The following is a 70736-nucleotide window of genomic DNA, read 5'->3' on the forward strand; positions in this document are numbered from 1 at the left end:
GATGGAACGGGAGTTGGAGACTGATACTCCATTTCATTAGGTTGTGGAGATTGCTAGAAGGTTGGAGCTTATCCTCGGTTTTGAGAGGGAGGATAGGGAGGCTAAAAAGCCTCGTGGACCTGGAGGATCTACTAGTTCCTATTTTGGGGGCAGGGGGTAAACTCACACGTAAGTATACACGGTCGTGAAGTAATAAAGTGATAAGATAAAGTGTCGAACCCACGAGGACTTGTGATTAACTATTAACCAAATTAGACTATCCTAATTACCTAAAAAAAAGTTAAACCTAGAAGTATATGACTCTGATATAATTAAACTAAAAAGAAAATAAATAATGAACATTGAATAAAGGAAGTGTAGATTTTTATGTTATCAATGTAATTAAAACGATCCAGGGTTATGGGCTATCTAACATTCCTGTTGCATTCTTCAATTGAAGTGACTAACTACGTCATCTAGTTTATTGGTTAACATGGTTAATATTGCTCATAAGAATCTGGCGAGTTCTTACTCACCTATTCAAGCTAACCTAATGCCTATATATCTATGGAGTTAGAACTAGCAAGAACACATTTATAATTCATGTACATCAAGCAAGCAAGGCAATTAGGTATATGTCTATCCTAACCGCGAATTCGCTCCCTGGTTTCCAGGTTCAAGAACTTGCTCTACTCAATCCTATGTGCAATCTAGAATTCCCACTTTTGAGTTCAATTCTAGATTTGTAGATAGTATTCAATTGGTGATCAAACAATCAAATAATTAAGTGTGAGATTGAATAAATAAACCAATATGATAAATCAAGAAATAAAAATCAATATACGAATAACAATAGTCATGAAAGAACCACAACCTTAGAACGTCAAGTTTAGCTCCACATAGACATGGTAGCCAAATAAAAAATCATACAAAGAAACATAAAAAATACTAAGTTGGTAGAAGAAGATGAAATTCAGCCTCCACGGTGGATCCTTGCTCTTCCTCGGTTGAATCACTTTCAAAAAGTGTGTTTGATGCCCTAAAAGAGGCATTTTGACTTATATATTGCGTACAAAAGTCGTGGGCCAAAGTTTCCCTTTTCCTTTTTCCGAATCAGCTTCAGGGATTGATCTTGGGGTGGATGCTTCACGTCCACCCTCTGTTCCCTCAAACTTACTTTGCCTAGGTGCGGATGCTAAGGTGAATACCTTCTCCCGACTTCACTGCTAAGGGTGAACCAACTAGCCTTTTTTCAAGGTTGGATGTGACCCATCCACCTTCTTCTCCTATAGCTAGAGCATCTTTTCTTCATATTTTCACACTCCAAACATCCTAAATCAAAGCAAGGAGGGTGAGTTGAATCCACACATTCGAATCTCATGATCAAATATAATTTAAGGACCTCACATATATCAAAGAAATCGTTCACTCTCACAAAGGAGTCACATGCGCGCAATAATGTAGGCTCGTTCGATCTAAAATCAATTAGGACTTTTTCATGGTTATAATGTGGACTAAGGGACGGGTAGGATATATTTTAGGAATAGTGGCTAACCTTCCTAAGTAATTTAACACATCACATGATAAACTTTAAGCGCATCTTCTTCAACACCACTTCAGTTTCACAAATAAGATCACACCCCAAAAATATTCCCTCTTTCTTTAAGTACTAACTTAATTTAAATCCCTCTAGCAAGAACAAGACAACGATTTATTCATCTATATTTGTTTCTTCCTTTTTCCAGAATTTTCTCTTCTTTTTTTTCAACTATTCTTTTTTTTTCTTTCAATTTTCTCTAGTGGGGTATTATTTTACAAAATAAGTGTACCTTTCTCCCTTTCATTGATTCCACTCGAAATCCACCGAAATCCCGTCCTTACTTCTTTTAGCGCTCATTTCACAATTAAAGTGCTTTAAGAGGTAAATGATCAAAAGCTTCAACTAAGAACAAAAGGGTATATGCTCGTAATGTGGGTGCCAAATAAATGGTCTACAGACTCAAAATAGTTAACTAGGGATAGATTTTATTTGTGATAAGCAATTAAGTTTTAAAATATCAAAGAAAGCCTAAAAGCATTTTTTTAAATCGAGCATCACCTAGAATTTCGCTTCAACTCACATACCAGGCAAGTTCTAGACTCAATTACAATACATGGACTACAGAAACCTCACAACACATGGCACATGACTCTCTAAGTATGGTCTCATTCGGACTCTCAAATTAATTGTCACGACTCGAAATTTCCACCTTCGGGACCGTGATAGCGCCTAACATTTCACTTGCTAAGCAAGCCAATGTTAGAATAAATCTTAGCCATTTTTAACAATTCAATTGAAATGATAATAGATCAACCAAATATCTGGAATAAATACGAAGTAGAAATTTAATACAATTCCCAAAACCGGTAGTACAAGTCACAAGCTCTACAGAGTTTACTAGAAAATCTCTAAATACAATTGTTCCAGAATAGAATCAACAGTACAGGAAAATATCAGAAGGTGACTCTGAGGCCTGCGAACGTGACTTCAGGTATACTTTAAGTCTCCATTGCAATGTCCGATCAATTAGTAAGATTATCAATAACACTGAGGTACCTGGATCTGCACAAAAGATGTGCATAAGTGTAGCATGCGTACACCACAACGGTACCTAGTAAGTATCAAGCCTAACCTCGGTAGAGTAGTAACGAGGCCAGGTCAAGATACCTACCAGACATATAAACCTGTACAATATGTTACATAAGGCTAAAAAGGAAAGAATATCAATATAACGCCAATAATAGAAGAATTTCCAATTCAATTCAACAATGAAAACAAGGATAACGCGGATGCCATCGAGCAAACAATAAAGCAATTAAGCAACAACACAGTCAGAGTACAACTATAATATAAACACGGTACGACATCACCCATCATGCTTTTACTATCGTCCTTACCATGAAATGATGAATAATTTAAACATAATTAAACACAATTCCAACTTGAACATAGTAAAATGTCAAATGAGTTATTCCAATTTAGGATTTAAATAAGGTAAAATAGTAGATATGTTGTACTAATAGGATATCAATTGAAATTACTTTAGAAATATATGATATCCGATAAAATATTATATCTATAGAAATAAGACATTCAATCAAATATTTTTGAGATAAATATGGGATTTATTAAAGTAACACGTGATAATAAATTTTACGTAAATTACACGACAATAAGATAATGATCAAATTTGAGATACCAATTAGAGTAGAAATATAATCACCATTTAGATTAGTAAATCTCCTAATAAAATATGAGTTTTATTTTTGAAAGACACACAAGTAGAACCTCTTGAAAATTCTTTCATTTAAATCTGCTAAGTTTCAACAATTTATCATAGCACATAGGATGCATGACTCACACAAGAAGTCTATATTGTTCCATTTTTAATATATTGACGGTTAATTAATTATGTACAAAATATAATGAAGTGATTTAACAAACCACAATAATCGTCCCAACATGAAATGCATCATGAGAATTACTATCAGAATTAACCTTAATATCACAGTAATTTCATATGTAAATTCCATTGCGGCGTGCAACCCGATCCTCCAATATATTCATATTAAATTCTGTTGTGGCGTGCAACCTTATCCTCCAATATATTCATTTTAAATGCCGTTACGGCGTTCAACCCGATCCTCTAATATATTTATTTTAAATTCCGTTGCGGCGTGCAATCCGATCCTCCAATATATGCATATTGAATTCCGTTGCGGCGTGCAACCTGATCCTCGAATATATTCATTTTAAATTCCATTGCGGTGTGCAACCTGCTCCTCAAATTAAACATTTGACACATTTGTTGTGGCGTGCAACCCGATCCTCCAATATATTTATATTAAATTCTGTTACGGCGTGCACCCCGCTCCTCAAGCAACACAAATTAAATAACCAATTTACAACTAACTACAGTGTACCACAAAATCAAAAGGAATAACGAGTTTACACAAAGAAGTCACAATTAATGAAAAATATGCTACACGATAACTCACGATGTCAAATAGCAAGGTAACAATCCACAATCAAGGCATGTAGCAGACAAGCAATGATTCAACAAGTGACTACAATAAACAATTAGCATATAAGGGTGAACTTGACAACAAGGATGGAACATGTACTAACAATTTCAAGTAAAGCACGTACAAACAATTCTAACAACAAAAGATATAATCATGACACGATATTTACAAACAATTGTATAAAAAGAGTCTAACGGTCCTAACCGGTCAAAAACCACATATAGGTTGTGTACCGACTCATCACCTCACGTACATGACCTTCACATAATACGAATGACACAATCATCTCAAATCCTAAGGGGTGATTTCTCCCACATAAAGTTAGACAAGACACTTATCTTAACGGAGTTAGGTCGATATTCCAAAATAGCATTCTCACGTGAATTGACCTTCGGACGGCTCCAATCTTTCTTGAGCTTTCCTTACATTACTACAATGTTCTAGAAATCCTAGAAACTTCAATCTATTTAGAAACATAACAAAAGTGAAACATAATTAGGAAACTATTCGTGGGTTCACCTCATTTAAGCATTTAATCAAACACTAGGTGTGCATCTTGATTTCAAGGTTCTTCTATGGTGGATTCTTTCATCCCAAAACCCAATATTTACTTATTTGAGCTCAAGAATATCCCCACAACCTTATTGTTACAAGCATATATACATAATACTCTTACACCCAAGAATCATACTCTCAATCACCCATCTTTTACCCTAAACTCGAAATTGAAGACTAGAGGTTTGAATCTTACCTCTTGAGTGAAGATCTTGTGAGATTTCCTTGCTCGATTTCAAGGCTTGAGCAAGATCTTGATGAACAAAACACTCCATCTACTTCCTCTCTCTAGAACACTCTCACTTCTCTCTAAAATCATCAGATAATTTCCCCAAAATAAGCCCCAAAGCCTATTTATCAAAATGGACTCTCCTAACTCAGGTATGCGGGTCGCACAATGGACCGCACAATGGGTATGCGGGTTGCACAATGGACCGTAAAACTGATGCCCAAAACTGGGCTGCACTGGTAAGGTCTGTGACCATTTTGCGGTTCACAGACCACGTTTGCGGTTCACATAGTGATTTTGCGGTCGCACAATTGGTCGCAAAATCACATTCTGCCAATGTTTGGTAATTTGTCCATAACATCTTGTAGGAGTGTCCAAATGATGAATGGTTTGGAGAGTTAGAAACTAGACTCGAAGATCTTTCATTTTATAGGTTGTACATTACATAACTCCTTATATATATTGATATGTGCGTACTCATTTGGAACTTTAGTCTATCATGAAATCTCCAACTTGACTTAGGCTTAGGCCTTTCCTTAGACCCCACATCACTTATAATATGCCTTGTACACTTATTATCATATCCAATTGATATCCATCATATTAATAGTCCTCGTCTGCACACATAATACTATAATTAGCACACATCAACCTTTTAATTTTGTCAAAATGCACTGAATTGTTCTACGAACTTCCAACTCCAATTCCGGACATACGCCTAGGTCCGAAATCACTATACAAAGCTATTGGAACCATCAAAGTTCCATTCCGGGGTCATTTGCACAAAAGTCAAACTCATGTCAACTCTTTTCATTTAAGCTTCCAAAATAATAATATATTGTTCTTTCAATTAAATCTCGAATGATCTGAAAATCAAACTCGACCGCGCGCGCAAGTCATAATACACATTACGAAGCTACTCGTGGTCTTAGGCCGCTGAACGGAATGCTATTTATTAAAACAACATGTCGGGTCGTTACATTAATGCATGTATTCACGAAGCCACGAGATATTAAGCATAAAGCACAAAGTGAACGCAAGTCAAAGGCTCCTAGGTTCATCATTCTTCCTCCATTTATTCCCTAAATATTAATCTACTCTAAAAATTGAAAAAGTACTATCCGGTTCAAACTACATCCCATGAAAAAGAACCGAGACACAAAGAAAAACCACGGGGGATTATTACTACCTAAAAAACAAAAAGACATACTTTGTGTTTTTATTTTTTAATATTTTTTTGCTAGACTTTAATCCCGCAAGATAACTGTCTAGGAGATCCATCGTCGGCCGGGTATGATATGATGATGATACCCACATAGGCGTATGTTTTAAAAGTATATAATATGGCATATCTATTGTATGGCATATCTATTGTATTATATGGCATATCTATTGTATTATAATTACCACCACCAAGCTATAACCAGTTGGAAATGGCCCTATATGTCATATAGTTCCATGAGACATACGTAATGTATTATAAGTGAAGGAATGAACCTAATGTACGATTATCCCAAGTGTTTTAGTGAATGATCCTAGAATGACGCTCCACATAGCGACCCAAAGATATCATCAGAAAGACTCGAAAAAATATTCAGAATGAGTTAAATACTATAAAACTTAATATGAGTTCATGTAAGATGTTACAAAGTCTTCTGATGTATTTAGTTGATTTTATTCCATTTTTCTCTTGTATGAGTTTTTGTATTTGCACATTCTTTTTTGTACGCCTTACATATTCGGTACAATCTTTCTGTACCGATACCCTTTGTTGGGGGCACTGCATTTGTTATATTTCACATAGCATATCTAGATATACAAGTTGGTAGCCTTTCTCACTAAATAGTGTAGATGTTCAACGGAAGGGATGTAAGCTCCATTTCTACTTGGAGCTGAGTCAGGCCTAGTGTCTGTTACATCAAAGTTTCAATGATGATAATTGTGTAAAACTAATTCCTATCTACTTTGATTTTAGGTATCAAGGCACCAACAGAAGGAAATAAGAACAAATAAAGGTTGGTGATGCTAAATCAAAGGAGACGATGCTAGGACAAGAAGCTATCAAAAAAGGAAACCAAATCCCAGAAGATTCAGTAGAAGCACAAGCCAAGAAGACCAAGAAGGAAGGACGAAAGAAATGGGAGACAATTTAAGTGGGAAACACAATATAGTGGGAGACAATTGGAAGTGTTGCTCCTTTATTTGATAAAACAATGAAGCACTCCTTGGATTCATTAATCCACCCCACCAAATGAGACAACTTGAAGTGCTGCTAGCACTTCTTGGATTAATAAATCTAGCACATCTCTCTTGAAGGAATCTGAGACACCTTCCTCAAGTAAAATACCAAATACACAACAATACTCACCTATAAGAACACTGGCAAACTCAAGGACTGAACTGCGTAACTACAAACACTATTTTCTAAGTCTCTCTAGTTCTTAGCACAAGCACTGTATTCTTAAGTCTACAAGTGCCATAAAAAGATAGGAAGAGTTAGAACACAAAAGAGAGTTGTGTCAACATCCAGAATTTATTGTTGCTAAACATCATTGGTGGTGAACGAGCAAAAATCCCTTAAGTGTTGTAATTCTTTATCAAGATCTAAGAGAACCCTTGTGACCCAAAGAAAACTGGACGTATCGGTACTGAACCAGTATAAAAACTGTTGTGTCTTGTTTTGTTTTCAATTCATTGCATTCATCTCTATCTTATCTGTGTGTTGTTCGAAAATCAGTCGACTAAACTCAACCTTAGTCAACTTAGTTTTAATAGTCCACAATTCACCCCCTCCCCTATTGTACTTTTAATTGGTATCAGAGCCAGACTCACAAACTTTGCTTAACAGCTAGTGAGGAAAATATCATGGGATCAAACACAGTCGTCGGTGCTTTATTTCAAAAAGGAACCTCTCAGGTATGAAAGTGAGTTTGACGCGTTATCAAAAAGGGAAATCTTCCAGTTTCGCCAATGAAAGATGAAAATTGTCAAGTCATTGTATCAACTGATCCACTTGACTTAGATGATTACACTGATGAACAAGCTGTTATTTTAACTGTGAATGCCAAAACAAAAAAATCTACTATATAATGCTATCAGTGGAGAAGAGTATGAAAAGATTTCAAGTTGTGAAACTGCCAAGGAAATGTGGGATAATTAGAGATCACATATGAATGAACCAACAAGGTGAAAGAAACAAGGATTAATCTTCTAGTTTGTGACTATGAGCTATTTCAAATGAAGGATGGAGAATCAGTGGAAGAAATGTTCTCCGGTTTCAGAAAAATCCTTGGAGATCTAAAATCCTTTGGTAGACCAATAAAGAGCGGAGAACCGGTTAGAAAAATCCTTCGAAGTCTGCCCACACTTTGGCAGCCCAAGGTTATTGCTCTGGAATATCAGGACCTTGACAAAGTATCTTATGATGAACTTAGAGGTGATCTAATTGTCTTTGAGAGAACTCACTTGGATAGGCAAATTTAAAAAGAAAATATTAAAACAGTAGCCTTTAAAACAACTGTGGCTGAACCAGAAAATGAAGAGGAAGAGGAAGGAGGAGAACATGATGAAAACATAACCATGCTTTCCCAAGTTATAACAAGCATGATGAGGAAGAACAGATATAGCAGAAGAGGAAAATCAAACTTCAGAAAAGGAAGGACAAATAATGAAAATGATAAAAATGATGGAAGATGCTATGAATGTGGAAAACACGGACACATTCAAGCTGATTATCATGTACTGAAAAAGAAACTCAGCAAGAACCTTCAAAAGAAGAAGTCTTTTGGATCCTGGTGTGATGAAGAAAAATCTGACCATGAAGAAATTGCAAACATATGTTTCATGGCCATAAAAAAAGATAACAATGAGGACTCAGGAGAGCTCGGGCTCATGACGGACGGAGCAGATAAGGAAGAAAACTCATGTGAACTTGGTCTTATAGTAGACGAGGTAACTAGTGAGGTACGTTTCCCTACATGTCCCAATTGTTATGAACTTCAAGATTTTGTTAATAGTCCTCTTACGGATATTGAAAGAGTTTTAAATGAACTCAGAAAAATCCAAAGAGAAAAAAAAGACTGGGCTTTGAAGCTGGAAGTTTGTGAAATTGAGCGTGACATGCTTCAAGATGAAGTAAATGAACTTTAACTTCAACTAAATAGATTACAAAAATCTATTAGTCATAGTTCCGTCAAATAAAATCAGACTACTCCTCATAACTCATTGATTAGAACTAGAAACTCTCATGCATGCTCTTACTGTGGTAAAAATGGTCACAACACTAACAAATGCAGGAACAAAATCAGAGCAGAAAAAGGCTCTGAAAATCCCAATAATCCGTCGTGTTTTTATTGTGGAAAATGTGGTAACACCTCTAACCATTGCAGGTTCAAGGACAACAGGAGATGGGTCTAGCGACCTAAATCTTTTAGTCAAGCTAACACTCAGAAATCTAACCATTCAGGACCCAAGCAGGCTTGGGTACCTAAAAACAAGTAATCTTGTTTTGTAGGAACACCGCAAGAAGAATCGAAAAGGAAAATGGTATCTTGACAGCACGTGTTCCAGACATATGACTGGTAACAAACAATTATTCAAAATAGTCACCAAACTAGATGGAGGAATAGTTACCTTTGGAGATAAATCAAAAGGAAACGTAATTAGAGTTGGAAACGATCCTCTAAGCTCAACATGTGATGTGGACGAAGTATACCTGGTTAATGAACTCGGTTACAATCTTCCCAATATTAGTCAACTATGTGACAATGACTATGGGGTTTATTTTAAGAAACATGGTTGGTTTATAGTACACAAATCAGGTAAAGTTATTCTTTCAGGTAATAGAGACAGGAATGTCTATACTATCAGTCATGTAGATAGTCTTTGTGATCAAATTTGTCTTGCTTCTGTGATTTATGACCCTTGGGTTTGGCATAGAAAGCTTGGACATGCTAGCATGCATGCTATTCAAAAACTTTCTAAACATGATCTTGTCATTGGTCTTCAAAAGCTAGATTTTTCAAAATATCATATTTATGATGCATGTCAACTAGGACAACAAACTCGCTCATCCTTCAAAATCAAAAACATTATTTCTACTACTAAACCACTTCAACTTTTGCATATGGATTTGTTTGGTCCAACTAGAACTGCTAGTATAGGTGGTAGAAAATATGCTTTTGTCATTGTGGATTATTTTTCTTGATTTACGTGGATTATTATTCTAACTCATAAAGATGAAGCTCTAAGGAATTTTGAAGTTTTCAATAAGAAGGTCCAACGTGGAAAATGATACTACATTTCCACTATCAAAAGTGATCACAGAGGAGAATTTGAAAGCAGAGCTTTTGAAAACTTTTGCAATGACCAAGGAATCTCTCATAACTTCTCTTCACCAAGATCGCCTCAATAGAATGGAGTGGTAAAACGTAAAAATAGAACCTTACAGGACATGGCAAGACCCATGATTGTGGAAAACTCTCTACCTCACCACTTCTGGGCAGAAGCTGTGAACACAACATGTCATATCATCAACAGGTGTTTGATTTGACCCATTCTTAAAAGGACTTCATATGAGCTATGGAATGGTAAGAAATCCAACATCAGTTACTTTCATCCTTTTGGATGCAAATGCTTCATTCACAATAATGGAAAGGACAATCTGGGTAAGTTTGATCCAAAAAGAGACGAAGGAATATTCCTTGGATATTCTCCTTCAAGTAGAGCATATAGAGTTTACAATAAAAGAACCTTATGCATTGAAGAATCAATTCATGGTTTTTTATTGATACTAACCCTCACTCAAGGAATGAAAAACTTTCTGAAGATGAGGAAATTTCTATTATTCCAAAGTCTGTTGTTGTAGGAAAAGACTGTCAAGAGGAGTCAACTGGTCAGCAAAATCAGTCAGCTGAGGAACATAATGAAATCCAAGAATCTTCTTCAATAAAATAGTCGACTACTGAGGATAGGGAACTAACCACAAACATCTCAAATGAATGGAAAAGTGAACCTGGATATCCTCAAAAATTCATTATTGGAAATCCACAGGAAGGAATCACTACCAGAAGATCTCAAAAGCTAAACTCTCACATGGCTCTAATTTCTCAACTTGAGCCAAAGAAAGTGGATGAAGCACTGAAAGACGTTTACTGGATCAAATCAATGAAAGATGAACTTGATCTATTTGAAAGAAATAAAGTATGAAAACTGGTTCCAAAACCTTCAAGTGCTTCTATTGTAGGAACCAAATGTGTTTACAAAAATAAATTAAATCAATTCGGACTAGTGGTACGAAATAAATCAGGGCTTGTTGCGTAAGGTTATTCCCAGCAAGAAGGAATCGACTACGATGAAACATTCGCATCTGTAGCAAGATTGGAATCTATTCGAATAATACTTGCCTTTGCTTCTCATAAAGGATTCAAACTATTCCAAATGGATGTAAAAAGTGCTTTTCTAAATGGATACATCTCTAAAGAAGTTTACATAAAGCAACCTCCTGGATTTGTAAATAACACTCTCCCAGATCATGTAAATATGTTGACTAAAGCTCTATACAGACTCAAGCAAGCTCCCCGAGCCTGGTATGAAAGATTAAGTTCCTTCCTTCTAAATTAAGGTTTCAAACGAGGTAATATCGATACAACTCTGTTTATTAAGCACTCAAATTCAGGTAATCTTATTACTCAAATTTATGTTGATGATATTATTTTTGGAAGCCCTAACTCTATTCTATGTGAAGAATTTGCTCATTCTATGAGAGGAGAATTCGAAATAAGTATGATGGGAGAGATAACTTACTTTCTTGGACTACAAATCAAATAGTCTCTCAAAGGGATATTTATCAGTCAAACCAAGTACAACAAGGAGCTTATAAAGAAGTTTGGCATGGAGAATGATAAGCCCATTGGGACTCCAATGAGTCCAACAACTACGCTTGATGAAGATAACAATGGAAAAAGTGTTGATGAATCTATGTATAGAGGAATGATTGGATTCTTACTATATCTCACTGCTAGTCGATCAGATATAATGTTCAGTATGTATAAATGTGCAAGATTTCAATCAGCTCCAAAGGAATGCCATTTTACTATTGTTAAGCGCATTATAAGATATCTTATTGGGACCTTTAAATTAGGATTATGGTATGCTCACTCTAATAATTTTGTCTTAAAAGGTTTTTCAGATGCAGATTTTACAGGTGATAAGATCGACAGAAAAAGTACCAGTGGCACATGCCAACTGCTGGGAAATGCACTAGTTTCCTAGCATAGCAAGAAAAAAATTGTGTTGCCTTGTCAACAACTGAAGCAGGATATTTAGCTGTTGGAAGTTGCTGTACACAAGTTCGTTGGATCATGCATCAACTTCTCGACTATGATTTATCTCTTACCTCTACTCCTATATTTTGTTATAATACGAGTGCTATATGTTTGGCAAAATATTCCGTGCATCAATCCAGAGCAAAGCATATAGAAATCAAGCATCATTTTATCTGTGATCATGTTATTAAAGGTGATATTGTATTAGAGTTCATTGGTATTGGATCTCAACTTGTTGATATTTTTACAAAATCATTTTTAGAAGAAAGATTTTGTCTACTACAGAAAAATATTGGCATTATGTTTGTTTTATAAAACAAATATTTTGTATAGGTTTGAAATATTTTATTCTTATGTGTGTTTAATTTTACATTGATATAAGTATAATTATTACACCTCCATCAGTACCGCCAAAACATCTCCTCAGAAAAGTCACTTCCTTCTGAATCCGTCCTTTTCTTTAACCAATGCAACTCTTAAACCTTCCCAACGCCTAGACAAGAACCCTCTTCTCTTCCTCTCACTCTTCATCCTTTCCAAAAAGAAACCATCACCATGGAAAAAATAAACCTCTCATCTACTACTGCCACCAGACAAAGTAGAAGGTTTCGAAAAACCCTCAACCCAGAAGATACTATAAACTTGGAATCATCCATCGACTCAGATTTTCTCAAAACCGACAATGAAAGCAGTAAATCATCTAAGGACCTTCCCATTATCCAGAAAAAGGCAGGAAAGAGGCCTATGGAGCAGACCCCCAAAACATCTGCATGCAAGAAAGGGAAAGTGGAGAGTACATAATTTGGTCCATAGGACAAATTAATCTTCTATGGACCAAGTGAAAAATCAAGGTTTTAGTGCTATAAGTCAAAATCTATGGCTTATGGATGCACTGTAAGTCTCTCTCTTATGAAAAATCTGCATTGTGATTGCTATTTTTGATTTTCAACGTCTTTCCTCTCTGTTCGATACTATTGGGAGCTCCGTGTATGAAGAGCATGTGAGAATGTTCTATGCAAATTTGTTTGTGAATGATAAAGATGTCACGACCCAATTTTCCCTCTGTTTGGGTATCGTGATGGCACCTAGTCTTAGGGACTAGGTAAGCCTAACATTAATTGAAACAACAACATTATTTAAATAGCATCTAACAATTTGAAATAGAAATCTCTTAAAATTTATAATTCCTAAAATCGGTAGTACAAGTCATAATCTCTACAAAGTGTTTGCTAGAAAACTTCTAAATACAACTGTCCAGAAATAAGAATAAACAGTGCAAAACAAAAACTTGAAGGTGACTCTGAAGCCTACGAACGCAACAGTAGGTTTACCTTAAGTTTCCACAGCAACGACCAGCACATCCACTAACGAACAAAAACCTGGATCTGCACAAACATATGCAGAATAGTAGTATGAGCACACCACAACGGTGCCCAGTAAGTATCAACAGTAAACTCGGTGGAGCAGTGACGAGGGACAGTCAAGACACCCACTGGTCTAATAAAATGAACAAGTATAAGTATAGGAATAATGGAAATATGATATTTTCATAAAGACTATGCAGTATGGTTAACAATACAGTAATTTTAATAAGAAAAGAGACAACAAGTATCAGCGGGATACCATAAAAATGACACAAAAAAGTGAATGGAACACAACCTAAATTCGGAATCACATATACAACAAGGACAAGTAATAACTCAACAACTACTATGGCTTTTACATAAGATTTTAGTCAACCAACTCCACGAGGTACCGAACCTCGGACAAATCACATTTCACGGGTCTCAATACCTGAACCCTAACACTTGGCATCTTGTGCCCTCATAACTCCTCATCACCACACTGACAACTTATGTGCCAATAGAGCCATTCTCACATAGAAGGCAAGTAACAAAGGTGTGATTTTATACTCAACAATATCAAGAAGAACCTCTTATCCGATAAGAATGCTTAACTACGTGTATGCTTGTGCAAGTGTCCTAACATAGTCCATACCAGCAAATAAGCATAAGGAGAAAGAACGGACAACAAGTAGAATATTTTCTCACAACTTTCACAAGATAAAGCTCACACAGGTAAGTATACCACTACACAAATATCAACAACAAGAATGCCCCCAGTCCATCACAAATCAATCTCTAACATAGCCCACCTTGTCTCGCCACATGTGCAATAGTAAAATAAATGTCATCCTTGTCTCGCCACATGTGCAATAGTAAAATAAATGACATCCTTGTCTCGCCACACGTGCATAATAATGTTCCCGCCTTGTCTCGCCACATGCACAACCCACATATATATATCCTACCTTGTCACGCCGCACGTGCAAATATCAATAGTTACAATAGCATGGCAGAAACCTCGTACAACCCCATAACAACAACCACATAACAAAAACCTCGTGTATCACAATGTCAATAACCGCACGGCAGGAACCTCGTGCATCACCACAATAAGCACAATAGCAACAATGACAATAATACAAGGTATGACAAGTAAATCAACTCAAGAACTTTAAATCACCAAGAAATGGTAGAACCGGTTTACAAGGAATAACCATTGTAAAGAATACTAGGCGTAATAAGAACAACTCGATGGGGTAGTAAATAATATGTAACAATTGTCCCACAATGTACGGTTCAACAATAAGAAACTAACACGAGCCAAATAAATTCCAAATAAAACAAGTCGACTAAGATATAGGACATCTAAACTTCTTTTAAAGTTGGACAATTACGAAAGAGACACAACAACTTCAATTAAAGAATAGCAGCGGAAAGATAATCACAGTCTCAATTAAGGATGAACAATTACGGAAGAGATAATTATAACTTCAAATAAAGATAAGCAGTTAGGGAAAATATAACATGGCTATAAAAGAGATAACAGTTTCATTTGAGGCACATATGAATCAAGTAATAATAATAGTGAATCATGAAGTAATTGATTCTAATTAAGAAGGTAGATGCGAATCTAGTAATTAAGGAATGAAATCATAACAAGAACAACTGCATATTCAATGAATACGAGGACTTAAGAACCCTAAAAGGCCAACTTTCCACAAATAAGTATGTGCATGCACTCGTCACCTCGTGTACACGGACTACAATCAACATAGAAGACTCCAATCCTAAGGTGGAAATCCCCCACACAAGGTTAGACAAGATACTTATCTCGAATCAAGCTCAATAAGTCCGTAAGAATGCCCTTTCCTCGATTATCAGACTCTGAATGGCCCAAATCTAGCCAAACGCAATTGCATATCATGAATACAACCATAGTAGATTCATCTAACTAATGAAAATGATATTTTAATAAAATTTTTGAAATCCGCCCTAAAAGGTCGACCCGGGCCCACATCTCGAAATCGGGTAAAAGTCAAAAAATACGAACACTCATTCACTCACGAGTCTAACCTTAGTAAAATCATCAAATTCTGATACCATTTGGTCTCTCAAATCGTGGTTTTTCATTTTGGATATTTTCTTCAAAAACCAACATTTTCCTCAACTCAAAACACAAATTAAATGATAAAAACAAAGAAAAAATTATGAAATATATTAAATTCTAGGTGAAGAAAACTTACCTAGTTGATTTGCTTGAAAAACCCACAAAGAATCACTCAAAACCGAGCTATACAACTCAAAATATGATGAAAATGGTCTAACCCTTGATTTGAGAATATATTCTGCCTGCCCAGGTATTTGTACATCGTGATCGCAGAATAAATGATGTGATCGCGTAGAAGGAAAATGGCTACTGTCTGAAATGTGCTACGCGATCGCGGAAGGGCTTATGCAATCGCATAGTGAAGGAATTATCTGCTGCCCAAAGCCACACTTCGCGATCGCGAAGCAGAAGATGCGATCGTGTAGAAGGAGTAGACAGACTTCGGCGATTGCGAACAAGGTCATGCGAACGCGAAGAGTAACGAGTACCAGTGCTCAAGGCCAGGTTTCTACTATGTGAACACGATGGAGGGGATGTGAACGCGAAGAAGGGGAAAGTAGACCTTCGCGATCGCGAATGGAATCACGCGAACGCGAAGAACAATAATTCATTCTCCCCAAATTGCACTACGCGAACGCGGAAGAAGTGACGCGAAAGTGATTAAGGAAACCAGATGGCAGAAACTAGCAGTCAAAAAACAGAAGAAATTGGCCCGTAGCCCATCCGAAACACACCCGAGGCTCCCGAGACCCCGTCTAAACACACAAATAAGTTTCATAACCTAACACGGACTCGCTCGAGGTCACAAATCACATCAAATAAAGTCGAAACTACGAATCGCACCATGAATCGGACTTATGAACTTTCAAATCTTCCAACTCCTAAAACTCACGCCAAAACCTATCAAATCAACCCAGAATGATGTCAAATTTTGCAGGAACTTCCCAAATAACATAAAGGAGCTTTTCCAACTCTTGGAATCGCATTCCGACCCCGATATCAAAAAGTCCACTTCCGGTCCAAAACTCCAAAAATTTGACTTTTGATATTTCAAGCCTAAATGAGCTACAAATCCCAAATTCACAGTTCAGACACGTTCCTAAGTCCAAAATCACCCAACGGAGCTAACAAAACCGACGGAACTCCATTCTGGAGTCGTCTTCATACAGTTCCGACTACGATCGAAATCTTAAGACTTAAGCTTCTATTTTAGGGACTAAATATCCCAAATCACTCTGGATCATCCGGTAACTGAATTCAACCACGCACGCAATTCAATACACATAATACGAAGTTGTTCAAGACCTTATGCCGCCGAACGAAGCTTATATTCTCAAAATAATTGGTCGGGTCATTACAAAGGATGATTTAGAGTCCATGGTTTTAGGCACTCGAATTATTCTTGACTCTTATCAATTTGAGAAGATTTTGTCTGCTAAGTTTAATGAGTATGAGATTTTTGTGCAAAATTCCTAGCCAAAAGGCTTTGAAGTTTTCTTAGAAGAAGCAAAAGCCTTCTTGTCTGATAATCCTCCGGACATTGGTCCCAAAAATCTTAAGTTTGAACATCGGGTTTTGGCCCACATGATAGCCACCACTTTACTTCCTAGAACTGGGTCCTTCAGCACTTTGTCTACTAGAGATATCTTTGTTCTTTACTGTCTTGTGAACGATCAAAGACTCAACTGGTTTGTATGGATTCGTCAATATATGCTTGAGAGTATCAGGGATATATCCTCTTCTACTGCTTGTCTACCCTATGGCCTACTTATCTCACATATTCTTAAAGTTATGAAGGTTGATTTGGCACCTTTTACACCCAAGCATATTACCAGTACATATGATAAGACAACATTTTCTATGATGGGTTACACCTTAAGTAATGATGGATGGATCAAGCGCGCCAAAGTTGAAAGTATCCCAGCACATATTGAAGCTCCCACTGAACCACCAGAATCTCAGCCAATTGCCTCTCAAAATATTCAGCAGATTCAATAATATCTAGGTAGTGTAAAACTCATGCTCGTGGAGATGAAAGAGCATGTAGACAAAATCAGGAAAGTCACTAAGGAAACATGTACAGATGTGGCCAAGTTTAGGATGGATATGGGAGCCACATGGAGACAAGGAACTAGAGCATTCAATTCCATCACAAAAAAAATGGACAAGTTCGTCAAAGATGTTGAAATCTCCTATGACTTTTTCTGCACCAAAGTTATCCAAACCCTCAAGTACTTCCTGAGGTGAAATTAAGGCATGTTTGTGTGTGTTAAAAATAATCTTTTTTGTGTGATTGCTTTTGTTTTAAGACTTATCTTTTTTGCATTGGTCTGTATAAACCATTACTTTATGCCTCTACTGAAGGCATTACTTATGTTGCCCTAACTAGTATGCATATTCTCTGTATATATTTTCTTGTGTTATATATACTAGGCTTGCATTTTCTTTCCTTTTTGATTGATGTCAAAGGGGGAGAACATTATGGAGAAGTAAATCAACAACTCAGGGGGAGCAGTAATGAGTACAACAACCCGGGGGTGCAGGCATCTCAAAGTGATGAAAGGAAAATATACTTTGTTTACTCTCTCTTTATTGTCATCATCAAAAATGGGGAGATTGTTACATCTAAGTTTCAATGATGACAATTGTGCAAAATTAATTCCTATCTACTTTGATGGTAGGAATCAAGGCACCAACAGAAGGAAATGAGAAGAAGGAAAAGTTGGTGATGCTAAATCAAAGGAAACGATGCTAGGACAAGAAGCTATCAAAAAAGGAAACCAAATCCCAGAAGATTTAGCAGAAGCACAATCCAAGAAGACCAAGAAGGAAGGAAGTAATGGGAGACAATTTAAGTGGGAAACAGAACATAGTGGGAGACAATTGGAAGTGTTGCTCCTTTCTTTGATAAAATAATGAAGTACTCCTTGGAATAATTAATCCACCCCACCAAATGAGACAACTTGAAGTGCTTCTCATTTTTGACATGGAACAAAGCACTTCTTGGATTAATAAATCTATCCCATCTCTCTTGAAGGAATCTGAGACACCTTCCTCAAGTAAAATACCAAATACACAACAATACTCAGCTATAAGAATACTGGCAAACTCAAGGACTAAGCTGCACAACTACAAACACTATCTTCTAAGTCTGTCTAGTTCTTAGCACAAGCACTATATTCTTAAGTCTACAAGTGCCACAAAAGATAGGAAGAGTTAGAACACAAAAGAGAGTTGTGTCAACATCCAGAAATTATTGTTGCTAAACATCGTTGGTGGTGAACGAGCAAAAAAACCATCATTGTTGTAATTCTTTATCAAGATCTAAGAGAACCCTTATGACCCAAGGGAAACTGGACGTAAGTACCACACCGGTACTGAACCAGTATAAAAATTATTGTGTCTTGTTTTGCTTTCAATTCATTGCATTCATCTCTATCTTATCTGTGTGTTGTTCAAAAACCAGTCGACTAAACTCAACCTTAGTCAACTAAGTTTTAATAGTCCACAATTCACCCTCTTGTACTTTTAGTGTCCTTATTGATCTTAAAGATTACGAGTAGGCCGGGCCCTTTCCCGACGTTGAATCAGTTGTTCAGTAGTAGGTATTTATAAAGGCTTCATACACCGTATTTGTGTGTTTACTTGCATTCAGTTCCACACCTATTTCATGTCTTAGGCCAATGGCCACGGTGATATATATAAGACTTTTACATTTTGCATTTGCCTTTCAAGTTATGGAATGTAATCTGTTACAGGTACATGTTAGTTGCATATAGAGCATAGTCCACCCCATTCAGACTTGGGGTGTGATACATGCTTCCCATCAATACTTAATTTGATAATTTATGTTCTTATAATCTATTTCTATGGCAATATTTTGGCTGATATTGTAGCAACAACTTTCTGAGATAGCAGGCAAACCGTGGAGGGAGTCGCGTCCACGAGTTTGTTATTATGGTCTATATTTCATGAATATAATTTTTCCATCCCATCTGCTTAAGTATTAATCATGAGTTTTGATGGAAGAGTTTACTTTGAAAAACAGCAGAAGTTTACACCCTTTTGGTATAATATTTCTGGAACATTAAGTTGACCTATCAGAAGAAAGGGGAACTAATGGATAAAATTCAGCTTTCAACAGAATATTATTTCTTACTTAAATAATTGATCTTCATTACGTTATTAGAGTGAATAAAAAGATTAGGGTAGTTGGGCCTGATTTGTGCAATATAAAGGAAGGGATTAGGCTGAACAATTATACTATGATTGCCCAGTAATTGCCTTCCAACAACAGAGACCTAAATAAAAATCTTCAACAAGCCTCCACATATACATAGTCTATTTCTGGGCAGTATGTATATCAAGCTCCATGTGAAAGTTATACATAAGCTCTTGATACTTGGTGGCTGATAATTTTGGAGTTCTCTGGAGATTATTAGTATAGTTGACATAGTAAAGTCCAAATCTTATGGTATATCCATCTAGCCACTCAAAGTTGTCAAGAAGGGACCAAACAAAGTACCCCCTTACATCTGCACCTTTCCTGATGGCATTTGCCAATGAATTTAAGTTGCTATGTAAGTATTTCACTCTACGAACATCGTTCAAAATATCCTCTATAGAAGAACTGTTCCCAGCAAAGCCTGCAACATTGCCAGTTATGTTAGTAGTTGTATCCGCCGGTAGATCAAATTGCATCTCGCACAAGTAATTAGTTGATGAAATGTATCTCATTCTAAAGGACAAGAATGTGAAATATTTTTCATACCATTTTCAGTGATAAACATAGGAGTATTGTTGAATTTTTCCTTCAGATACATCACAACTTTTTCAATCCCTTGTGGGTACACAAATTGCCAGTCCACTTCCCCCTGATTCATTAAAAAAACATTCTTTAGCAGTGTAGAAAGTGCAAGTAATAATTTGCAGAATAAGATTAAAGATAAGAATACTAATGTGATTTAAGGAAACATACGGGTTCCCCAATGTAGATGCCGTCTCTTTGTGTAGTCCTAAAATAAGAACCCTCTGACCAAGAGTTTCCATTTTCACAGGCAGAATATAAGCAATCTTTGATATAGCAAGCCGAATAATGATTGATGCCAATGAAATCTAGGCCATAACTCAACTTGCTCAAATCATTCATTGAAAATTCTGGAAGATTAGATCCCAATATTTGTACCATTTCTTTAGGATATGTTCCTAATATAATAGGGTCTAAAAACCTGCAAGTGGGTACTTAGTAAGAAAATATTCTTTTACTCTCTTTCCGATGCATAAATATCAGATCGTAGAACCAAATTACTTATATAGAAGGCTTACCAACTGTCATAGAATGATCGAGCTCTATGAGTTGCAGCTATGTCTTCTGAGGAATTGCTTAACGGTTCATACCATTCGAAACCCATAGTAATGCCAATCATGCCTCCTTGACTTTTCTGAAAAGCAGCAGAAAATAGACTATATTAACTAACTTACAATTTCAGGGTCGATTGAAATGAAGGAATCAGAAGGAAAAGACCCCAAAAAGAAGAAAAGAAAGAAAGTGGGATTCCTATATTATGGTGATTTGATAGATAGCATAATGGAGGGAGTTTCCAAGGATAACATTTTCACATCTAGTCGTCTAAATATACAATTTCCCTATTTTACTTCATCAAAAATAGTTAGAGACTCATGATGATATCTTGCTTTACCTAGTGTTCCCTTCCCTTTCAATAGACAAGCCAACATGAGTAGCATTGCACTAGAAGAGTAATTACTATTTGAACAAGTTGTGTGCAAGATCATGCCAAGTTGAGAATTGACATGATAATGGAGAAAAGGGAATTAAAGAGCCGTCGAAAAAACCTGATATCTGGTGCGGTAAATGCTGACAGCATCTGCATGAGATAGGATCATATTGTGAGCTGCAATGAAGGGTTCCCTTTCTGAATCCCCAGCACTACAATTCCCAAATATACCAGAGCATCGAGATGGAGGGCAAGTCCCATCTCTATAGCCACTAATGGCCACGAAGTTAGCCTCATTCATCGTTACCCAGTATTTAACTCTATCTCCCAAGTATTTGAAGCATATGTTTGCGAAATAGCTGAAATCATCCCTGAAACAAAACCCATGTAACACGAATGTAACTTGTTCATCGTTTTGGGTTTTGATAGAATCTACAACTAGCTTTAAGTATAAGAGGGTCCCAACTACTTATGGTAAGTTATGGACAATTATTTGGACTAAATAAAATCTTAACGATGTGATTAAAGTGAGCATGAGTTGTACCCTGGTCCACAAGAGAGTTCTGAGTTCATTGGGATATTTATAGTACTCCACTAGTTAGTAGTAGTTGTCAGTAATAAAGTGTGGCAAAGAAGTTAAAAATTGAGTTAATTAATGACTCTAATAACTCCATTGAGTTAATATATACCTTGAGATGGAGACCTTATAAATTACTGGAGTAATCAAATTGAATGGGATTTGGATGGCTTGTAACCAATTGTGAACCTAAATGGAGTAAGTTTGAAATTGTCATAACAGGTATTGATATAGTTTGATACAAACTATCATGTTGGTTGATTTAATTGGACGTGCTTAACGTCATTTAAGTATTTGGAGTGCGAGGTAGATGTAAGTTGAGATGTATGTCCCTTTAAGGTATTTTTATGAAAAATACATATTTCCTAAGATATAGAAAATGTTTAGAAATGTTTATAATGTAGAATGCATGCTCTTATAAATGTTTTAAGATATGTAGAATGCATGTTCATATCATGGATAGATAGATGTTCTGATACACAGTTTAAAGCATTGGGCTCCTCTAAAATTGGGCTGTGACGCTTACCGTATCTGTGAACTTAGCCAACCACCATATCTGTCCTCAAGTTCTTGTGGTATGTCAAAATGTGTTAATGTGACAAACGGCTGGATCCCTGAAGTCATAGCAAATAACGAACTCGTTTGAGCCCAAAATTTTACTTCTTTTCTACATTTTGGATTATCTAAAGCATAAAACTGTAATTAGCAAGAGAAGCAGAATTGACCTTTCTGTAGGAGTGCATCAATGAGCTTACTGTAGTGCTCAATTCCGGCCATATTAACTTCTCCAAATATCCCCTCTGAATAAAATTACAACCGACCAAAAAAAATAAAAAAGATTCTCATTGTAAAACAATTAGGAGTTTATTTGTTTAAGACGAGGAAGGGGAGCCTTGGCGTAACTGGTAAAATTGCCTCCATGTGATCAGGAGGTTACGGGTTCGAGCCGTGGAAACAACATCTTGTAGAAATATTGGGTAAGGCTGCGTACCATAGATTCTTGTGGTCCGGCCCTTCCCGGACCCCGCACATAGCAGAAACTTAGTGTACCGGGCTGCCCTTATTAGTTTAAGATAAGATGAAGGAAAGAGAGCAGTGACAGTTATAACTTACTAGGCAGAATTCTTGCCCATGAGATAGAGAAACGAAAGCTATTCACACCCATATCTGCCATGAGTTTGATGTCCTCCTGTTTACATTTTAATACCAAACAGATTAGAACTCTTCCATTTCATGATTTACGCTTTTATATTATTGCTAATACACTGCATTAGTCTAAGCAGCTTTGAAATTAGCAACAAATGCGCATGTTCTTATCTGCTTTCATATGATGCTGATTAGTTTTGACCCATAAACTGAAACCAATTATGTGAGTTTTAAATCCTAATTACAAAGAAGAATCTAACTTTTTTCGCCCTTTTGTGTCAACATGCATGTATGCCTTCTGTCCAGCACAATTAGGCTGTTCACTTTGCTTATGCAGGAACAAAATTAATTTTGATCTCCTAATAAAGTGACAAATTGTTCAATCGTAAGTACCTCCTATCTAGTTTATATATTGTTGTGTGAGCAGTATTTCATAATAGCATGAAAACGTTTTGAGTGAGTTTCAGTAGGCAAAAATTATTTAGCAAAAACAATCTAATTAATCTCAATGTCCCTCACTTTTGATTCATATCAACTGGTTTGGCATTTCACTCAGGATAAAATACAAATTGTGCAAGGTTCAGAAATACATTGTCCCCCGACTAACACCTCTCCCAGCTATATATATATTTCTTAATTCTCTCTTTCCCAACTTCATCGTTCTTTTTTCATTCACTTAATTACCATTCCTAACTCAATACGCGGTGGATCAACCTCCCCCTTTTTGCCATCCCTACTGACATTTCTTAAAGGTAGTGGGTATTTGTGTAACAGCTGCCTCCTGTGCCAAAATAGTGAATCTGATTTAAACACATTTATGTAGTCAAGAAGAAGGCAGAAAATTATTCTCAGTGCAATACTAGAAAATTTACATAATATGTAGGAAGTATATATTTACATTTAGAATGAATGTGTAATATAGCCAAATTTTCATGACATTTGCCATGACATAATATCCATTATAACAAATTTGTGGTTCATGACATTTGTCATTATAACAAATTTGTGATTCATGACATTTGCCATGACATAATATCCATTATTAGGCTAAGGATTTCTTGTTATAAATAGAGGAGTTTCTCCTCATTTGTAAACACACCAATTCAAGAGTTTTTCACTCTTGTCTTTCTTTCTACTCCTTTATTTCATTATAGAGTATTTTGTAAGAGAGTGAGTGTTGGGAAACACTTTTGTGAACCCTTTCTTTGGAGTGATCTTGTGAGGTTATTCTCTTGGGGTATTTGGGATTAATTAGAGTATTTACTCTAATTTTGTACTCTCTTTTGTACTCTTGTTGGTATAGTGAAATTGCTCCTCTCCGCGTGTGGACGTAGGTCACCTTGACCAAACCACGTTAAATTTGTGTCTTTTTTATTTTCTTTAATTGCCTTTATTATCAACTTCCACTGTCTTTGTTATTATTATTATACCGTTGTTTGGCTAAATTTCGCACTACCCGGGTTTCCGATCCTAACAAATTGGTATCAGAGCCAGATCTAACCGGGTTAGTTTAAATAGCCAAAATGACTCTAACAAAGTCTTATGTTGAGAAATTTGACCGAAGTGCAAACTTCGGAATATGGAAATTAAAGATGGAAGCTATCCTAATTCAGGATGGCTTAGATTTGGCACTGCAAGAAAATGAGAAGATGCCGGATAACATGACGGACGAGGAGTTTGCCGTCATAGACAAAAAGACAAAAGCAGGTATTATTTTAAATCTTTCAAATGAGGTTTTGCGTGAAGTTGCAGCAGAAAGCTCAACCAAAGTCATATGGGAAAAGCTTAAAGCCATATATATATGAAAAGAACAGTAGAAAACAGACTTTACCTAAAGAAAAAACTCTACACTTTTCGTATGGCTGAAGGTACCTCTATACTTACTCATCTTGATACTTTTGATTCTCTTCTTATGGATTTAAGTAACATAGATGCTGAAATCAAAGATGAGGATCAAGCTGTGTTATTGCTTATTTCTTTACCCCAGTCGTTTAAACATATAAGAGATACTATGCTTTATGGAAAGGATAATATCTCTTATAAAGATATCAAATCTATTTTGAAATCAAAAGAACAAATAGGTAGAGATATTACTGGGGAAATTAGTGGGAACCAAGGGGAGGGCTTATTCATAAGAGGTAGATCCAATAAGAAAGATTCAAGTAGTGAGAAACCTAAATCAAGGTCAAAATCCAGAAACAGAAATGTCATGTGCAAATATTGTCATAAGAAAGGTCATATTATTTCTGATTACTTTAAATTGAAAAACAAAGAAAAGCATACAGAAAAGAAAAATGAGCACAAAAATACTGATACTGCCGAAGCAAGTGTAGCTGCTGATTAGACTGAGGGAACTATTTTTTAGCAACTAATAATAGTTTCAAATCTAACAATGAGTGGATTTTAAATTCGGGTTGTTCTTATCATATGTGTCCTAGTCGGGATTTATTTACCACATATGAATCTATTGGAGGTGGAGTTGTCTTGATGGACAACAATGCTGCCTACAAAGTTATTGGAAAAGGTACAGTCCGAATCAAAATGCACGATGGTGTGGTGAGAACTCTCACCGATGTTAGACATGTTCCAGACTTGAAGAAAAATCTCATCTCTTTGGGCACTCTAGAATCTCTTGGGTGCAAGTACACAGGTGAAGGTGAAGTTCTTAAAATTTCTCATGGTGCTTTTGTGATCATGAAAGCACGCAGATCTGATACGTTGTATACACTTTTGGGATCTACTGTTACAGGTGCTGCTGCAGTTTCAATATCAGATAAATCAGATTCTGACATCACCAAATTATGGCATATGTGATTGGGGTATATGAGTGAAAAAAGTTTTTTCATCCTCAGTAAAAGAGGTCTCTTATGTGGCCAAAGTACCAGAAATATGGAGTTCTGTGAACATTGTGTGTTCGGGAAGCAGAAAAGAGTCAGCTTCAAATCTCCAGCGATTCATAGAACAAAAGGTACTTTGGATTACATTCATTCAGATCTTTGGGGTCCTTCACGTACCCCATCAAAAGGTGGTGCCAGGTATATGTTAACTTTCATTGATGATTATTCAAGGAAAGTTTGGGTTTATTTCCTGAAAAATAAAAGTGATGTTTTCTTAAATTTCAAATAATGGAAAGTTTTGATTGAGAAGCAAACAGGAAAACAGGTTAAGCGGCTTAGAACAGATAATGGCTTGGAATTTTGTAATGATGAATTCAATGAATTTTGCAAGAATGAAGGAATTGCTCGACATCGTACCGTGAGAATGACACCTTAGCAAAATGGTGTGGCAGAAAGGATGAATAGAACTCTTTTGGAAAGGGCTCGTTGCATGATTTCAAATGCTGGGTTGACAAACGCCTTTTGGGCAAAAGCTATCTCTACAGCTTGTTATATTGTCAACCGAGATCCTTCTGCACCTTTGAACTTTAAGATTCCAGAGAAAATATGGTCAGGTACTCCTGCTAATTATTTTGATTTAAAGATATTTGGTTGCCCTACATACATGCATGTAAATGATGGAAAATTAGAGCCAAGGGCTAAAAAGTGTATTTTCCTTGGGTATGCATCTGGGGTGAAAGGATACCGACTATGGTATCCTAATCCCATGACACCAAAATTTATAATTAGCATAGATGTAACCTTTGATGAATCCTCTATGTTACATTCTAGAAAAGAGTCTTCTAGTTCTTGTAATACAGGTAAATGAAAGAGTATACAAAACTAGGTGGAGATTGAGATTGGCATTCCTTCTAAGCCAAACTCATCAACTTTGGAGCAAAATATAGCTGAAACTCTTGAAGTTGAGACAGAAGCTGAAATTCCTGAAGTTGAGACTCCTGAAGTTGAACTAGAAGAAGAGGAGTATTCTATAGCCAAACATAGACCAAGAAGAGAAGGTAAGCAACCATTAAGCTTTGGAGATTATGTTGCATTTTCTTTTTCAGTTGCACAGGAAACTGAAGAAATTAGAGAACCATCAAAATATTCAGAAGCAGTTTCTGGTGCTGACTCAGCCAAGTGGCTGATTGCAATGAATGAAGAAATTGAGTCTCTCCACAAGAATGGTACTTGGTCTCTTATGAAGCCGCCATCAGGAAAAATAATTGTTGGTTGCAAATGGGTCTTCAAGAAAAAGGATGACATTCCAGGGGTTGAAGATGCGAGGTATAATGCACGATTAGTTGCAAAGGGCTATAGTCAAATACAAGGAGTTGATTTTAATGATATTTTCTCACATGTTGTTAAACATAGCTCTATTTGTGTCTTGTTTGCCTTCGTTGCCATGTATGATTTGGAATTAGAACAACTTGATGTTAAGACAACTTTCTTACATGGCGAACTTGAGGAACAAATATACATGCATCAACCCGAAGGATTTGAAATTGAAGGAAAAGAAGATCATATTTGCTTGTTAAAGAAATCCTTGTACGAATTAAAGCAGTCTCCAAGACAATGGTATAAAAGGTTTGATTCCTTTATGTTGGGTCATGGTTATTCGAAGAGCATGTATGATAGTTGTGTTTACTTCCGGAAGTTAACTAATGGTTCATTTGTGTACCTATTATTATTATATGTTGATGACATGCTCATTGCTGCTAAGGATTTAACAGAAATTCATAATTTGAAAAGTCAGCTGAAAAGTGAATTTGAGATGAAAGATTTGGGAGCAGCTAAGAAAATCCTTGGCATGGAGATCAAAAGAGATTGAAAAGCCAACAGGCTATTTCTCACCTAGAAGAAGTACTTGAAGAAAGTCTTGGAGAGGTTTGTCATGAAAGATGTTAAACCAGTTAGTACCCCTCTTGCTGCTCATTTTAAATTATCAGCTGCTCAGTCCCCGCAGTCAGAGGAAGAAGAGAGGTACATAGCACATGTTCCTTATTCCAGTGCAGTCGGCAGTATTATGTATGCAATGGTTTGTACACGTCCAGATATTTCACAAGTAGTGAGCTTGGTAAGCCGATATATGGCTTGCCCTGGTAAAGCACATTGGCATGCTGTGAAATAGATTCTCAGATACTTGCGAGGTACTTCAAACACATATTTGGAGTTTGGGAGAAATACTAACACTTTGGTTGGTTATGTAGACTCAGATTATGTAAGTGATCTTGACAAAAGAAGATCCGTGACAGGCTATGTATTTTGCATCGGTGGTTGCGCTATTAGTTGGAAAGCTACATTATAACATGTAGTAGCTTTATCTACTACCGAAGCAGAATATATGACAGTGACCGAGGCGACCAAAGAAACTTTATGGTTGAAGGGTCTACTTGCAGAACTCAATTTACACCAAAGTGGTATTACCATTTTCTGTGATAGTCAAAGTGCCATTCACTTGACTAAAGATCAAATGTATCATAAGAGGACGAAGCACATTGATATAAAGTATCATTTCATCTGAGAAACCATTGATGAAAGAAAAGTCTCTATTCAGAAGATCAACACTAGAGACAATCCTTCTGACATGTTCACAAAACCTCTTCAAGTGTCCAAGTTCAAGCTTTGCCTGAACATGATTGGCATTTATGAAGAATGATTTTTCCCATTGGGTTTTTGGCGGAGAATGTGGAGCAAATTTACTATATATAAGCCGAAATTAGGCCAAGGTGGAGATTTGTAATATGGCCAAATTTTCATGACATTTGCCATGACATAATATCCATTATAATAAATTTGTGGTTCATGACATTTGCCATGACATAATATCTATTATAACAAATTTGTGAATCATGACATTTGCCATGACATAATATCCATTATTAGGCTAATGATTTCTTGCTATAAATAGAGGAGTTTCTCCTCATTTGTAAACACACCAATTCAAGAGCTTTTCACTCTTGTCTTTCTTTGTCCTCCTTTATTTCATTATAGAGTATTTTGTAAGAGAGTGAGTGTTGGAAAATACTTGTGTGAACCCTTTCTTTGGAGTGATCTTGTGAGGTTATTATCTTGGGGTATTTGGGATTAATTAGAGTATTTACTCTAATTTGTACTCTCTTTTGTACTCTTGTTGGTATAGTGAAATTGCTCCTCTCCGTTTGTGGACGTAAGTCACCTTGACCGAACCACGTTAAATTTGTGTCTTCTTTATATTCTTTAATTGCCGTTATTATCAACTTCCATTGTCTTTGTTATTGTCATTATACCGTTGTTTTGCTAAATTTCACACTACCCGGGTTCCCGATCCTAACAGAATATATAGGATTTTACTACATTAAGCAATAGCTACGTGACCGTTCTTGGTAAAATTAAAGAAACCTACTTAATTCTATATTGATGCCTCTGAAGAAAATTTTTGATTGAGCGGAAAAGCAAAAAGAAAACTAAGTTAGATGTTGAACACGTTGAACAAAGAATCAAAAGAAGCCTAGAATGGGTTCGATTTGGTAGAATATATTGTATAGATGAAGTTCGATGCTAATTGCTAGCTACCATGGAGTGATACTTGAGTATTTATTGTTCAAAATAGTCATTGATAGACCAAAATCATACTTTAGAAATACCATAATTATCTTTTGCAAATCTACTGTATAAACTTAAACAACGATAAAGAATAACCTAAGACTTGTTCGAATCCAGATGATTCTCATTCTACCATTTGGTATTTTCATTAAATGAAGATTAAACTTTGGATAATGAGTTGCATCAGCCTATTTATCATGGTGTGTTCCTACATTGAATGGATTGTAGCTAAAGAAGAAAATAGTAAAAAAAAATTATATTCTTTTCAATGCACAGTCTGAATCACCGTTAAGTTTTCTCATTGACCACGTTAGTTTTTTAACAAGAGTTAACCCAGTTTTTTAGTTGGATCTCCACTTTAGAAAACTTAAGGGACTAAAAACGCTCAAGGACATATTTAAAGGATAAAAATAAATCTACTTCCATAAAAGACAATTTTAGCTTAAAACTCGGCAATTGGTTCTGTGTTTGCAGAAATTAATTAATTTTTGAAGCATTTAAAATAAAAAAAGGCTGAGCATCAACTAGATAATAGATTACCAAATAACGATGGTAGTGATCAACAGCAACATCTCCATTGCTTCCATCCTTAACATGACCTGCAACAAGACAAAAATAATAAATTACATGAATTCTTTTTTCTCTATTTGTGGGGTGTGCGGGGAGCTGGTGACTGGTGTTGCTTGATTTGGTAGCCTAAAAACACAGTAAATAAAATTCGTGTTGCAAACATTGAAAGAAATTGGCATTCTGAAAGCTCACCAGCTTCATGGGTAAAAACGTCCCAGTTGCTGAGGCCTTTCCCATCACTGAGGAAAGCTCCTTCATACTACGTAGAAAAAAAGAAGAGCGGTTACAAACAAGAATATCGGGAAAAAGGTAAAAACAAAAAGGGGGAAAAAGAACTGTGAGAAGAACCTGGTAATATGAAGAGGCCGTTCCAAACAAGAAATTGCTTGACAATGTAACTTGGTTTGAATTTTCTTGGAAAATAAGCTTGTCTGTTTGATGACATGACACCATGAAACCAGAAAAGAAGATACAAATTGCTAAGCAGGTATGCCAAAACACTGCAGGTTCCATGTTAGGAAGTCAAAAGTACACTGTTTTTTTCAGTGGAAATGATGGGAAGATAATTAGTTGCTTGTACTTCAATTTTAAAGTCAGAGAGAAAAGGCAAGAAGAAAAGGCAACATCTCACACGTTTAAATAGAAATAATCTAGAGAAAATGGCCAGAAATATCCCTCAGCTATACTCAACACTTAAAACTACATCCTTGTACTATCACAATGAGCAAAAAACATTCCCTAAACTGTCACAAAAATGAGAAATTACATCCTTCCGTTAGTTTTCTGTTAAAAACTAACGAGTTCAACCAGAAGCACATGCATGACTATTCCGCAGAACCACCAACTCTGTCGGAGTGCGAGCTGACGTAAATAAAAATTCAGCACATGCTTAAAATTCTTCCTTATGTCTCTCCCTCCTCCTCTTGGTTCAATTTTACGTCCCTTCTCAATTTCTATATTTTTACATACATGGAAAAACGTAAATTATATAGCTGGATAGAGGAAATCTGGTTTATTAAGCGGTAAAAAAAGTTCATAAATCAATTTATTTTATAAAAAAATTGAACTATTAAACCAAATTGCAAATTAATAAGTTATGTAAAAAGGAAGAAACTATCTTACATGTTATTCTACATATTGTCGTAAATTAATCCCATCAAATATGTACTCCTTTTCTTGTTAACGGTATTCCTTTTCTTTTCTCGGAACATCTTATAATCTTATTAAGTTTTAGTAAAAGATGAAAGTGTTTTTATATGACACTTAAAAAGAAAAAGAGAATAGAAAATCTATATACATATATACAGAGGTTGAGTTGCCAGACTAAATATGCTGAAAATTTGCTAATGTGTTGGATCCGCCAATAAGAGGTGCTAATTATAACATATAAATATATTATTATGGCTGTTAAAAAAGATACAAATTTTCACCAAGAGATAACGACTATGATTAATTACACAAATATTTCTTGCATCATATATAAGAGGATTTTTAGACTGTAAAAATTCATAAATTCATCCTCTCTGTAAGGATAATTAATGGTAATTTAAGTAGTGGTTTCAATGGTATAGTTCCGCAAGGAAAAAGTTGTAAGTATCTGAAACTGAGTATTATATTGATTTGCTTAAAAAAAAAATATTAGCAGAAAATGATATTTTAATTTTATATACAAGTAATGCAAAGCTTTTAAAAGCCACTGTTCCGTTTTTAAAAAAAATGCTTTTATTAATTTCGCTGCCACATCATGAAATTCTAGTCCCAGATTTCTCCAACTATTTTCATAATGCATGAAATAAGTGTTATTATATCTAACACAATCACTTTGTTATTATTTATTTTAGGTAGGTAACATGCATAAAATTAGTGGTGACCACCCTCCACATCCAACCAAGAGGTTGTGAGTTCGAGTCACCCCAAGAGCAAGGTGAAGAGTTTTTGGAGGGAGGGAGCCGAGGGTCTATCGGAAACAACCTCTCTAACCCATGGTAGGGGTAAGGTTTGCGTACACACTACCCTCCCCAGACCCCACTAGTGAGATTATACTCGGTTGTTGTTGTTGTTGTTGTAGGTAACATGCCTCCTCAGTTATTGTCACGACCCGAAATTCCAACCTCGGGGTCATGATGGCGCCTAACATCCACTAGCTAGGCAAGCCAACGTGAAATAATTAATTGACCAATAATTATGGGCTTTAGGGGTTGTGGTTTTATGCTGGGATCCCTTGCGGTGAGCTTGGGTAGGGATCGTGTTATTCTAGCAAGGAGAAGTATCAACTTGAAGGCAATTCAGAAGGAACTCGGAGAAATAGGACAACTTGGTAGTAGGTTTGGATCAGCACGACAATGGATACGATCTATTCCTTGGGTACTTATGATGTGGTGAGTCTCTACAGGTGTTTTATGAAAATACTCTTAGGTTTGGCAGCTCGCGTGGCTTGGTTGAGTTAGAGAGATTCACTTCTGATGGCTTCATTATGTGCAAATGGATTTCAAAGTGCTCTCAAGGATTTCTACTACGGTTAGAGGTGTATATTTCCTACCGGCATGAGGAACATGTTGCGTATTATGATTTTCTCCTGGATAAGATCAAATTGAAGGTTCTCGACCAATTGAGTATGTAGTTTGCTTGCGACTCAGAGTTGATTATGAGATTCTCGTACTTTTCCTATGATGACATGATAGATGTGGTGTGTTATGTGGGACTGAGATTTTCATGTGCAAGGTCACTGGTCTGTTTCGAAGGGAAGATCATAAATTCATAGACAGTATAGACGGTTTTCGAAGTTTAGATGAATGCTATAACTATTTGGTAATTCCTGAAAAGGGTGCGCATTTCAGAAGGTGCACTTGTTCAGACTTATGTATGCTTCATTGGTATTGTGGTACTCGCATGGTTGATCGAATCCTAATATTCAAATTTTTCTAGGTGGCACAGAAGAATTATAGCAGTATTCGTCATGGGATGATCATGTATGAGAGATATGTTAGACATTCGGGCAGTGGAGTTAGGATCAGATATGGTGATTCATGCATTCTATGGACTTGGAGACCAGGAGTTCTCAGAAACATATTATTTCATGGTTGTGGGCTGTGAAAATATGGCCAAAGCTAGCCAGATGACAGTATGTGTTACAGTTAGGTCATTGTGGACTTTAGGAAGGTTATGTATCTATTTGTGGGTGACCATAGATTATTTGGGGTCCATTGGTAGGCCCAATGATGATGTATTCTACACCGGGTAGGATCGGTTGACTCCGCATTGTTGTTGTTGAGGGATGTGCCATTCAGTTAGAGTTGAGCTTATTCGTATTCTGAGATGCTTTATGAGTTACCCTTCTACGCTACGAGGGGCTGTGATCAGTTGGTTATAGGCACACTTGGTGCGAGTCTATTTGGGCCTTATAGAGGAATTTGAGCGAGATGGATATGGGACTGTTGAATGATTGATTGTGCATTTGGTTATGTTCTTTCTAGACGATAGTATTGCATTATTGGTTCCTTCGTGGTTATAGTCATGCACCTTAGGTACATGATGTCGAATTGTGCATGGCTGTTGATTTTAGGTATACTGGCTAGAGGTATTTTATGTAGACCAGTGTTTGGATGGGGTCACGCATTGCGACAGAGTTTTGTTGAGATATGATCTCTTGTGTTAGATTCATGTGTCTTGATTCTACCATGTATGATGGACTCATAGCATTGGGATTGTGGTGGTACTTGTTGAACTTGCAGGATGGTTCTCTCATTTGAGTCATTTTCCATGATTGTGTACATTTGAATTGTTGCATATTGGTGCGCGGCTTGCACGGTTTGTGGCTATGGGTAGTATTGGTGTGGCATGTTAGTAGGGTAGCTCGTATTTGAAAAGATGAGGCCGTCAGACCTAGAATGGGTACTATCAGATTTGATTGTGGTATATTTGAAAGGATAATGTCATTGACCGGCTTAGAAATTAACTATAGTTCTTGTCGAAGGAGAGGGAGATCCATGAATTGTTGATCAGATGAGTGGTTATGAGTTTCTGCGTGATTCTTTCATCATCGGCAGTGTACGAAGGTTTCAGAACGAGGTTTTGTTTGATACGAGGTTTATTACCGGTATTGGGTTGTTTTGAGCAGCTACTGTGATAGAAAAATTTGCTACAAGTATGTGAGTTGTGTGGTATGGCATGTGATTACATCTTGGGTTATGGTTATGGCTTGATACAGCTTGTTTAGACTTATACAGTGTGTAGCTGCGAGGTTCGGGTCTTGTAGAAAATTCCAGATGTTGTAAATTTTATTCTAAGGTCGAAGTAATGGTCTTCAGTGATGTTGTGTTGCCGAGCCCATATATTGATGACCTTGGAACGATTCTCGGCGTGCCTACTTTGTGTGATTCATGCATTTTATATTTTGTTGTGTTATTTCCTATGTGCCATTCGTTGTCTTTGATCTTACTTGTTGACTGGAGTCGTGATAGAACACTTGCACAAGTATACACCGCAATTAGTCACTTATATCATTCTAAGAAGATGAACCCTGATGTTTACTGATCATTTACATGTATTTTTGTATACTTGCCTTCTATGCGTGAGTTGTACTATTGGCACATGAGTTGTCCGTGCAGATATGAGATAATTCTGCTATTGGCACGTGAGTTTTCCGTGCGGTCATGAGGTATTATTACTGCTAGCACGTGAGTTGTCCGTGCGGATATGAGATATTGTCACTCTCTTAGAACGTGAGTTGTCCGTGCAGATACGAGGTGTTAATGGTATTGCCGCATGAGTTGTCCGTGCAACACGTGAGTTGTCTGTACGATTGTGATTTGTAATGTGGGAACAAATGCCAAGTGATTAGGGTTCGTGTTTTGGGACCCAAGATTTGTGATTATGAGGTGTGGTACCTCGGGGAAACTCTTGCATAAACCTGGGGTGAGAGCGCTTGTTTTATTGGGTTGTTACCTGTTTTTCCTTACTTGGTTTCACCGAACTTTAGTTATATTCTTCTTACTTTTCGGCGTTATTACCTATTGCTCCTTGTTGTTAATTTTTGTTTCTAGTTCTTAATGCAAGTATTGTAACGTTATTCTTACCATGTTTAGCTTTATATTGTTCCTTATTAGTTTTATATCCATACTTGTACAGGTTATTATGTCTAGTAGGTGTCTTGATTGTTCCTCGTCACAACTCCACCAAGGTTAGTCTTGATACTTACTAGGTACAGCAGTGGTGTACTCATGCTATGCTTGTTGCATATTTGTATAGATCCAGGTACTTGGGAGCGCGCTGGTCATTAGTTAATTAATCGAGTATTATTGTGGAGACTCAAGGTATACCTGTCACCGCGTTCGTAGCCCTTAAAGTCACTTTCTAAAGTTTTACTTTGTACTGTTTATTTTTATTCCGGAATAATTGTATTTAAAGAGTTTTTAGTGAACTCAGTATAGCTTATGACTTGTACTACCGATTTTGGAATATTGTATATCATGTTGGGATTGTTGGCTTTATATAGAAATATCGGGTTCATGTTTAATAGTTGTTGGTTAAAATCTGTTATTAATTCAGTAAGGGGTATGCTTACCTAGTTTTAGAGATTAGGTGTTATCACGACTCTTAATGAGGAATTTTGGGTCATGACAATGGTACACGCACAAAATGCATGCCTAAAGACTAAGAATGAAGTATTATAAATAAAAATATGGTAACTTGTGATATCGAATATAATTACATAAGTGGAGTAAATTTTAATCTCAATATATTGACTAAGATGTTTGAGTACTTCTGCGGGCATAATATTTTCCTTTATTGAGTTAGCTAAATAGGATCGACGATCATTATTTTTTTAAAATTTACTTTTTCTATAAATTTTATTTTTTATTTTTAATATAATATTTATATAATTTAAAAAAAAATTATATTCATTAAAATAGATACACACGACAAGATTAGTAAGTAAGAAAAGTGCAACAAGTTTTTTCTTTTGTTCTTATCGGTATCTGAAAGCGATAGGTGGAAAAATTGGATCGAAAAATTAGACCCACTTTGCCAGAAAGATAAAAATATAAAAATACTCTAATAATTAGTAGTTCTTTAATACAACAAGTCAACAACATATGACAAAATGTAACTCTTTATATTATGACAAGATTCGATTCTTTATACTAGCACCCCTATGGCAGCACGAGATAAATATTTAATACGAAAACAAATATGACAAAGTATTGTTTCTCTATATTATGGCAATAGATAATTCTTAATAATTAGTTCTTTATTACAACAACATACGACAAAATGCAATTCTTTATATTATGAGTTGACAAAATTCGATTTTTTAAGCTAGCACCACTTTGGCAGCAAGAGATAAATATTTAATATTAAAACAAATATGACAAACTATTATTTCTTTATATTATGGCAATATATAATACTATATTAGCACCACCTTCCAGCAAGATAAAATATTTAAAATCAATTGTTATGTATTTGACGAGCGCAAAACATAACACATAATTATTGCTCGCTAGTCAAAGATAGTATAGTTTATTTATTGTCTCCACTGGGATTGGATTTAAACAGTGTTCGAATAATCTTTAGTTAATTACTATCCAGGAAAATTAACACTTGATTTTATGATTATCCACTACAATTAACTACTAAAAATTAAGCGATTAACAATTGATCACAAAAGAGAGCAGATGAGCAACAAAGAAAAATCAATGAGAGAAATAATGGTAATTGACTAGACAAGTGCAAGATAATTGACTTGGGATCCAATTCTTGAGTTAGTTCACTCTATAATACTGTTGATTCTCACAAATTCAACAGATAATTAGATTACACTTGGAGCTAATGTTCATCTTTCGATTAAACGTTAATTTCAGTAACTGATTCAATTGAAGCGCGGTAAACAATTACAATGAGTAAAATGATGGTTATGGTCTAAAGGGTAACTTCTCACGAATATTTCCCAATTTTTTTAGTTCCATTAACAATTCAAGAGGCTCTTTCGATTACCTATTTGAATCACGAATATAAACTAGAGTATGAGATTTAAAGAAATTCAATATCAAGCTCCTTTTTCGATTAAGCAAAATAAGAAATAACTTCACAATACAAATTAAAATTCCATCAATTAATTCCAACAATTATCAAGAATCGAATCCCTAATCAAGTTATCAAAACACCGTATATATCAACACCCTAATGAAAATTACTCCATAGTAATGGAAAAAGCCATCTCAATAAGGTTTAAAAACATAGAAAACATCAATGCTAATGATTCGATATAAACTCCTGTATTGCACCGATCGTTGGTTTAAATCTTGATGAATTCTTGTGTCTTCTTGCCTTAGTTGCTTCTCCAATCTTTCGCAGGTAAAAAGATCTCTAAATTTGTATTTTTGATGTATTTATACTATGTAGGAACGGGCACGGACGAAACTATCATTTTGAAGTAGAAGTGGGAAAAGTTGGGCGAGAAAATATACTATCACAACGCACCGGGCGGCGCACCATATGGATTTGTTTGGTCCAACTAGAACTGCTAGTATAGGTGGTAGAAAATATGCTTTTGTCATTGTGGATTATTTTTCTTGATTTACGTGGATTATTATTCTAACTCATAAAGATGAAGCTCTAAGGAATTTTGAAGTTTTCAATAAGAAGGTCCAACGTGGAAAATGATACTACATTTCCACTATCAAAAGTGATCACAGAGGAGAATTTGAAAGCAGAGCTTTTGAAAACTTTTGCAATGACCAAGGAATCTCTCATAACTTCTCTTCACCAAGATCGCCTCAATAGAATGGAGTGGTAAAACGTAAAAATAGAACCTTACAGGACATGGCAAGACCCATGATTGTGGAAAACTCTCTACCTCACCACTTCTGGGCAGAAGCTGTGAACACAACATGTCATATCATCAACAGGTGTTTGATTTGACCCATTCTTAAAAGGACTTCATATGAGCTATGGAATGGTAAGAAATCCAACATCAGTTACTTTCATCCTTTTGGATGCAAATGCTTCATTCACAATAATGGAAAGGACAATCTGGGTAAGTTTGATCCAAAAAGAGACGAAGGAATATTCCTTGGATATTCTCCTTCAAGTAGAGCATATAGAGTTTACAATAAAAGAACCTTATGCATTGAAGAATCAATTCATGGTTTTTTATTGATACTAACCCTCACTCAAGGAATGAAAAACTTTCTGAAGATGAGGAAATTTCTATTATTCCAAAGTCTGTTGTTGTAGGAAAAGACTGTCAAGAGGAGTCAACTGGTCAGCAAAATCAGTCAGCTGAGGAACATAGTGAAATCCAAGAATCTTCTTCAATAAAACAGTCGACTACTGAGGAAAGGGAACTAACCACAAACATCTCAAATGAATGGAAAAGTGAACCTGGATATCCTCAAAAATTCATTATTGGAAATCCACAGGAAGGAATCACTACCACAAGATCTCAAAAGCTAAACTCTCACATGGCTCTAATTTCTCAACTTGAGCCAAAGAAAGTGGATGAAGCACTGAAAGACGTTTACTGGATCAAATCAATGAAAGATGAACTTGATCTATTTGAAAGAAATAAAGTATGAAAACTGGTTCCAAACCCTTCAAGTGCTTCTATTGTAGGAACCAAATGTGTTTACAAAAATAAATTAAATCAATTCGGACTAGTAGTACGAAATAAATCAGGGCTTGTTGCGTAAGGTTATTCCCAGCAAGAAGGAATCGACTACGATGAAACATTCGCATCTGTAGCAAGATTGGAATCTATTCGAATAATACTTGCCTTTGCTTCTCATAAAGTATTCAAACTATTCCAAATGGATGTAAAAAGTGCTTTTCTAAATGGATACATCTCTAAAGAAGTTTACATAAAGCAACCTCCTGGATTTGTAAATAACACTCTCCCAGATCATGTAAATATATTGACTAAAGCTCTATACGGACTCAAGCAAGCTCCCCGAGCCTGGTATGAAAGATTAAGTTCCTTCCTTCTAAATTAAGGTTTCAAACGAGGTAATATCGATACAACTCTGTTTATTAAGCACTCAAATTCAGGTAATCTTATTACTCAAATTTATGTTGACGATATTATTTTTGGAAGCCCTAACTCTATTCTTTGTGAAGAATTTGCTCATTCTATGAGAGGAGAATTCGAAATAAGTATGATGGGAGAGATAACTTACTTTCTTGGACTACAAATCAAATAGTCTCTCAAAGGGATATTTATCAGTCAAACCAAGTACAACAAGGAGCTTATAAAGAAGTTTGGCATGGAGAATGATAAGCCCATTGGGACTCCAATGAGTCCAACAACTACGCTTGATGAAGATAACAATGGAAAAAGTGTTGATGAAACTATGTATAGAGGAATGATTGGATCCTTACTATATCTCACTGCTAGTCGATCAGATATAATGTTCAGTATGTATAAATGTGCAAGATTTCAATCGGCTCCAAAGGAATGCCATTTTACTATTGTTAAGCGCATTATAAGATATCTTATTGGGACCTCTAAATTAGGATTATGGTATGCTCACTCTAATAATTTTGTCTTAAAAGGTTTTTCAGATGCAGATTTTACAGGTGATAAGATCGACAGAAAAAGTACCAGTGGCACATGCCAACTTCTGGGAAATGCACTAGTTTCCTAGCATAGCAAGAAAAAAATTGTGTTGCCTTGTCAACAACTGAAGCAGGATATTTAGCTGTTGGAAGTTGCTGTACACAAGTTCGTTGGATCATGCATCAACTTCTCGACTATGATTTATCTCTTACCTCTACTCCTATATTTTGTTATAATACGAGTGCTATATGTTTGGCAAAATATTCCGTGCATCAATCCAGAGCAAAGCATATAGAAATCAAGCATCATTTTATCTGTGATCATGTTGTTAAAGGTGATATTGTATTAGAGTTCATTGGTATTGGATCTCAACTTGTTGATACAAAATCATTTTTAGAAGAAAGATTTTGTCTACTACAGAAAAATATTGGCATTATGTTTGTTTTATAAAACAAATATTTTGTATAGGTTTGAAATATTTTATTCTTATGTGTGTTTAATTTTACATTGATATAAGTATAATTATTACACCTCCATCAGTACCGCCAAAACATCTCCTCAGAAAAGTCACTTCCTTCTGAATCCGTCCTTTTCTTTAACCAATGCAACTCTTAAACCTTCCCAGCGCCTAGACAAGAACCCTCTTCTCTTCCTCTCACTCTTCATCCTTTCCAAAAAGAAACCATCACCATGGAAAAAATAAACCTCTCATCTACTACTGCCACCAGACAAAGTAGAAGGTTTCGAAAAACCCTCAACCCAGAAGATACTATAAACTTGGAATCATCCATCGACTCAGATTTTCTCAAAACCGACAATGAAAGCAGTAAATCATCTAAGGACCTTCCCATTATCCAGGAAAAGGCAGGAAAGAGGCCTATGGAGCAGACCCCCAAAACATCTGCATGCAAGAAAGGGAAAGTGGAGAGTACATAATTTGGTCCATAGGACAAATTAATCTTCTATGGACCAAGTGAAAAATCAAGGTTTTAGTGCTATAAGTCAAAATCTATGGCTTATGGATGCACTGTAAGTCTCTCTCTTATGAAAAATCTGCATTGTGATTGCTATTTTTGATTTTCAACGTCTTTCCTCTCTGTTCGATACTATTGGGAGCTCCGTGTATGAAGAGCATGTGAGAATGTTCTATGCAAATTTGTTTGTGAATGATAAAGATGTCACGACCCAATTTTCCCTCTGTTTGGGTATCGTGATGGCACCTAGTCTTAGGGACTAGGTAAGCCTAACATTAATTGAAACAACAACATTATTTAAATAGCATCTAACAATTTGAAATAGAAATCTCTTAAAATTTACAATTTCTAAAATCGGTAGTACAAGTCATAAGCTCTACAAAGTGTTTGCTAGAAAACTTCTAAATACAACTGTCCAGAAATAAGAATAAACAGTGCAAAACAAAAACTTGAAGGTGACTCTGAAGCCTACGAACGCAACAGTAGGTTTACCTTAAGTTTCCACAACAACGACCAGCACATCCACTAACGAACAAAAACCTGGATCTGCACAAACATATGCAGAATAGTAGTATGAGCACACCACATCGGTGCCCAGTAAGTATCAACAGTAAACTCGGTGGAGTAGTGACGAGGGACAGTCAAGACACCCACTGGTCTGATAAAATGAACAAGTATAAGTATAGGAATAATGGAAATATGATATTTTCATAAAGACTATGCAGTATGATTAACAATACAGTAATTTTAATAAGAAAAGAGACAACAAGTATCAGCGGGATACCATAAAAATGACACAAAAAAGTGAATGGAACACAACCTAAATTCGGAATCACATATACAACAAGGACAAGTAATAACTCAACAACTACTACGGCTTTTACATAAGATTTTAGTCAACCAACTCCACGAGGTACCGAACCTCGGACAAATCACATTTCACGGGTCTCAATACCTGAACCCTAACACTTGGCATCTTGTGCCCTCATAACTCCTCATCACCACACTGACAACTTATGTGCCAATAGAGCCATTCTCACATAGAAGGCAAGTAACAAAGGTGTGATTTTATACTCAACAATATCAAGAAGAACCTCTTATCCGATAAGAATGCTTAACTACGTGTATGCTTGTGCAAGTGTCCTAACATAGTCCATACCAGCAAATAAGCATAAGGAGAAAGAACGGACAACAAGTAGAATATTTTCTCACAACTTTCACAAGATAAAGCTCACACAGGTAAGTATACCACTACACAAATATCAACAACAAGAATGCCCCCAGTCCATCACAAATCAATCTCTGACATAGCCCACCTTGTCTCGCCACATGTGCAATAGTAAAATAAATGCCATCCTTGTCTCGTCACATGTGCAATAGTAAAATAAATGTCATCCTTGTCTCGCCACACGTGCATAATAATGTTCCCACCTTGTCTCGCCACATGCACAACCCACATATATATATCCTACCTTGTCACGCCGCACGTGCAAATATCAATAGTTACAATAGCATGACAGAAACCTCGTACAACCCCATAACAACAACCACATAACAAAAACCTCGTGTATCACAATGTCAATAACCGCACGGCAGGAACCTCGTGCATCACCACAACAAGCACAATAGCAACAATGACAATAATACAAGGTACGACAAGTAAATCAACTCAAGAACTTTAAATCACCAAGAAATGGTAGAACCGGTTTACAAGGAATAACCATTGTAAAGAATACTAGGCGTAATAAGAACAACTCGATGGGGTAGTAAATAATATGTAACAATTGTCCCACAATGTACGGTTCAACAATAAGAAACTAACACGAGCCAAATAAATTCCAAATAAAACAAGTCGACTAAGATATAGGACATCTAAACTTCTTTTAAAGTTGGACAATTACGAAAGAGACACAACAACTTCAATTAAAGAATAGCAGCGGAAAGATAATCACAGTCTCAATTAAGGATGAACAATTACGGAAGAGATAATTATAACTTCAAATAAAGATAAGCAGTTAGGGAAAATATAACATGGCTATAAAAGAGATAACAGTTTCATTTGAGGCACATATGAATCAAGTAATAATAATAGTGAATCATGAAGTAATTGATTCTAATTAAGAAGGTAGATGCGAATCTAGTAATTAAGGAATGAAATCATAACAAGAACAACTGCATATTCAATGAATACGAGGACTTAAGAACCCTAAAAGGCCAACTTTCCACAAATAAGTATGTGCATGCACTCGTCACCTCGTGTACACGGACTACAATCAACATAGAAGACTCCAATCCTAAGGTGGAAATCCCCCACACAAGGTTAGACAAGATACTTATCTCGAATCAAGCTCAATAAGTCCGTAAGAATGCCCTTTCCTCGATTATCAGACTCTGAATGGCTCAAATCTAGCCAAACGCAATTGCATATCATGAATACAACCATAGTAGATTCATCTAACTAATGAAAATGATATTTTAATAAATTTTTTGAAATCCGCCCTAAAAGGTCGACCCGGGCCCACATCTCGAAATCGGGTAAAAGTCAAAAAATACGAACACTCATTCACTCACGAGTCTAACCTTAGTAAAATCATCAAATTCTGATACCATTTGGTCTCTCAAATCGTGGTTTTTCATTTTGGATATTTTCTTCAAAAACCAACATTTTTCTCAACTCAAAACACAAATTAAATGATAAAAACAAAGAAAAAATTATGAAATATATTAAATTCTCGGTGAAGAAAACTTACCTAGTTGATTTGCTTGAAAAACCCACAAAGAATCACTCAAAACCGAGCTATACAACTCAAAATATGATGAAAATGGTCTAACCCTTGATTTGAGAATATATTCTGCCTGCCCAGGTATTTGTACATCATGATCGCAGAATAAATGATGTGATCGCGTAGAAGGAAAATGGCTACTGTCTGAAATGTGCTACGCGATCGCGGAAGGGCTTATGCAATCGCATAGTGAAGGAATTATCTGCTGCCCAAAGCCACACTTCGCGATCGCGAAGCAGAAGATGCGATCGCGTAGAAGGAGTAGACAGACTTCGGCGATTGCGAACAAGGTCATGCGAACGCGAAGAGTAACGAGTACCAGTGCTCAAGGCCAGGTTTCTACTATGTGAACACGATGGAGGGGATGTGAACGCGAAGAAGGGGAAAGTAGACCTTCGCGATCGCGAATGGAATCACGCGAACGCGAAGAACAATAATTCATTCTCCCCAAATTGCACTACGCGAACGCGGAAGAAGTGACGCGAAAGTGATTAAGGAAACCAGATGGCAGAAACTAGCAGTCAAAAAACAGAAGAAATTAGCCCGTAGCCCATCCGAAACACACCCGAGGCTCCTGAGACCCCGTCTAAACACACAAACAAGTTTCATAACCTAACACGGACTCGCTCGAGGTCTCAAATCACATCAAATAAAGTCGAAACTACGAATCGCACCATGAATCGGACTTATGAACTTTCAAATCTTCCAACTCCTAAAACTCACGCCAAAACCTATCAAATCAACCCAGAATGATGTCAAATTTTGCAGGAACTTCCCAAATAACATAAAGGAGCTTTTCCAACTCTTGGAATCGCATTCCGACCCCGATATCAAAAAGTCCACTTCTGGTCCAAAACTCCAAAAATTTGACTTTTGATATTTCAAGCCTAAATGAGCTACAAATCCCAAATTCACAGTTCAGACACGCTCCTAAGTCCAAAATCACCCAACGGAGCTAACAAAACCGACGGAACTCCATTCTGGAGTCGTCTTCATACAGTTCCGACTACGATCGAAATCTTAAGACTTAAGCTTCTATTTTAGGGACTAAATATCCCAAATCACTCTGGATCATCCGGTAACTGAATTCAACCATGCACGCAAGTCAATACATATAATACGAAGTTGTTCAAGACCTTATGCCGCCGAACGAAGCTTATATTCTCAAAATAATTGGTCGGGTCATTACAAAGGATGATTTAGAGTCCATGGTTTTAGGCACTCGAATTATTCTTGACTCTTATCAATTTGAGAAGATTTTGTCTGCTAAGTTTAATGAGTATGAGATTTTTGTGCAAAATTCCTAGCCAAAAGGCTTTGAAGTTTTCTTAGAAGAAGCAAAAGCCTTCTTGTCTGATAATCCTCCGGACATTGGTCCCAAAAATCTTAAGTTTGAACATCGGGTTTTGGCCCACATGATAGCCACCACTTTACTTCCTAGAACTGGGTCCTTCAGCACTTTGTCTACTAGAGATATCTTTGTTCTTTACTGTCTTGTGAACGATCAAAGACTCAACTGGTTTGTATGGATTCGTCAATATATGCTTGAGAGTATCAGGGATATATCCTCTTCTACTGCTTGTCTACCCTATGGCCTACTTATCTCACATATTCTTAAAGTTATGAAGGTTGATTTGGCACCTTTTACACCCAAGCATATTACCAGTACATATGATAAGACAACATTTTCTATGATGGGTTACACCTTAAGTAATGATGGATGGATCAAGCGCGCCAAAGTTGAAAGTATCCCAGCACATATTGAAGCTCCCACTGAACCACCAGAATCTCAGCCAATTGCCTCTCAAAATATTCAGCAGATTCAATAATATCTAGGTAGTGTAAAACTCATGCTCGTGGAGATGAAAGAGCATGTAGACAAAATCAGGAAAGTCACTAAGGAAACATGTACAGATGTGGCCAAGTTTAGGATGGATATGGGAGCCACATGGAGACAAGGAACTAGAGCATTCAATTCCATCACAAAAAAAATGGACAAGTTCGTCAAAGATGTTGAAATCTCCTATGACTTTTTCTGCACCAAAGTTATCCAAACCCTCAAGTACTTCCTGAGGTGAAATTAAGGCATGTTTGTGTGTGTTAAAAATAATCTTTTTTGTGTGATTGCTTTTGTTTTAAGACTTATCTTTTTTGCATTGGTCTGTATAAACCATTACTTTATGCCTCTACTGAAGGCATTACTTATGTTGCCCTAACTAGTATGCATATTCTCTGTATATATTTTCTTGTGTTATATATACTGGGCTTGCATTTTCTTTCCTTTTTGATTGATGTCAAAGGGGGAGAACATTATGGAGAAGTAAATCAACAACTCAGGGGGAGAAGTAATGAGTACAACAACTCGGGGGGTGCAGGCATCTCAAAGTGATGAAAGGAAAATATACTTTGTTTACTCTCTCTTTATTGTCATCATCAAAAATGGGGAGATTGTTACATCTAAGTTTCAATGATGACAATTGTGCAAAATTAATTCCTATCTACTTTGATGGTAGGAATCAAGGCACCAACAGAAGGAAATGAGAACAAGGAAAAGTTGGTGATGCTAAATCAAAGGAAACGATGCTAGGACAAGAAGCTATCAAAAAAGGAAACCAAATCCCAGAAGATTTAGCAGAAGCACAAGCCAAGAAGACCAAGAAGGAAGGAAGTAATGGGAGACAATTTAAGTGGGAAACAGAACATAGTGGGAGACAATTGGAAGTGTTGCTCCTTTCTTTGATAAAACAATGAAGTACTCCTTGGAATAATTAATCCACCCCACCAAATGAGACAACTTGAAGTGCTTCTCATTTTTGACATGGAACAAAGCACTTCTTGGATTAATAAATCTATCCCATCTCTCTTGAAGGAATCTGAGACACCTTCCTCAAGTAAAATACCAAATACACAACAATACTCAGCTATAAGAATACTGGCAAACTCAAGGACTGAGCTGCACAACTACAAACACTATCTTCTAAGTCTGTCTAGTTCTTAGCACAAGCACTATATTCTTAAGTCTACAAGTGCCACAAAAGATAGGAAGAGTTAGAACACAAAAGAGAGTTGTGTCAACATCCAGAAATTATTGTTGCTAAACATCGTTGGTGGTGAACGAGCAAAAAAACCATCATTGTTGTAATTCTTTATCAAGATCTAAGAGAACCTTTATGACCCAAGGTAAATTGGACGTAAGTACCACACCGGTACTGAACCAGTATAAAAATTATTGTGTCTTGTTTTGCTTTCAATTCATTGCATTCATCTCTATCTTATCTGTGTGTTGTTCAAAAACCAGTCGACTAAACTCAACCTTAGTCAACTAAGTTTTAATAGTCCACAATTCACCCCTCTTGTACTTTCAGTGTCCTTATTGATCTTAAAGATTACGAGTAGGCCGGGCCCTTTCCCGACGTTGAATCAGTTGTTCAGTAGTAGGTATTTATAAAGGCTTCATACACCGTATTTGTGTGTTTACTTGCATTCAGTTCCACACCTATTTCATGTCTTAGGCCAATGGCCACGGTGATATATATAAGACTTTTACATTTTGCATTTGCCTTTCAAGTTATGGAATGTAATCTGTTACAGGTACATGTTAGTTGCATATAGAGCATAGTCCACCCCATTCAGACTTGGGGTGTGATACATGCTTCCCATCAATACTTAGTTTGATAATTTATGTTCTTATAATCTATTTCTATGGCAATATTTTGGCTGATATTGTAGCAACAACTTTCTGAGATAGCAGGCAAACCGTGGAGGGAGTCGCGTCCACGAGTTTGTTATTATGGTCTATATTTCATGAATATAATTTTTCCATCCCATCTGCTTAAGTATTAATCATGAGTTTTGATGGAAGAGTTTACTTTGAAAAACAGCAGAAGTTTACACCCTTTTGGTATAATATTTCTGGAACATTAAGTTGACCTATCAGAAGAAAGGGGAACTAATGGACAAAATTCAGCTTTCAACAGAATATTATTTCTTACTTAAATAATTGATCTTCATTACGTTATTAGAGTGAATAAAAAGATTAGGGTAGTTGGGCCTGATTTGTGCAATATAAAGGAAGGGATTAGGCTGAACAATTATACTATGATTGCCCAGTAATTGCCTTCCAACAACAGAGACCTAAATAAAAATCTTCAACAAGCCTCCACATATACATAGTCTATTTCTGGGCAGTATGTATATCAAGCTCCATGTGAAAGTTATACATAAGCTCTTGATACTTGGTGGCTGATAATTTTGGAGTTCTCTGGAGATTATTAGTATAGTTGACATAGTAAAGTCCAAATCTTATGGTATATCCATCTAGCCACTCAAAGTTGTCAAGAAGGGACCAAACAAAGTACCCCCTTACATCTGCACCTTTCCTGATGGCATTTGCCAATGAATTTAAGTTGCTATGTAAGTATTTCACTCTACGAACATCGTTCAAAATATCCTCTATAGAAGAACTGTTCCCAGCAAAGCCTGCAACATTGCCAGTTATGTTAGTAGTTGTATCCGCCGGTAGATCAAATTGCATCTCGCACAAGTAATTAGTTGATGAAATGTATCTCATTCTAAAGGACAAGAATGTGAAATATTTTTCATACCATTTTCAGTGATAAACATAGGAGTATTGTTGAATTTTTCCTTCAGATACATCACAACTTTTTCAATCCCTTGTGGGTACACAAATTGCCAGTCCACTTCCCCCTGATTCATTAAAAAAACATTCTTTAGCAGTGTAGAAAGTGCAAGTAATAATTTGCAGAATAAGATTAAAGATAAGAATACTAATGTGATTTAAGGAAACATACGGGTTCCCCAATGTAGATGCCGTCTCTTTGTGTAGTCCTAAAATAAGAACCCTCTGACCAAGAGTTTCCATTTTCACAGGCAGAATATAAGCAATCTTTGATATAGCAAGCCGAATAATGATTGATGCCAATGAAATCTAGGCCATAACTCAACTTGCTCAAATCATTCATTGAAAATTCTGGAAGATTAGATCCCAATATTTGTACCATTTCTTTAGGATATGTTCCTAATATAATAGGGTCTAAAAACCTGCAAGTGGGTACTTAGTAAGAAAATATTCTTTTACTCTCTTTCCGATGCATAAATATCAGATCGTAGAACCAAATTACTTATATAGAAGGCTTACCAACTGTCATAGAATGATCGAGCTCTATGAGTTGCAGCTATGTCTTCTGAGGAATTGCTTAACGGTTCATACCATTCGAAACCCATAGTAATGCCAATCATGCCTCCTTGACTTTTCTGAAAAGCAGCAGAAAATAGACTATATTAACTAACTTACAATTTCAGGGTCGATTGAAATGAAGGAATCAGAAGGAAAAGACCCCAAAAAGAAGAAAAGAAAGAAAGTGGGATTCCTATATTATGGTGATTTGATAGATAGCATAATGGAGGGAGTTTCCAAGGATAACATTTTCACATCTAGTCGTCTAAATATACAATTTCCCTATTTTACTTCATCAAAAATAGTTAGAGACTCATGATGATATCTTGCTTTACCTAGTGTTCCCTTCCCTTTCAATAGACAAGCCAACATGAGTAGCATTGCACTAGAAGAGTAATTACTATTTGAACAAGTTGTGTGCAAGATCATGCCAAGTTGAGAATTGACATGATAATGGAGAAAAGGGAATTAAAGAGCCGTCGAAAAAACCTGATATCTGGTGCGGTAAATGCTGACAGCATCTGCATGAGATAGGATCATATTGTGAGCTGCAATGAAGGGTTCCCTTTCTGAATCCCCAGCACTACAATTCCCAAATATACCAGAGCATCGAGATGGAGGGCAAGTCCCATCTCTATAGCCACTAATGGCCACGAAGTTAGCCTCATTCATCGTTACCCAGTATTTAACTCTATCTCCCAAGTATTTGAAGCATATGTTTGCGAAATAGCTGAAATCATCCCTGAAACAAAACCCATGTAACACGAATGTAACTTGTTCATCGTTTTGGGTTTTGATAGAATCTACAACTAGCTTTAAGTATAAGAGGGTCCCAACTACTTATGGTAAGTTATGGACAATTATTTGGACTAAATAAAATCTTAACGATGTGATTAAAGTGAGCATGAGTTGTACCCTGGTCCACAAGAGAGTTCTGAGTTCATTGGGATATTTATAGTACTCCACTAGTTAGTAGTAGTTGTCAGTAATAAAGTGTGGCAAAGAAGTTAAAAATTGAGTTAATTAATGACTCTAATAACTCCATTGAGTTAATATATACCTTGAGATGGAGACCTTATAAATTACTGGAGTAATCAAATTGAATGGGATTTGGATGGCTTGTAACCAATTGTGAACCTAAATGGAGTAAGTTTGAAATTGTCATAACAGGTATTGATATAGTTTGATACAAACTATCATGTTGGTTGATTTAATTGGACGTGCTTAACGTCATTTAAGTATTTGGAGTGCGAGGTAGATGTAAGTTGAGATGTATGTCCCTTTAAGGTATTTTTATGAAAAATACATATTTCCTAAGATATAGAAAATGTTTAGAAATGTTTATAATGTAGAATGCATGCTCTTATAAATGTTTTAAGATATGTAGAATGCATGTTCATATCATGGATAGATAGATGTTCTGATACACAGTTTAAAGCATTGGGCTCCTCTAAAATTGGGCTGTGACGCTTACCGTATCTGTGAACTTAGCCAACCACCATATCTGTCCTCAAGTTCTTGTGGTATGTCAAAATGTGTTAATGTGACAAACGGCTGGATCCCTGAAGTCATAGCAAATAACGAACTCGTTTGAGCCCAAAATTTTACTTCTTTTCTACATTTTGGATTATCTAAAGCATAAAACTGTAATTAGCAAGAGAAGCAGAATTGACCTTTCTGTAGGAGTGCATCAATGAGCTTACTGTAGTGCTCAATTCCGGCCATATTAACTTCTCCAAATATCCCCTCTGAATAAAATTACAACCGACCAAAAAAAATAAAAAAGATTCTCATTGTAAAACAATTAGGAGTTTATTTGTTTAAGACGAGGAAGGGGAGCCTTGGCGTAACTGGTAAAATTGCCTCCATGTGATCAGGAGGTTACGGGTTCGAGCCGTGGAAACAACATCTTGTAGAAATATTGGGTAAGGCTGCGTACCATAGATTCTTGTGGTCCGGCCCTTCCCGGACCCCGCACATAGCAGAAACTTAGTGTACCGGGCTGCCCTTATTAGTTTAAGATAAGATGAAGGAAAGAGAGCAGTGACAGTTATAACTTACTAGGCAGAATTCTTGCCCATGAGATAGAGAAACGAAAGCTATTCACACCCATATCTGCCATGAGTTTGATGTCCTCCTGTTTACATTTTAATACCAAACAGATTAGAACTCTTCCATTTCATGATTTACGCTTTTATATTATTGCTAATACACTGCATTAGTCTAAGCAGCTTTGAAATTAGCAACAAATGCGCATGTTCTTATCTGCTTTCATATGATGCTGATTAGTTTTGACCCATAAACTGAAACCAATTATGTGAGTTTTAAATCCTAATTACAAAGAAGAATCTAACTTTTTTCGCCCTTTTGTGTCAACATGCATGTATGCCTTCTGTCCAGCACAATTAGGCTGTTCACTTTGCTTATGCAGGAACAAAATTAATTTTGATCTCCTAATAAAGTCACAAATTGTTCAATCGTAAGTACCTCCTATCTAGTTTATATATTGTTGTGTGAGCAGTATTTCATAATAGCATGAAAACGTTTTGAGTGAGTTTCAGTAGGCAAAAATTATTTAGCAAAAACAATCTAATTAATCTCAATGTCCCTCACTTTTGATTCATATCAACTGGTTTGGCATTTCACTCAGGATAAAATACAAATTGTGCAAGGTTCAGAAATACATTGTCCCCCGACTAACACCTCTCCCAGCTATATATATATTTCTTAATTCTCTCTTTCCCAACTTCATCGTTCTTTTTTCATTCACTTAATTACCATTCCTAACTCAATACGCGGTGGATCAACCTCCCCCTTTTTGCCATCCCTACTGACATTTCTTAAAGGTAGTGGGTATTTGTGTAACAGCTGCCTCCTGTGCCAAAATAGTGAATCTGATTTAAACACATTTATGTAGTCAAGAAGGCAGAAAATTATTCTCAGTGCAATACTAGAAAATTTACATAATATGTCGGAAGTATATATTTACATTTAGAATGAATGTGTAATATAGCCAAATTTTCATGACATTTGCCATGACATAATATCCATTATAACAAATTTGTGGTTCATGACATTTGTCATTATAACAAATTTGTGATTCATGACATTTGCCATGACATAATATCCATTATTAGGCTAAGGATTTCTTGTTATAAATAGAGGAGTTTCTCCTCATTTGTAAACACACCAATTCAAGAGTTTTTCACTCTTGTCTTTCTTTCTACTCCTTTATTTCATTATAGAGTATTTTGTAAGAGAGTGAGTGTTGGGAAACACTTTTGTGAACCCTTTCTTTGGAGTGATCTTGTGAGGTTATTCTCTTGGGGTATTTGGGATTAATTAGAGTATTTACTCTAATTTTGTACTCTCTTTTGTACTCTTGTTGGTATAGTGAAATTGCTCCTCTCCGCGTGTGGACGTAGGTCACCTTGACCAAACCACGTTAAATTTGTGTCTTTTTTATTTTCTTTAATTGCCTTTATTATCAACTTCCACTGTCTTTGTTATTATCATTATACCGTTGTTTGGCTAAATTTCGCACTACCCGGGTTTCCGATCCTAACAAATTGGTATCAGAGCCAGATCTAACCGGGTTAGTTTAAATAGCCAAAATGACTCTAACAAAGTCTTATGTTGAGAAATTTGACCGAAGTGCAAACTTCGGAATATGGAAATTAAAGATGGAAGCTATCCTAATTCAGGATGGCTTAGATTTGGCACTGCAAGGAAATGAGAAGATGCCGGATAACATGACGGACGAGGAGTTTGCCGTCATAGACAAAAAGACAAAAGCAGGTATTATTTTAAATCTTTCAAATGAGGTTTTGCGTGAAGTTGCAGCAGAAAGCTCAACCAAAGTCATATGGGAAAAGCTTAAAGCCATATATATATGAAAAGAACAGTAGAAAACAGACTTTACCTAAAGAAAAAACTCTACACTTTTCGTATGGCTGAAGGTACCTCTATACTTACTCATCTTGATACTTTTGATTCTCTTCTTATGGATTTAAGTAACATAGATGCTGAAATCAAAGATGAGGATCAAGCTGTGTTATTGCTTATTTCTTTACCCCAGTCGTTTAAACATATAAGAGATACTATGCTTTATGGAAAGGATAATATCTCTTATAAAGATATCAAATCTATTTTGAAATCAAAAGAACAAATAGGTAGAGATATTACTGGGGAAATTAGTGGGAACCAAGGGGAGGGCTTATTCATAAGAGGTAGATCCAATAAGAAAGATTCAAGTAGTGAGAAACCTAAATCAAGGTCAAAATCCAGAAACAGAAATGTCATGTGCAAATATTGTCATAAGAAAGGTCATATTATTTCTGATTACTTTAAATTGAAAAACAAAGAAAAGCATACAGAAAAGAAAAATGAGCACAAAAATACTGATACTGCCGAAGCAAGTGTAGCTGCTGATTAGACTGAGGGAACTATTTTTTAGCAACTAATAATAGTTTCAAATCTAACAATGAGTGGATTTTAAATTCGGGTTGTTCTTATCATATGTGTCCTAGTCGGAATTTATTTACCACATATGAATCTATTGGAGGTGGAGTTGTCTTGATGGACAACAATGCTGCCTACAAAGTTATTGGAAAAGGTACAGTCCGAATCAAAATGCACGATGGTGTGGTGAGAACTCTCACCGATGTTAGACATGTTCCAGACTTGAAGAAAAATCTCATCTCTTTGGGCACTCTAGAATCTCTTGGGTGCAAGTACACAGGTGAAGGTGAAGTTCTTAAAATTTCTCATGGTGCTTTTGTGATCATGAAAGCACGCAGATCTGATACGTTGTATACACTTTTGGGATCTACTGTTACAGGTGCTGCTGCAGTTTCAATATCAGATAAATCAGATTCTGACATCACCAAATTATGGCATATGTGATTGGGGTATATGAGTGAAAAAAGTTTTTTCATCCTCAGTAAAAGAGGTCTCTTATGTGGCCAAAGTACCAGAAATATGGAGTTCTGTGAACATTGTGTGTTCGGGAAGCAGAAAAGAGTCAGCTTCAAATCTCCAGCGATTCATAGAACAAAAGGTACTTTGGATTACATTCATTCAGATCTTTGGGGTCCTTCACGTACCCCATCAAAAGGTGGTGCCAGGTATATGTTAACTTTCATTGATGATTATTCAAGGAAATTTGGGTTTATTTCCTGAAAAATAAAAGTGATGTTTTCTTAAATTTCAAATAATGGAAAGTTTTGATTGAGAAGCAAACAGGAAAACATGTTAAGCGGCTTAGAACAGATAATGGCTTGGAATTTTGTAATGATGAATTCAATGAATTTTGCAAGAATGAAGGAATTGCTCGACATCGTACCGTGAGAATGACACCTTAGCAAAATGGTGTGGCAGAAAGGATGAATAGAACTCTTTTGGAAAGGGCTCGTTGCATGATTTCAAATGCTGGGTTGACAAACGCCTTTTGGGCAAAAGCTATCTCTACAGCTTGTTATATTGTCAACCGAGATCCTTCTGCACCTTTGAACTTTAAGATTCCAGAGAAAATATGGTCAGGTACTCCTGCTAATTATTTTGATTTAAAGATATTTGGTTGCCCTACATACATGCATGTAAATGATGAAAAATTAGAGCCAAGGGCTAAAAAGTGTATTTTCCTTGGGTATGCATCTGGGGTGAAAGGATACCGACTATGGTATCCTAATCCCATGACACCAAAATTTATAATTAGCATAGATGTAACCTTTGATGAATCCTATATGTTACATTCTAGAAAAGAGTCTTCTAGTTCTTGTAATACAGGTAAATGAAAGAGTATACAAAACTAGGTGGAGATTGAGATTGGCATTCCTTCTAAGCCAAACTCATCAACTTTGGAGCAAAATATAGCTGAAACTCTTAAAGTTGAGACAGAAGCTGAAATTCCTGAAGTTGAGACTCCTGAAGTTGAACTAGAAGAAGAGGAGTATTCTATAGCCAAACATAGACCAAGAAGAGAAGGTAAGCAACCATTAAGCTTTGGAGATTATGTTGCATTTTCTTTTTCAGTTGCACAGGAAACTGAAGAAATTAGAGAACCATCAAAATATTCAGAAGCAGTTTCTGGTGCTGACTCAGCCAAGTGGCTGATTGCAATGAATGAAGAAATTGAGTCTCTCCACAAGAATGGTACTTGGTCTCTTATGAAGCCGCCATCAGGAAAAATAATTGTTGGTTGCAAATGGGTCTTCAAGAAAAAGGATGACATTCCAGGGGTTGAAGATGCGAGGTATAATGCACGATTAGTTGCAAAGGGCTATAGTCAAATACAAGGAGTTGATTTTAATGATATTTTCTCACATGTTGTTAAACATAGCTCTATTTGTGTCTTGCTTGCCTTCGTTGCCATGTATGATTTGGAATTAGAACAACTTGATGTTAAGACAACTTTCTTACATGGCGAACTTGAGGAACAAATATACATGCATCAACCCGAAGGATTTGAAATTGAAGGAAAAGAAGATCATATTTGCTTGTTAAAGAAATCCTTGTACGAATTAAAGCAGTCTCCAAGACAATGGTATAAAAGGTTTGATTCCTTTATGTTGGGTCATGGTTATTCGAAGAGCATGTATGATAGTTGTGTTTACTTCCGGAAGTTAACTAATGGTTCATTTGTGTACCTATTATTATTATATGTTGATGACATGCTCATTGCTGCTAAGGATTTAACAGAAATTCATAATTTGAAAAGTCAGCTGAAAAGTGAATTTGAGATGAAAGATTTGGGAGCAGCTAAGAAAATCCTTGGCATGGAGATCAAAAGAGATTGAAAAGCCAACAGGCTATTTCTCACCTAGAAGAAGTACTTGAAGAAAGTCTTGGAGAGGTTTGGCATGAAAGATGTTAAACCAGTTAGTACCCCTCTTGCTGCTCATTTTAAATTATCAGCTGCTCAGTCCCCGCAGTCAGAGGAAGAAGAGAGGTACATAGCACATGTTCCTTATTCCAGTGCAGTCGGCAGTATTATGTATGCAATGGTTTGTACACGTCCAGATATTTCACAAGTAGTGAGCTTGGTAAGCCGATATATGGCTTGCCCTGGTAAAGCACATTGGCATGCTGTGAAATAGATTCTCAGATACTTGCGAGGTACTTCAAACACATATTTGGAGTTTGGGAGAAATACTAACACTTTGGTTGGTTATGTAGACTCAGATTATGCAAGTGATCTTGACAAAAGAAGATCCGTGACAGGCTATGTATTTTGCATCGGTGGTTGCGCTATTAGTTGGAAAGCTACATTATAACATGTAGTAGCTTTATCTACTACCGAAGCAGAATATATGACAGTGACCGAGGCGACCAAAGAAACTTTATGGTTGAAGGGTCTACTTGCAGAACTCAATTTACACCAAAGTGGTATTACCATTTTCTGTGATAGTCAAAGTGCCATTCACTTGACTAAAGATCAAATGTATCATAAGAGGACGAAGCACATTGATATAAAGTATCATTTCATCTGAGAAACCATTGATGAAAGAAAAGTCTCTATTCAGAAGATCAACACTAGAGACAATCCTTCTGACATGTTCACAAAACCTCTTCAAGTGTCCAAGTTCAAGCTTTGCCTGAACATGATTGGCATTTATGAAGAATGATTTTTCCCATTGGGTTTTTGGCGGAGAATGTGGAGCAAATTTACTATATATAAGCCGAAATTAGGCCAAGGTGGAGATTTGTAATATGGCCAAATTTTCATGACATTTGCCATGACATAATATCCATTATAATAAATTTGTGGTTCATGACATTTGCCATGACATAATATCTATTATAACAAATTTGTGAATCATGACATTTGCCATGACATAATATCCATTATTAGGCTAAGGATTTCTTGCTATAAATAGAGGAGTTTCTCCTCATTTGTAAACACACCAATTCAAGAGCTTTTCACTCTTGTCTTTCTTTCTCCTCCTTTATTTCATTATAGAGTATTTTGTAAGAGAGTGAGTGTTGGGAAATACTTGTGTGAACCCTTTCTTTGGAGTGATCTTGTGAGGTTATTATCTTGGGGTATTTGGGATTAATTAGAGTATTTACTCTAATTTGTACTCTCTTTTGTACTCTTGTTGGTATAGTGAAATTGCTCCTCTCCGTTTGTGGACGTAAGTCACCTTGACCGAACCACGTTAAATTTGTGTCTTCTTTATATTCTTTAATTGCCGTTATTATCAACTTCCATTGTCTTTGTTATTGTCATTATACCGTTGTTTTGCTAAATTTCGCACTACCCGGGTTCCCGATCCTAACAGAATATATAGGATTTTACTACATTAAGCAATAGCTACGTGACCGTTCTTGGTAAAATTAAAGAAACCTACTTAATTCTATATTGATGCCTCTGAAGAAAATTTTTGATTGAGCGGAAAAGCAAAAAGAAAACTAAGTTAGATGTTGAACACGTTGAACAAAGAATCAAAAGAAGCCTAGAATGGGTTCGATTTGGTAGAATATATTGTATAGATGAAGTTCGATGCTAATTGCTAGCTACCATGGAGTGATACTTGAGTATTTATTGTTCAAAATAGTCATTGATAGACCAAAATCATACTTTAGAAATACCATAATTATCTTTTGCAAATCTACTGTATAAACTTAAACAACGATAAAGAATAACCTAAGACTTGTTCGAATCCAGATGATTCTCATTCTACCATTTGGTATTTTCATTAAATGAAGATTAAACTTTGGATAATGAGTTGCATCAGCCTATTTATCATGGTGTGTTCCTACATTGAATGGATTGTAGCTAAAGAAGAAAATAGTAAAAAAAAATTATATTCTTTTCAATGCACAGTCTGAATCACCGTTAAGTTTTCTCATTGACCACGTTAGTTTTTTAACAAGAGTTAACCCAGTTTTTTAGTTGGATCAAAGATGCTCCACTTTAGAAAACTTAAGGGACTAAAAACGCTCAAGGACATATTTAAAGGATAAAAATAAATCTACTTCCATAAAAGACAATTTTAGCTTAAAACTCGGCAATTGGTTCTGTGTTTGCAGAAATTAATTAATTTTTGAAGCATTTAAAATAAAAAAAGGCTGAGCATCAACTAGATAATAGATTACCAAATAACGATGGTAGTGATCAACAGCAACATCTCCATTGCTTCCATCCTTAACATGACCTGCAACAAGACAAAAATAATAAATTACATGAATTCTTTTTTCTCTATTTGTGGGGTGTGCGGGGAGCTGGTGACTGGTGTTGCTTGATTTGGTAGCCTAAAAACACAGTAAATAAAATTCGTGTTGCAAACATTGAAAGAAATTGGCATTCTGAAAGCTCACCAGCTTCATGGGTAAAAACGTCCCAGTTGCTGAGGCCTTTCCCATCACTGAGGAAAGCTCCTTCATACTACGTAGAAAAAAAGAAGAGCGGTTACAAACAAGAATATCGGGAAAAAGGTAAAAACAAAAAGGGGGAAAAAGAACTGTGAGAAGAACCTGGTAATATGAAGAGGCCGTTCCAAACAAGAAATTGCTTGACAATGTAACTTGGTTTGAATTTTCTTGGAAAATAAGCTTGTCTGTTTGATGACATGACACCATGAAACCAGAAAAGAAGATACAAATTGCTAAGCAGGTATGCCAAAACACTGCAGGTTCCATGTTAGGAAGTCAAAAGTACACTGTTTTTTTCAGTGGAAATGATGGGAAGATAATTAGTTGCTTGTACTTCAATTTTAAAGTCAGAGAGAAAAGGCAAGAAGAAAAGGCAACATCTCACACGTTTAAATAGAAATAATCTAGAGAAAATGGCCAGAAATATCCCTCAGCTATACTCAACACTTAAAACTACATCCTTGTACTATCACAATGAGCAAAAAACATTCCCTAAACTGTCACAAAAATGAGAAATTACATCCTTCCGTTAGTTTTCTGTTAAAAACTAACGAGTTCAACCAGAAGCACATGCATGACTATTCCGCAGAACCACCAACTCTGTCGGAGTGCGAGCTGACGTAAATAAAAATTCAGCACATGCTTAAAATTCTTCCTTATGTCTCTCCCTCCTCCTCTTGGTTCAATTTTACGTCCCTTCTCAATTTCTATATTTTTACATACATGGAAAAACGTAAATTATATAGCTGGATAGAGGAAATCTGGTTTATTAAGCGGTAAAAAAAGTTCATAAATCAATTTATTTTATAAAAAAATTGAACTATTAAACCAAATTGCAAATTAATAAGTTATGTAAAAAGGAAGAAACTATCTTACATGTTATTCTACATATTGTCGTAAATTAATCCCATCAAATATGTACTCCTTTTCTTGTTAACGGTATTCCTTTTCTTTTCTCGGAACATCTTATAATCTTATTAAGTTTTAGTAAAAGATGAAAGTGTTTTTATATGACACTTAAAAAGAAAAAGAGAATAGAAAATCTATATACATATATACAGAGGTTGAGTTGCCAGACTAAATATGCTGAAAATTTGCTAATGTGTTGGATCCGCCAATAAGAGGTGCTAATTATAACATATAAATATATTATTATGGCTGTTAAAAAAGATACAAATTTTCACCAAGAGATAACGACTATGATTAATTACACAAATATTTCTTGCATCATATATAAGAGGATTTTTAGACTGTAAAAATTCATAAATTCATCCTCTCTGTAAGGATAATTAATGGTAATTTAAGTAGTGGTTTCAATGGTATAGTTCCGCAAGGAAAAAGTTGTAAGTATCTGAAACTGAGTATTATATTGATTTGCTTAAAAAAAAAATATTAGCAGAAAATGATATTTTAATTTTATATACAAGTAATGCAAAGCTTTTAAAAGCCACTGTTCCGTTTTTAAAAAAAATGCTTTTATTAATTTCGCTGCCACATCATGAAATTCTAGTCCCAGATTTCTCCAACTATTTTCATAATGCATGAAATAAGTGTTATTATATCTAACACAATCACTTTGTTATTATTTATTTTAGGTAGGTAACATGCATAAAATTAGTGGTGACCACCCTCCACATCCAACCAAGAGGTTGTGAGTTCGAGTCACCCCAAGAGCAAGGTGAAGAGTTTTTGGAGGGAGGGAGCCGAGGGTCTATCGGAAACAACCTCTCTAACCCATGGTAGGGGTAAGGTTTGCGTACACACTACCCTCCCCAGACCCCACTAGTGAGATTATACTCGGTTGTTGTTGTAGGTAACATGCCTCCTCAGTTATTGTCACGACCCGAAATTCCAACCTCGGGGTCATGATGGCGCCTAACATCCACTAGCTAGGCAAGCCAACGTGAAATAATTAATTGACCAATAATTATGGGCTTTAGGGGTTGTGGTTTTATGCTGGGATCCCTTGCGGTGAGCTTGGGTAGGGATCGTGTTATTCTAGCAAGGAGAAGTATCAACTTGAAGGCAATTCAGAAGGAACTCGGAGAAATAGGACAACTTGGTAGTAGGTTTGGATCAGCACGACAATGGATACGATCTATTCCTTGGGTACTTATGATGTGGTGAGTCTCTACAGGTGTTTTATGAAAATACTCTTAGGTTTGGCAGCTCGCGTGGCTTGGTTGAGTTAGAGAGATTCACTTCTGATGGCTTCATTATGTGCAAATGGATTTCAAAGTGCTCTCAAGGATTTCTACTACGGTTAGAGGTGTATATTTCCTACCGGCATGAGGAACATGTTGCGTATTATGATTTTCTCCTGGATAAGATCAAATTGAAGGTTCTCGACCAATTGAGTATGTAGTTTGCTTGCGACTCAGAGTTGATTATGAGATTCTCGTACTTTTCCTATGATGACATGATAGATGTGGTGTGTTATGTGGGACTGAGATTTTCATGTGCAAGGTCACTGGTCTGTTTCGAAGGGAAGATCATAAATTCATAGACAGTATAGACGGTTTTCGAAGTTTAGATGAATGCTATAACTATTTGGTAATTCCTGAAAAGGGTGCGCATTTCAGAAGGTGCACTTGTTCAGACTTATGTATGCTTCATTGGTATTGTGGTACTCGCATGGTTGATCGAATCCTAATATTCAAATTTTTCTAGGTGGCACAGAAGAATTATAGCAGTATTCGTCATGGGATGATCATGTATGAGAGATATGTTAGACATTCGGGCAGTGGAGTTAGGATCAGATATGGTGATTCATGCATTCTATGGACTTGGAGACCAGGAGTTCTCAGAAACATATTATTTCATGGTTGTGGGCTGTGAAAATATGGCCAAAGCTAGCCAGATGACAGTATGTGTTACAGTTAGGTCATTGTGGACTTTAGGAAGGTTATGTATCTATTTGTGGGTGACCATAGATTATTTGGGGTCCATTGGTAGGCCCAATGATGATGTATTCTACACCGGGTAGGATCGGTTGACTCCGCATTGTTGTTGTTGAGGGATGTGCCATTCAGTTAGAGTTGAGCTTATTCGTATTCTGAGATGCTTTATGAGTTACCCTTCTACGCTACGAGGGGCTGTGATCAGTTGGTTATAGGCACACTTGGTGCGAGTCTATTTGGGCCTTATAGAGGAATTTGAGCGAGATGGATATGGGACTGTTGAATGATTGATTGTGCATTTGGTTATGTTCTTTCTAGACGATAGTATTGCATTATTGGTTCCTTCGTGGTTATAGTCATGCACCTTAGGTACATGATGTCGAATTGTGCATGGCTGTTGATTTTAGGTATACTGGCTAGAGGTATTTTATGTAGACCAGTGTTTGGATGGGGTCACGCATTGCGACAGAGTTTTGTTGAGATATGATCTCTTGTGTTAGATTCATGTGTCTTGATTCTACCATGTATGATGGACTCATAGCATTGGGATTGTGGTGGTACTTGTTGAACTTGCAGGATGGTTCTCTCATTTGAGTCATTTTCCATGATTGTGTACATTTGAATTGTTGCATATTGGTGCGCGGCTTGCACGGTTTGTGGCTATGGGTAGTATTGGTGTGGCATGTTAGTAGGGTAGCTCGTATTTGAAAAGATGAGGCCGTCAGACCTAGAATGGGTACTATCAGATTTGATTGTGGTATATTTGAAAGGATAATGTCATTGACCGGCTTAGAAATTAACTATAGTTCTTGTCGAAGGAGAGGGAGATCCATGAATTGTTGATCAGATGAGTGGTTATGAGTTTCTGCGTGATTCTTTCATCATCGGCAGTGTACGAAGGTTTCAGAACGAGGTTTTGTTTGATACGAGGTTTATTACCGGTATTGGGTTGTTTTGAGCAGCTACTGTGATAGAAAAATTTGCTACAAGTATGTGAGTTGTGTGGTATGGCATGTGATTACATCTTGGGTTATGGTTATGGCTTGATACAGCTTGTTTAGACTTATACAGTGTGTAGCTGCGAGGTTCGGGTCTTGTAGAAAATTCCAGATGTTGTAAATTTTATTCTAAGGTCGAAGTAATGGTCTTCAGTGATGTTGTGTTGCCGAGCCCATATATTGATGACCTTGGAACGATTCTCGGCGTGCCTACTTTGTGTGATTCATGCATTTTATATTTTGTTGTGTTATTTCCTATGTGCCATTCGTTGTCTTTGATCTTACTTGTTGACTGGAGTCGTGATAGAACACTTGCACAAGTATACACCGCAATTAGTCACTTATATCATTCTAAGAAGATGAACCCTGATGTTTACTGATCATTTACATGTATTTTTGTATACTTGCCTTCTATGCGTGAGTTGTACTATTGGCACATGAGTTGTCCGTGCAGATATGAGATAATTCTGCTATTGGCACGTGAGTTTTCCGTGCGGTCATGAGGTATTATTACTGCTAGCACGTGAGTTGTCCGTGCGGATATGAGATATTGTCACTCTCTTAGAACGTGAGTTGTCCGTGCAGATACGAGGTGTTAATGGTATTGCCGCATGAGTTGTCCGTGCAACACGTGAGTTGTCTGTACGATTGTGATTTGTAATGTGGGAACAAATGCCAAGTGATTAGGGTTCGTGTTTTGGGACCCAAGATTTGTGATTATGAGGTGTGGTACCTCGGGGAAACTCTTGCATAAACCTGGGGTGAGAGCGCTTGTTTTATTGGGTTGTTACCTGTTTTTCCTTACTTGGTTTCACCGAACTTTAGTTATATTCTTCTTACTTTTCGGCGTTATTACCTATTGCTCCTTGTTGTTAATTTTTGTTTCTAGTTCTTAATGCAAGTATTGTAACGTTATTCTTACCATGTTTAGCTTTATATTGTTCCTTATTAGTTTTATATCCATACTTGTACAGGTTATTATGTCTAGTAGGTGTCTTGATTGTTCCTCGTCACAACTCCACCAAGGTTAGTCTTGATACTTACTAGGTACAGCAGTGGTGTACTCATGCTATGCTTGTTGCATATTTGTATAGATCCAGGTACTTGGGAGCGCGCTGGTCATTAGTTAATTAATCGAGTATTATTGTGGAGACTCAAGGTATACCTGTCACCGCGTTCGTAGCCCTTAAAGTCACTTTCTAAAGTTTTACTTTGTACTGTTTATTTTTATTCCGGAATAATTGTATTTAAAGAGTTTTTAGTGAACTCAGTATAGCTTATGACTTGTACTACCGATTTTGGAATATTGTATATCATGTTGGGATTGTTGGCTTTATATAGAAATATCGGGTTCATGTTTAATAGTTGTTGGTTAAAATCTGTTATTAATTCAGTAAGGGGTATGCTTACCTAGTTTTAGAGATTAGGTGTTATCACGACTCTTAATGAGGAATTTTGGGTCATGACAATGGTACACGCACAAAATGCATGCCTAAAGACTAAGAATGAAGTATTATAAATAAAAATATGGTAACTTGTGATATCGAATATAATTACATAAGTGGAGTAAATTTTAATCTCAATATATTGACTAAGATGTTTGAGTACTTCTGCGGGCATAATATTTTCCTTTATTGAGTTAGCTAAATAGGATCGACGATCATTATTTTTTTTAAAAATTTACTTTTTCTATAAATTTTATTTTTTATTTTTAATATAATATTTATATAATTTAAAAAAAAATTATATTCATTAAAATAGATACACACGACAAGATTAGTAAGTAAGAAAAGTGCAACAAGTTTTTTCTTTTGTTCTTATCGGTATCTGAAAGCGATAGGTGGAAAAATTGGATCGAAAAATTAGACCCACTTTGCCAGAAAGATAAAAATATAAAAATACTCTAATAATTAGTAGTTCTTTAATACAACAAGTCAACAACATATGACAAAATGTAACTCTTTATATTATGACAAGATTCGATTCTTTATACTAGCACCCCTATGGCAGCACGAGATAAATATTTAATACGAAAACAAATATGACAAAGTATTGTTTCTCTATATTATGGCAATAGATAATTCTTAATAATTAGTTCTTTATTACAACAACATACGACAAAATGCAATTCTTTATATTATGAGTTGACAAAATTCGATTTTTTAAGCTAGCACCACTTTGGCAGCAAGAGATAAATATTTAATATTAAAACAAATATGACAAACTATTATTTCTTTATATTATGGCAATATATAATACTATATTAGCACCACCTTCCAGCAAGATAAAATATTTAAAATCAATTGTTATGTATTTGACGAGCGCAAAACATAACACATAATTATTGCTCGCTAGTCAAAGATAGTATAGTTTATTTATTGTCTCCACTGGGATTGGATTTAAACAGTGTTCGAATAATCTTTAGTTAATTACTATCCAGGAAAATTAACACTTGATTTTATGATTATCCACTACAATTAACTACTAAAAATTAAGCGATTAACAATTGATCACAAAAGAGAGCAGATGAGCAACAAAGAAAAATCAATGAGAGAAATAATGGTAATTGACTAGACAAGTGCAAGATAATTGACTTGGGATCCAATTCTTGAGTTAGTTCACTCTATAATACTGTTGATTCTCACAAATTCAACAGATAATTAGATTACACTTGGAGCTAATGTTCATCTTTCGATTAAACGTTAATTTCAGTAACTGATTCAATTGAAGCGCGGTAAACAATTACAATGAGTAAAATGATGGTTATGGTCTAAAGGGTAACTTCTCACGAATATTTCCCAATTTTTTTAGTTCCATTAACAATTCAAGAGGCTCTTTCGATTACCTATTTGAATCACGAATATAAACTAGAGTATGAGATTTAAAGAAATTCAATATCAAGCTCCTTTTTCGATTAAGCAAAATAAGAAATAACTTCACAATACAAATTAAAATTCCATCAATTAATTCCAACAATTATCAAGAATCGAATCCCTAATCAAGTTATCAAAACACCGTATATATCAACACCCTAATGAAAATTACTCCATAGTAATGGAAAAAGCCATCTCAATAAGGTTTAAAAACATAGAAAACATCAATGCTAATGATTCGATATAAACTCCTGTATTGCACCGATCGTTGGTTTAAATCTTGATGAATTCTTGTGTCTTCTTGCCTTAGTTGCTTCTCCAATCTTTCGCAGGTAAAAAGATCTCTAAATTTGTATTTTTGATGTATTTATACTATGTAGGAACGGGCACGGACGAAACTATCATTTTGAAGTAGAAGTGGGAAAAGTTGGGCGAGAAAATATACTATCACAACGCACCGGGCGGCGCACCATATGGATTTGTTTGGTCCAACTAGAACTGCTAGTATAGGTGGTAGAAAATATGCTTTTGTCATTGTGGATTATTTTTCTTGATTTACGTGGATTATTATTCTAACTCATAAAGATGAAGCTCTAAGGAATTTTGAAGTTTTCAATAAGAAGGTCCAACGTGGAAAATGATACTACATTTCCACTATCAAAAGTGATCACAGAGGAGAATTTGAAAGCAGAGCTTTTGAAAACTTTTGCAATGACCAAGGAATCTCTCATAACTTCTCTTCACCAAGATCGCCTCAATAGAATGGAGTGGTAAAACGTAAAAATAGAACCTTACAGGACATGGCAAGACCCATGATTGTGGAAAACTCTCTACCTCATCACTTCTGGGCAGAAGCTGTGAACACAACATGTCATATCATCAACAGGTGTTTGATTTGACCCATTCTTAAAAGGACTTCATATGAGCTATGGAATGGTAAGAAATCCAACATCAGTTACTTTCATCCTTTTGGATGCAAATGCTTCATTCACAATAATGGAAAGGACAATCTGGGTAAGTTTGATCCAAAAAGAGACGAAGGAATATTCCTTGGATATTCTCCTTCAAGTAGAGCATATAGAGTTTACAATAAAAGAACCTTATGCATTGAAGAATCAATTCATGGTTTTTTATTGATACTAACCCTCACTCAAGGAATGAAAAACTTTCTGAAGATGAGGAAATTTCTATTATTCCAAAGTCTGTTGTTGTAGGAAAAGACTGTCAAGAGGAGTCAACTGGTCAGCAAAATCAGTCAGCTGAGGAACATAGTGAAATCCAAGAATCTTCTTCAATAAAACAGTCGACTACTGAGGAAAGGGAACTAACCACAAACATCTCAAATGAATGGAAAAGTGAACCTGGATATCCTCAAAAATTCATTATTGGAAATCCACAGGAAGGAATCACTACCACAAGATCTCAAAAGCTAAACTCTCACATGGCTCTAATTTCTCAACTTGAGCCAAAGAAAGTGGATGAAGCACTGAAAGACGTTTACTGGATCAAATCAATGAAAGATGAACTTGATCTATTTGAAAGAAATAAAGTATGAAAACTGGTTCCAAACCCTTCAAGTGCTTCTATTGTAGGAACCAAATGTGTTTACAAAAATAAATTAAATCAATTCGGACTAGTAGTACGAAATAAATCAGGGCTTGTTGCGTAAGGTTATTCCCAGCAAGAAGGAATCGACTACGATGAAACATTCGCATCTGTAGCAAGATTGGAATCTATTCGAATAATACTTGCCTTTGCTTCTCATAAAGTATTCAAACTATTCCAAATGGATGTAAAAAGTGCTTTTCTAAATGGATACATCTCTAAAGAAGTTTACATAAAGCAACCTCCTGGATTTGTAAATAACACTCTCCCAGATCATGTAAATATATTGACTAAAGCTCTATACGGACTCAAGCAAGCTCCCCGAGCCTGGTATGAAAGATTAAGTTCCTTCCTTCTAAATTAAGGTTTCAAACGAGGTAATATCGATACAACTCTGTTTATTAAGCACTCAAATTCAGGTAATCTTATTACTCAAATTTATGTTGACGATATTATTTTTGGAAGCCCTAACTCTATTCTTTGTGAAGAATTTGCTCATTCTATGAGAGGAGAATTCGAAATAAGTATGATGGGAGAGATAACTTACTTTCTTGGACTACAAATCAAATAGTCTCTCAAAGGGATATTTATCAGTCAAACCAAGTACAACAAGGAGCTTATAAAGAAGTTTGGCATGGAGAATGATAAGCCCATTGGGACTCCAATGAGTCCAACAACTACGCTTGATGAAGATAACAATGGAAAAAGTGTTGATGAAACTATGTATAGAGGAATGATTGGATCCTTACTATATCTCACTGCTAGTCGATCAGATATAATGTTCAGTATGTATAAATGTGCAAGATTTCAATCGGCTCCAAAGGAATGCCATTTTACTATTGTTAAGCGCATTATAAGATATCTTATTGGGACCTCTAAATTAGGATTATGGTATGCTCACTCTAATAATTTTGTCTTAAAAGGTTTTTCAGATGCAGATTTTACAGGTGATAAGATCGACAGAAAAAGTACCAGTGGCACATGCCAACTTCTGGGAAATGCACTAGTTTCCTAGCATAGCAAGAAAAAAATTGTGTTGCCTTGTCAACAACTGAAGCAGGATATTTAGCTGTTGGAAGTTGCTGTACACAAGTTCGTTGGATCATGCATCAACTTCTCGACTATGATTTATCTCTTACCTCTACTCCTATATTTTGTTATAATACGAGTGCTATATGTTTGGCAAAATATTCCGTGCATCAATCCAGAGCAAAGCATATAGAAATCAAGCATCATTTTATCTGTGATCATGTTGTTAAAGGTGATATTGTATTAGAGTTCATTGGTATTGGATCTCAACTTGTTGATACAAAATCATTTTTAGAAGAAAGATTTTGTCTACTACAGAAAAATATTGGCATTATGTTTGTTTTATAAAACAAATATTTTGTATAGGTTTGAAATATTTTATTCTTATGTGTGTTTAATTTTACATTGATATAAGTATAATTATTACACCTCCATCAGTACCGCCAAAACATCTCCTCAGAAAAGTCACTTCCTTCTGAATCCGTCCTTTTCTTTAACCAATGCAACTCTTAAACCTTCCCAGCGCCTAGACAAGAACCCTCTTCTCTTCCTCTCACTCTTCATCCTTTCCAAAAAGAAACCATCACCATGGAAAAAATAAACCTCTCATCTACTACTGCCACCAGACAAAGTAGAAGGTTTCGAAAAACCCTCAACCCAGAAGATACTATAAACTTGGAATCATCCATCGACTCAGATTTTCTCAAAACCGACAATGAAAGCAGTAAATCATCTAAGGACCTTCCCATTATCCAGGAAAAGGCAGGAAAGAGGCCTATGGAGCAGACCCCCAAAACATCTGCATGCAAGAAAGGGAAAGTGGAGAGTACATAATTTGGTCCATAGGACAAATTAATCTTCTATGGACCAAGTGAAAAATCAAGGTTTTAGTGCTATAAGTCAAAATCTATGGCTTATGGATGCACTGTAAGTCTCTCTCTTATGAAAAATCTGCATTGTGATTGCTATTTTTGATTTTCAACGTCTTTCCTCTCTGTTCGATACTATTGGGAGCTCCGTGTATGAAGAGCATGTGAGAATGTTCTATGCAAATTTGTTTGTGAATGATAAAGATGTCACGACCCAATTTTCCCTCTGTTTGGGTATCGTGATGGCACCTAGTCTTAGGGACTAGGTAAGCCTAACATTAATTGAAACAACAACATTATTTAAATAGCATCTAACAATTTGAAATAGAAATCTCTTAAAATTTACAATTTCTAAAATCGGTAGTACAAGTCATAAGCTCTACAAAGTGTTTGCTAGAAAACTTCTAAATACAACTGTCCAGAAATAAGAATAAACAGTGCAAAACAAAAACTTGAAGGTGACTCTGAAGCCTACGAACGCAACAGTAGGTTTACCTTAAGTTTCCACAACAACGACCAGCACATCCACTAACGAACAAAAACCTGGATCTGCACAAACATATGCAGAATAGTAGTATGAGCACACCACATCGGTGCCCAGTAAGTATCAACAGTAAACTCGGTGGAGTAGTGACGAGGGACAGTCAAGACACCCACTGGTCTGATAAAATGAACAAGTATAAGTATAGGAATAATGGAAATATGATATTTTCATAAAGACTATGCAGTATGATTAACAATACAGTAATTTTAATAAGAAAAGAGACAACAAGTATCAGCGGGATACCATAAAAATGACACAAAAAAGTGAATGGAACACAACCTAAATTCGGAATCACATATACAACAAGGACAAGTAATAACTCAACAACTACTACGGCTTTTACATAAGATTTTAGTCAACCAACTCCACGAGGTACCGAACCTCGGACAAATCACATTTCACGGGTCTCAATACCTGAACCCTAACACTTGGCATCTTGTGCCCTCATAACTCCTCATCACCACACTGACAACTTATGTGCCAATAGAGCCATTCTCACATAGAAGGCAAGTAACAAAGGTGTGATTTTATACTCAACAATATCAAGAAGAACCTCTTATCCGATAAGAATGCTTAACTACGTGTATGCTTGTGCAAGTGTCCTAACATAGTCCATACCAGCAAATAAGCATAAGGAGAAAGAACGGACAACAAGTAGAATATTTTCTCACAACTTTCACAAGATAAAGCTCACACAGGTAAGTATACCACTACACAAATATCAACAACAAGAATGCCCCCAGTCCATCACAAATCAATCTCTGACATAGCCCACCTTGTCTCGCCACATGTGCAATAGTAAAATAAATGCCATCCTTGTCTCGTCACATGTGCAATAGTAAAATAAATGTCATCCTTGTCTCGCCACACGTGCATAATAATGTTCCCACCTTGTCTCGCCACATGCACAACCCACATATATATATCCTACCTTGTCACGCCGCACGTGCAAATATCAATAGTTACAATAGCATGACAGAAACCTCGTACAACCCCATAACAACAACCACATAACAAAAACCTCGTGTATCACAATGTCAATAACCGCACGGCAGGAACCTCGTGCATCACCACAACAAGCACAATAGCAACAATGACAATAATACAAGGTACGACAAGTAAATCAACTCAAGAACTTTAAATCACCAAGAAATGGTAGAACCGGTTTACAAGGAATAACCATTGTAAAGAATACTAGGCGTAATAAGAACAACTCGATGGGGTAGTAAATAATATGTAACAATTGTCCCACAATGTACGGTTCAACAATAAGAAACTAACACGAGCCAAATAAATTCCAAATAAAACAAGTCGACTAAGATATAGGACATCTAAACTTCTTTTAAAGTTGGACAATTACGAAAGAGACACAACAACTTCAATTAAAGAATAGCAGCGGAAAGATAATCACAGTCTCAATTAAGGATGAACAATTACGGAAGAGATAATTATAACTTCAAATAAAGATAAGCAGTTAGGGAAAATATAACATGGCTATAAAAGAGATAACAGTTTCATTTGAGGCACATATGAATCAAGTAATAATAATAGTGAATCATGAAGTAATTGATTCTAATTAAGAAGGTAGATGCGAATCTAGTAATTAAGGAATGAAATCATAACAAGAACAACTGCATATTCAATGAATACGAGGACTTAAGAACCCTAAAAGGCCAACTTTCCACAAATAAGTATGTGCATGCACTCGTCACCTCGTGTACACGGACTACAATCAACATAGAAGACTCCAATCCTAAGGTGGAAATCCCCCACACAAGGTTAGACAAGATACTTATCTCGAATCAAGCTCAATAAGTCCGTAAGAATGCCCTTTCCTCGATTATCAGACTCTGAATGGCTCAAATCTAGCCAAACGCAATTGCATATCATGAATACAACCATAGTAGATTCATCTAACTAATGAAAATGATATTTTAA

The 70736-nt window shown here is 36.1% G+C and overlaps 3 protein-coding genes across 3 annotated transcripts; 1 reads left to right on the forward strand and 2 right to left on the reverse strand.

Annotated features, from left to right (window-relative positions):
* Nucleotides 1-10413: 10413 nt before the first annotated feature.
* Nucleotides 10414-12100, forward strand: LOC138898659 (uncharacterized mitochondrial protein AtMg00810-like). Its single transcript, XM_070184740.1, has 3 exons — nt 10414-10494; nt 10880-11029; nt 11657-12100. Exons 1-3 carry the CDS (start codon nt 10414-10416, stop codon nt 12098-12100), a joined length of 675 nt encoding a protein of 224 aa, XP_070040841.1.
* Nucleotides 12101-19735: 7635 nt separating this feature from the next.
* On the reverse strand, nt 19736-30709 carry LOC138899593 (beta-glucosidase 18-like). The gene is made up of 11 exons (XM_070186196.1): nt 30444-30709; nt 30288-30354; nt 30066-30124; nt 23032-23107; nt 22644-22718; nt 22445-22532; nt 21460-21712; nt 20932-21047; nt 20585-20834; nt 20378-20480; nt 19736-20252 (listed from the first exon to the last, which is right to left on the reverse strand). The coding sequence occupies exons 1-11, from the start codon at nt 30606-30608 to the stop codon at nt 19948-19950; spliced, it is 1557 nt and encodes a 518-aa protein (XP_070042297.1). The 5' UTR covers nt 30609-30709; the 3' UTR covers nt 19736-19947.
* Nucleotides 30710-47370: 16661 nt separating this feature from the next.
* Nucleotides 47371-58348, reverse strand: LOC104094910 (beta-glucosidase 18-like). The gene is made up of 11 exons (XM_070186198.1): nt 58083-58348; nt 57927-57993; nt 57705-57763; nt 50667-50742; nt 50279-50353; nt 50080-50167; nt 49095-49347; nt 48567-48682; nt 48220-48469; nt 48013-48115; nt 47371-47887 (listed from the first exon to the last, which is right to left on the reverse strand). The coding sequence occupies exons 1-11, from the start codon at nt 58245-58247 to the stop codon at nt 47583-47585; spliced, it is 1557 nt and encodes a 518-aa protein (XP_070042299.1). The 5' UTR covers nt 58248-58348; the 3' UTR covers nt 47371-47582.
* Nucleotides 58349-70736: the final 12388 nt, after the last annotated feature.

The sequence above is a fragment of the Nicotiana tomentosiformis genome, chromosome 9 (genome assembly GCF_000390325.3).
Source record: "Nicotiana tomentosiformis chromosome 9, ASM39032v3, whole genome shotgun sequence".
In the NCBI taxonomy this organism is placed as follows: Eukaryota; Viridiplantae; Streptophyta; class Magnoliopsida; order Solanales; family Solanaceae; genus Nicotiana; species Nicotiana tomentosiformis.

Bases quoted from the DNA above. Each gene is read 5' to 3' on its own strand.
- LOC138898659 (XM_070184740.1), top strand. From the start codon at position 10,414: ATGGTAAGAAATCCAACATCAGTTACTTTCATCCTTTTGGATGCAAAT. The intron at 10,495-10,879 runs GTAAGTTTGATC...GGAAATCCACAG, and splicing joins TAATGGAAAGGACAATCTGG to GAAGGAATCACTACCAGAAG. The intron at 11,030-11,656 runs GTATGAAAACTG...CAAATCAAATAG, and splicing joins ATCTATTTGAAAGAAATAAA to TCTCTCAAAGGGATATTTAT.
- LOC138899593 (XM_070186196.1), bottom strand. From the start codon at position 30,608: ATGGAACCTGCAGTGTTTTGGCATACCTGCTTAGCAATTTGTATCTTC. The intron at 30,355-30,443 runs GTTCTTCTCACA...TTTTCTACGTAG, and splicing joins CGGCCTCTTCATATTACCAG to TATGAAGGAGCTTTCCTCAG. The intron at 22,719-23,031 runs GTAAGTTATAAC...AATTTTATTCAG, and splicing joins ATGGGCAAGAATTCTGCCTA to AGGGGATATTTGGAGAAGTT.
- LOC104094910 (XM_070186198.1), bottom strand. From the start codon at position 58,247: ATGGAACCTGCAGTGTTTTGGCATACCTGCTTAGCAATTTGTATCTTC. The intron at 57,994-58,082 runs GTTCTTCTCACA...TTTTCTACGTAG, and splicing joins CGGCCTCTTCATATTACCAG to TATGAAGGAGCTTTCCTCAG. The intron at 50,743-57,704 runs GTAATCTATTAT...AAATGTAAACAG, and splicing joins ATCACTACCATCGTTATTTG to GAGGACATCAAACTCATGGC.